This window comes from Camellia sinensis, chromosome 5, assembly GCF_055761805.1.
Source record: "Camellia sinensis isolate YWXY chromosome 5, ASM5576180v1, whole genome shotgun sequence".
Classification (NCBI taxonomy): Eukaryota; Viridiplantae; Streptophyta; class Magnoliopsida; order Ericales; family Theaceae; genus Camellia; species Camellia sinensis.
Window position 1 is genome coordinate 64,149,314 of NC_138965.1, and position 72,089 is coordinate 64,221,402.

The 72,089-nt window shown below is 42.2% G+C and overlaps 1 protein-coding gene across 1 annotated transcript; it reads right to left on the reverse strand.

The window, feature by feature from the left end:
- Positions 1–22,246: 22,246 nt before the first annotated feature.
- On the reverse strand, positions 22,247–51,636 carry LOC145791452 (uncharacterized). The gene is made up of 4 exons (XM_082871804.1): positions 51,292–51,636; positions 51,106–51,204; positions 50,522–50,709; positions 22,247–22,397 (listed from the first exon to the last, which is right to left on the reverse strand). The coding sequence occupies exons 1-4, from the start codon at positions 51,634–51,636 to the stop codon at positions 22,247–22,249; spliced, it is 783 nt and encodes a 260-aa protein (XP_082727930.1).
- Positions 51,637–72,089: the final 20,453 nt, after the last annotated feature.

Below are 72,089 nucleotides of genomic sequence, written 5' to 3' on the forward strand. Positions count from 1 at the left end.
AATATTTTCAAGAAATTGATTGTTAAAATTTTAAACAACATATATCATGAAGAAAGGTTTCAAACTCAAGTAATTCTTTCGGGAAATATCACATCAGTGATATTTGTAAAAAATAATTACCAATCACTAGTAAATTTTATAAATACCAACAATTAAAATCATAAACTTTTTCATGAATTGATAATCATTTTTCAAATTACTCCTGATTTTTAATTTCTCGTAATTCCTTCATAATCACTCAAGATATATTTTGAAGAAAGATTTCAAACTAAAGCAATTTCTCCACAATCTTTTCAAGCACTCGACAGTTATTCTGAAGCAATATTGCAAACACAATCAATATTTTCAGGCAATCTAGGTATATTCTAAAGAAATATTTAAAACTCAAGCAATTCCTCCAAAATCCTTTCAAGTTCTCGAGGAATCCTACACAAAAAATCTTGACAGTTATTCTGAAGCATGATTTCAAACTCAAGCAATTCTTTCTCAATCTTTTCAAACAGTTGACCATCATTCTGTAGTAGGATTTCAAGCTTGAGCAATTCTTACTCAAGCATTTCCTCCGCAATTCTTTTCGGCCATGTTTGATTCACAAAACTAATAGTGAAAGTATTAATAATCTCATCAAATTAGTGTTATTTACTATCCAATTGGATTAGTAGGATAAATTATTCTCTTGTTCATTGTTTGATTTGCATTGGATAAGAAAACATATGAATGTAGGATTACAACTATATTTATCTTCTTTTCTAATCTTACCCTCCATCAACGATTATTCACAATCTTTACTTTATCAAAATTTATTCATAAATGTGGCTTTGAAAAAAATTATAAATAAATAAATAAAAGCAAAATAAAAATAGAAAGGCCATGTTTGGTTTTTTTTTTTTAATTTTTTAAAAATATAAAATAATTTGATAAAATAAATATAAAAAATATTTTTAAATTTTAAAAATTATTTTTAGCTTTCTAAAATATGAAATTATATAAAAATAATAAGTGTTTTAATTTTTAGTCAAGGGTAAAAGAGTCTTTTTATTTTATTTCTCAACTTAGGATATATAATTACACCCCTACACCATTACTAATAATCTTACAAAATTGTTAGATTAATTACCTATTGAATTAATAATCCTGAAAGAAAATTTCAAAATAAACACATGATTATTGGATTCATGGATTAATAATTTCAATCACATACTTTAATCTTATCAATCAAATATGCCCTTCAAGTACTCGATAATTATTCTGATGCTGCATTTCAAATTCAAACAATTCCTTCACAATCTTTTCAAATGTCGGACGATTATTTTCAGCGGTTAGAAGTATTAGTTTACAACAATGCTAGAGACCTCTAAAAACACACCTCTAATAAGGTGGAAAAGGGGGAAAAAAAAAAAATTCAAGACACATGACTGACAGTGATAGTGGGTAAGACCCACTGCCACATCACTAGTGGTACCTCTAAATTAGTGGTTCCAAGCATTTTTCATTAGTTTATATGCACCATAACTAATTCTCTCTCTGGTCTATTCAATGGAAGACTATTTGCGTTGGGATTAGGAAATTCACAAGAAATTTTCTCATGATCTGGCCCCAAAAATTGAATTGCTTGCACTAAGTATATACAATAATGTTATTTTGACGTAGAGAAAACACATAAACATGTCCATAAAAATTATGGAGTGAATTAAATTTATTCTATTTGTTGTGGAGTTTACACTTCAATAATGCTACACATAGAATAAATTTTGGTAACACCTCCTGTTTTTGTGCTCATATACTTGTTTTTTTTTTTTTTTTTTTAATTAATTTGAAAGGAACACTAATATAATATTGTATAAATAGAAAAAATTATATAATATATTTTTTTTTTTTTTTGTATAGAATGCTATGATCGGTTTGAATGCTGTTGTTAAAAAACCCAATTGCCACATTATCCTAATAGAAAATATTTTTTTCTTTTATTTATTTATTTATTATTATTAATCAACAAACAAAGAAATTTATCTCTTAGTGATTGGATTGGTTAGTTCTTGTTTGCTTTCTTTTGTTTGTCTTCTTTTTTCTGTGGGATCCTCACCAACTGTCGGATATGTGCTAGTATATGATTCGAGTTTTTTTATTTATTTTTTATTTTTTATTTTGTTTTATATATGTCAATTTAGTTGGGATTAACAAGTTTTGCTGTGATGTTTAGTGCACTTTCCTCTTCTTTATTGATTATGTTACTTTCAATAAAGTTCAATTTTTATTGATTGAAAAAAAAAAAAAAAAAACACACACAACCACATGAAAAAAACGTGATCCTCATTAGGATTTAATTTTAAAATGATAGGATTCCCAATTAAACCTTACCATATTTGTTTGTCATACCTAAAATGCATATCTTCCCTACATAAGGCATATCTTAGAGTAGGGGTGGGCGCGGGTCGGTTGTGGTTACGAAATCTCCAATCCGCCATCTGTCTACTAGATTGGCGGATAGAAAAAAATCAATCCACATCCGTCTGCCAATCCGACAGATGTGGATTGAGCGAATTGGTGGATTGACAAATAGATGCGAATCGGTTTTGCGGTTTAAAATTTTATAAATTTTTAACATAATTCAACTTGTGCACTTTCTCAAAAAAAAAAAAAAAGTATTACAGTTAACGATTTAAAAAAGTATTATAATCAGTGCATGCCTTATCGAAAGAAAACAAGTTTGAAACTTTAGAATATTATAATCACAGCATGCTTCATCCACATAAAGTATTACAATATGTGGTTCTTAAAATATAAAAACAATTCAAACACCAAAACCATAAACAAAGTAGTAGTAGAGATTCTATCCTATTGTATTGTTACATCTATATCTGTTTTTGAAAACAAAAACCAACAAGCGTATATCATCTTTTTTAATTTTTTATTTTCAGAGTCAGATTTAAAAATAAAAAAATATAGATAAATAATACATTTATTTTTTTCAATAAAAAAATATATTCAAGTTGAAAACTCTTTTTCAATTGAAAACACAAACAGAATATCTAAACAAAATAAAAACACAAAGTCTTACAAATTACTAGGGGTGCTCGAGGTTTGGCAGTTCGGTTAAGGCCAAATGAATCTCAAATCCGCCATCTGTCTAAAACTTGACAGATTGAAAAAAATTAATTCACAACCATCTGTTCATCATCACGCATCCGTCCAAAATGTGGCGGATTGGTTCCGTTCGGTTCAGTCGATTTGAGCGAATCGATATATTCACTACTCACTCCAGTCTTAGAGGGTCTCACCAGTTTAAAAAAATGAATATTAAATATATTAGTGTTAAAAATGATAGGAGCCCAATTAAACCTATCCATATTTGTTTGTTATACCTAAAATGCATATCTTGCCTACGTAAGGCATATCTTAAGGGGTCCGGCCGGTTTAAAAAAATGAATATTAAGTATAATAATAATATTATTTTACTTACTATTATCAGTTAATTAAAAAAAAAAAATTAACTAAAACAAGTTTTGTCAATCTATTAGCTACCTCACCTTGCAGTCTTCACCACAAAATGAGATTAATGTTGTATTTAATCTTTAGAGATATGAGCTTAGTTGTTTTCAAAAGTCACTATCACATGACATGAAGTAAACACCACGTCAAAAGGAGTTGAAAATTTTATTTCCACTAATTTGGAGGGAACACTAATTATTAATTAGATTAACACTCTAGAAATAGAAAAATTATACATAATTTTTGTAGACAATTGTCACATTATTTTCATATGATTTTTTTGCATAAATTTTCTTTAAGATTATAACTTTAAAAAAGTTACTAAAAAAGAAATTAATTGTAGAATTAAACACAACCCACTTACATAAAGTGGATTCCAATTTTTTTTTTTTTTTTTTTTGGTCTCACATCTATTTGAGAGGATTGTATTCAATTCTACGATTGGTTTCTGTATAAATTGAAAAACTGGTTTAATTTTTCATGGTATAATAGTGCCAAAACGTGATTCCAAAGATAATTTAGCCTAAAAAATTATTCCAAAACGTGATTCCGAGTGAGATTTGGACCAAAAAGCCACCTAAAGCTCGATTCATCAATTAGTTTGTCCCAGCAGATTTGGTGACGGTTGAAACTCACTATTTCTTGCAAGCCAAAAGGCAAGGCCCTCAATTCGGGCAGACCCACTCGGTATTTTGCAGTAGCGTAAGGATTAGGATTAGGATTAGGATTTTGCTGACTGTTATTTTGCATTAGGATTTCAAACTCCATCAATTCCTCCACAATCTTTCCAAGAACCCAACAGTTATTACGAAGCAAGTTTTCAAACCTAAAAGTAGTTCATCTACAATCTTTTCAAACATTTGATTGTTATTTTGAAGCAATATTTCTAACATGATCAATTTCTACACAAGATTTCAAACTCATTCCACAATTTAACTTCACTCCATCCCTGAATATGATTGCATTGGAGCTTATCATTTTAGAAGAAAATGTCCACTGAAATAACATTTAATCACAATAATGTCACCGTCATATCATCATTCTGGTGAAAAATTGTGTATAAAATGTCAATAAGAACATTATTTCTCCATATTAATGGTATTGACTATTTAAACAGAATATTATTTCAATCTCCACCACACACTTCAATTCATGGCATAAATCTGGGCCCGAAATCTGGATTCCCAGACTTGTTGATTTTGCAAAAATATGATATGCCCTCAGACATTCTTAGGTGGGAGGCGTTTGTTTATGTAGAAATGGGCAAAACCCCCTTTTAACTCTTCCAACGATTCATACTCATTAGTATCACAACAATCCAATAATTCATATTTCAACCTCAAAGTTGAATAAACATGTCCAATTTCATGTTTTAAAAATCAATTAAGTAAAACCCCTCTTTGTTAAACAAGTTTCAAAACTAGGCTTGTAGAAAATTAGGGGTTTTCTCTATTTCATGAATTAGAGCTAATTTCCATCATCAACCACACTAATCCTCAATAATAGACATACTTCCATCCATAATCATGAATTATTGCCCACATCCTTCCAAATCACTTATTAGCAAGCACTATCCATACCCATATACATATATATGTGTATATATATATATCTACAAATGAGTAGCTAACTCCACATTAAGGGTATAACAAGTTAAGAACACCCCTACCTCACAATTAGAAGCTAAAGGGGTGAATCCAAGCAAAACCTACACCAAGTCGCAAAAAAATCGGTAAATATCTTGAACTTGACTTGCCCTTCAATTATCTTGAAGGATCAAGGGTGAATCTAGAGCAAAATGCCAAGGAACCAAGTGATTTTGGGGCTAGGGTTTCAAAATGGGTGGGAGAGGAAGAGAGAGTTCGTGAAAAAGTGAAAAAGAAATGAGTTGGATCGACTTTTAAGTGAGTTGTCCCGACCAGACCGCTCGAGTGAACTTTCCATCGCTCAAGCGAACAACACACTTTCATGGGGATCACTTGAGCGACCTTTTTAACGCTCGAGTGAAAAGCAAGAGGTTCCAAAAGTTTTGCAGAGTTACAGTGAAAATACTGGGAGCATGAAATCTATGCTCGAGTGACCACTTCATCGCTCGATTGGTCTCGTTTGCAAAATAGCAAACTACTGAGAGCTACAAACCTTCGTTTGAGCAATCAAATGACCGCTCGAGCGGTCCTTGTAGACACCTCATTTTTGACCGACCTTAAGACTTTGGCGTTACTGATGGTTTACTTGGTAATGAAAGTTGTGCAGGGCAAAGGGTCGATTTTTTCAGTGAGAGGTGAGTCAAATCCAAACCTCACACCCCATTTTGGACCAAAAAGATTTTAGATCTTAAAACCCTCTCTTTCAAAATATTTTTGAAAACAAGTTTCTACGATGTTCCGAGGCTCGCATTTTGTCCAATATTGCGCTTTTCGGTAAACCGAGCAAGGACGATGTAGAAATGAATGAAAGAGAGGTGAAATCTTTGAAAAATATTTCAAAACACCTTGCTTAGGGGTTTAGAGTTGAAGAAAAGAAGAGGAGAGGGAAGAAACCAAGTTGGGAGAAGAAGATGGGCATGAATCGCGAAGAGAGAGTCGAGCAACCCTTGCTAAATCAGGCCTATCCTTTTGAATACTTGGATTTCAGCTATGAGGCCACCACCGTTGGAAAGCATATTCTTGGGGTTTCATTTTTCACTCAAGAATCTCCTAAAGCCGAGTCCGGATGGGGGAGATATGATTGGTTGAAGTTGGGCATCATTCTGGTTGGACCGAAACTAAGCATCCTTCACTAAAAGAGGGATATCTCTTAGCACACATGGAATTTTGAGGTGAATCTACCAAATTTGGAAAGAAGACTTCCGGGGCTACAGTTCAGGCTCACGAATGACCTGAAAAGGAGTCCAGATGAAGGAATTAGGCTTACTTCAAGTCAGGGACCAGGACTGATTTTTTCCATCGGCCTCTATGGAAGTGCATCGGCCACAATTTGACCTCAGCACCTATATGTCTGCCAAAAGTGAACCTTATCTGCCACAAATGGTGGCCGGTCCGCACCAAAAATGGCCGGTCGGCCAGAAGTGTCCAAAAAGCTCAGAACTGACAGAGATTTGTCCTCCAGCTGTAATACACTGCATCAGATATTTTCAATTCAGATATTTCGACCAAAAGCTCTTGGATTGCTATATAATGAAGCCTTATATCTCATTTTAAAGGGTTATAACATTTCAAAAAGGCTTAGAAATTTGAGAGCTTCTCACTCTAGAATCCTCTCTCTCTAGAAGTTTTGTGAGCAAAACTCTCTTCCTCCGTAGAATTCTCTCATTCTCCTCTTGTTTTAGGCTTAGAAGTGAGAATTTCCTACACTTTTGCAAAGAGACCCGTGACCAAAGTTGATCATCCTTGGGTTGAGGTAACTTGGGACTTTATTTGAGCTCCAAAAGGCTAATTTTGGCTGGTTTTGCTGCTGTGCATCAAGAGGTATAACTCCCCTCTTTTGTATTTGTTTTGCACACTTGCTTCACCACCCTTTTTCCATTGTTTTGGGGCTATTTTTGGAGTGGTGTTGAACTACAAAAACCTTTATTTTTCCTCTGTTTTTCAGTCCTAAAAGTGTTGGTTTGTGCCTTGGTTGGGTAGGGGTTTGTCCTCCCTTTTGCTCTTTGGCTTGTATGCCCTTTTAAGCTAACTTTCAAGCCTTTCAAACAACTTCTTTTGGCTTTAAAACCACTAAAATCCAGAGGATTTTCAATGGTAAGAACCCTGTTTTGAGGGCCCAAATAAGAGAGGGTGTTCCCCTCTCCTCTTGTCTTGCTTGCTAGTGTTGATGGCCAACCAAATGAGCATGTGTTTTTACTTCTTTATGGCTTTGTTTAGGCTCATTTTTGTGACTTCTTAGACCTGGCATATCACTATTTTGGCTTGGTTTGGTCACCTTATGCATGCTTTATATACTTGTAGTGCAAATTTTGCTTACTAGCCTTGTATGCATGATGTTTTGGCTCATTATTCTAGCATATTTTGGCTATGCTCCAGTATGATTTTATTCATATTTTGGGCTGTTTTAGGACTGTTTTGGGCTGCCATGGTCATATGACTCATGTTTGGTATAGCTATAGTGCAAATACCTTGACTAGTCTTGAGTTTTGAGACCACTAGTATGCTATATTTGTGATGTTTGCATGCCTTGGCATTATTTGGCATAGAATTTCAGAGCTTATATTTTTGCCATACTTTTATGTTTGTCACTCTTTAATTGTATTTGAGAGTTGAGCTTTTTGCCTTGCTTGCGAGCCATCATTTGCACATGCTTTTTCTTGCTTATCATGCTATCATTTCAGTCCATGTTAGCCACTGTTTTGGCCTGCATAAGGTCTGTTTAGGGCTGGTTTGGCCATTTGAGCATTGTCTTGCATGCCTCTAGTGTAATACACTTTGCTAGCTTTGATGCTTTTGCCTTGCAACATGAATCACATGAGTTGTTTGCATGATTTTAAGTCATTTAGCATGACATTTCAGTGCTGGAATATATGCCATTGTACTCCATGTTTCATCCTTTCAATGCCTTTGGAGAGTTGTGTCTTGTACCTTAATCTTGCATTAACATGTATGCATGCTTGGCTAATCCTTGGAGTCTCCATTTTAGCATGTTTGGCCACTAATTTGGGCATGATTGAGGTCTGTCCATTTTAGTTTAAGTCTATTTTGCATATTATGGCATGCTTATCGCATTGCATGTTATCGCATGCTTGTCGCATTGCATGATTCTTGCATGTTGTTTACATGTTTAGGTTGCATTATATGGTGCTTCCATGCTCATGTTGCATTACATTGTTTGCATGTCATTAGCTTTGTTAAGTTATGCTTGCATTACATTGCATTTGGCATGCTCATGTTGCGTTGCATTGCATTTCCATGTTATGTGCATTGCATTGTGTTTGGCTTGGGTGATAAGCCAAATACGAGGAACGAGGGACTTTCATACTTAAAGTGATGGAACGTGCCTCAATTCTCGGTCGCCGACCCTCTTGATCATCCATGATAGAGGTTAAGGCATTTATGTGTTTTTGTGCATTTCATCCATATTGATTTGTGCAACTCGGCCTCTTTGGCCATCATGCATCGAAATGCGTGATTGATGGCTCGAGAGCCGAGCACTATACTCCTTTGAGCCTTAGACATGATAAGGAGTGTGGTGGCACACACATTTTCTTGCAAATACATTGCCATGCCTCTGTTTGTGCTCTGTTGCAGTAAAAAGGGAAGTTTACAGGAAGCAGTGGCCGATCGACTACTTTGTCTGCCGATCGGCTATCAATGATTGGCTGATAGCCTGAGAATTGGTCGATGACCATTATCACTTGGTCGATGGCCTTTCCTCTTGGCCGACCACCTCTCAGATTGTTCCTAAGGTGGGTCAGAAGCACTATGGAAGTTGGCACAATTTTCAGAGATACAGAAGTATGCAAACAGAGGCAACATGAGGCATGGCAACAGATTTCTGAGCGAGGCGATCGAGCATGCATCTTTGAACTCTTTGGACTGAGCTGAGGCTTTGTGATTTGTAATTAGCTTTACTTGTTAGTTAGCTTTTGAATTTGTAATTAAACTAGTTAATTTGTTAATTAGCTAAATGTGTTGTAATAATTAGCTTAGTGTTAGCTAGTTATTCAATTTGATTATGTAATAATTAGTCTAATTAGATAATTAGATTAGTTGCTTAGCTTAGCGTAGCTAGCTTGTATTATTCATTCGGACCCTCCGGCAAGACGGCAGATTTTGTAATAAGTGTGCGTGCGTGTGTGAATGTCTTCAAACCCCACGTCTTTCTTCCTTTTACTTACCTACTTTCAATGGTTAGTTTTAGGTCATTTTTCAATTAGCATTCTTATACTCGCATGTTTGCATCCATTCATCTGTATTGCATGCACCGGGCTCGGCGCGTCATACTAACTACATTGAATTTCAATTCCTACTTGAATACATGTATCAATTGTTGCATTTCATATGCCATCTTAGAATAGCCGAGCCTATTTCTAGTTACATTTTGCATGTGTTGCATTAGCCATCTTAACATAGCTAGGATCGTGCATTGATTTCTAACTAGCTTTTGTTTTGGCTCGGAGTACTAGGTAAGCTTTTATGCTTTAACATCTTGCATGAGTGTGAGTGTTGCCATGATAGCATGCTTGCCATGAGGCTATTTGCTTAAGTGTTTAATTGCCTGAATGCTTGTAAGTGAAGGTTAGATTACTTGAATTGGAACAATTCATCGAAATGCGAGTTTTAAGCCCACTTGAGATGGCAAAATCATGTTTTCTTAAGCCCACTTGAGGGTGGCAAACCCACATCTTAGCCTACTTGCGAGTAGCACCTTCAAACCATTTTCATACAAACACGAGATGTTTTGTTCCAACTTAGGCAATCTAGTCTATACTTGTGTGTTATGCGCATCACATAGTAAATTCTAGCTAATAACCGGAATAAGAATGCATATGTTTTCAAAAACAAGATATCATGTTTAGTAGTGGCCGATCTTTGATCGGGCGAGCGGGGGTGCTCATTGCATGACCTTCCCCAATCGTACCCAAGTTCCCGAGCCGAGGCAACTTTGGTGATGACGAACACGTGGCCCTAGGCACGAGTTAGAGTTTCCTAAATTCTCCCAAAATAAAATATTTAGATGGCGATTCTGTATCTGGCAAACCAGTCCATGTTTGACATTTCTTTCTTGAAAATCAGTTTTCCAAAATGATTTGCCGGATTTGGACTATTTGGTGATTTATCGGTCTTGCATTGCACTTCGCGGGATTAGATTTAAAACCGTGACATTTGATTCAAAACTGTGACATTTCAGTCTGAACTGTAGTAGCAAAGCCCGAGGGCGCGTCTACAGTCCTCAAAACTCAATATTCGCAACCTACCCTCCTTAAAGAATTTCGCCCCTGAAATTATCATAGTCCTTGTTCAAACAACTCCAACAATCCTTAAAAAAGGTAATTTCAACTCTTACTACGTCTTTATTCATTGTAATGTCATCGCAAGGATCAAAATTTACTTACCTCTTATAATTACTCCACATAACATCAACACAAGACTTGTTCATGATTCACCAATCATAGTACAGTATAATTGAAATAAGAAGTATCAAAATCAGACATCATTACACATATCAGGATATTTTTCATGAACCTCTGCTTCCTTTTCCTAAGTGGCTTCTTCTACCCCCATGATGGTGCCGTAGCACTTTGACTAGAGGTATAGTTTTACCTCTCAAAACTTGCTCTTGAGAATCTAAAATCTTCATTGGTCTCTCTTCATAGGAAACAGTTTCATCTACTTCAAGGTTCGTCTAGTCTAAGACATGGGATGGGTCGGGCTCATACTTGCGAAGCATTGAGATGTGAAACACGTCATGTATTCTAAATTGTAACGCCCCAACTTTTATACCCAAATGATAATACGATAACCATGGTTCTTTAAAGTAAAACTGAAAATAAATCCCCACACTTGCATTACATGATACAAATAGTCTTCAGGCGATAATGCATTCACTTCAAATCAAAATAACATAAACAAATAGATATTCCCTGTAGACACCCCATTTTTGACCGACCTTAAGACTCAGACGTCACCAACTGAGTGCTCGGTGATGTTGCATATTGTGCTCGTTCTGAGGTTGCAAAGTCTCGGCTGAAAGCCTTGCCTCCAGGCTTCAGAACCTTTTGTGCCTTGCCTCGGTTTGCGAACCAGGTCCTGTTTTCTCTGTTTTCTCTTCCCAAAGGGAGGGAGAGGTCTCGTAGACCATCTCTCAGTGGCTGTAGGCTACGTTTCGTTGTCGTAGGCCATTTTTCCCGTTTGGAGACCAGTTATCGGTTTTTCAGAGCCGGCGGCCGTGTGCCTCGGTTCGGGACCGCTTAACTACCTCCGTTTGCTTCGGTTTTTGGCACACACCTTGTTTCCTCTCCCTAGAGGGACACTGTGGCCCGAGAGACCACCTTCATGGTCGTATGCCACCTCCGGTGCCTAACAGCCTATTTTCGGGGCCCCGGGCCGCGTGTTTTGGCCCCCGAACCCTCGTTTTGCATTACTTAGGGTTCATTTTTGGTATGGTCCTTATTTTCATTGTTTGGAAGGTGGTAGGATGGTGGGAGACTAGCAATTCTTTTGAAAATTATTTTCTCTCTCCTCCAGCCGGTTTTCTTGACAGAAAACTGGTTTTCCTCACTTTTGAGCCATAATTTCTGGTTTCCCATACCACCATTGTGTTTTACTCACCTGGGAGGCCACCAATATGGGTAGGCCGACCAGCTTTTCTTCCTGACCCTTTTGAACCTTGCTAGAAAACTGGTTTTTCTCTCTCCTGGGTCACATTTTCTAGCCTCCCACCATACAGCTATTCTACTCATCTGGGAGGCCACTTTTCTGGTATGGCCGACCAGTATTTCACCTTGACCCTTTTGACCCCTGGTCGGCCGACCAGGGGAAGTGGTCGGCCGACCACCCTGGCTGGTCGGCCAGCCTTCTGCTTTTCGGCCTTCCTGAGTGCAATACAACTGTGCCAGCTGCGTAGCACTTGACCCACTGTCCGAGATTTTAAACCTTTTGTTGGTCTTTTTAAGTGGGTTTTGACCCTTTTGCTTAGCTTCTTAGAGAATCTTGACTCTTTTGTCAAGCTTCTTGAGGACCCTTTTGGTCTAGCTTCCTCAAGAAGCTTGACCCTTTTTGGTTAAGCTTCTTTAAGAAGCTTTGACCCTCTCTTAAGTCTTCTCCAAGAATCCTTGGCTCTTCTCCTCTATAAAACCAACACTCCCCCTCCATTTGCAAGGGTTAGAAAAACCAGCCAAGATATATACACTCCAACCTCCATATCTCTCTCATCCAACCTCAAATACCCCATTGTTCTTGGCCACTACACCACACCTCATAGCCTACCACCTCCACCATCCAATCAATCATCTTGGAGCTATTTTTCAGAGGTTGAAGACTCACCTTCTTGGTCCAGAACTTGCTGCATTGCTGTGATACAAGGGTAAGTCCTCATTTCCCTTTTTTTTGTATTATTTTGCTTCATAACTTAGCCCTATTTGCAAGCATTTATGGGTTTTGTTATAAACTAAAAAGTGTTTTATTTTGAGCCCCTCTTGATGTTTGATTAAGGGCATTTTTCTGTTTGAGGTCATATACCTCCTTGTATGCTCTATCCCTCTTTGTAGGCTTATTTTTCTTCATATCTTAGCCCTACTTATGAGCATTTTCGAGATTTGTCATAAACTTAAAAGTGTCTTATTTTGAGCCCCTCTTGATGTTTGATTAAGGGCATTTTTTTGTTTGAGGTCATTTACTTCCTTGTATGCTTGTTTGCCTCTTGTTTTGAGCCTTGCATCTAGGCCTTTCTTGCATGCTTTGTTTGGCCTTCTAGCCACTGAAATCCAGTGGATTTTCAGTGGCTAACATACTATTTTGAGAGCCAAAATCAGAGGGGGGTGACCCCCTCTCTCCTTATCTTGTTTGTTGGCCCTTTTGGCCTTCCAAAAGGGCTCCATCTTACATGCTTTGAAGTCTCATTTCAAGTCCTATTATATGAGTTTTAAGGTCTGCCTTAGCTCTTTCCAGAGCCCTTTTGGCCATATTTTGTGTCCCTCATGCATGTGTGGAGCAATCCTCCTGAAGGCCTTTCAAGGAGACCTTTCATTACATGTTTCATTGACCCATTTCAGGGCCTTTTTGGAGAGTTTTAGGATTGTCATAACTGATTTTCAGAGTTGGTTTTGCCATTTTACATGTCTATCTTGTATGTGTTGAGTAATCCACCTCATGGCCCTCCAAAGGAGCCCATCATTTTTGCATGCATTGGATACATTTCAGTGGTTATTTGGGCATATTTTAGCATACCATATTCCTATTTGTGGCTGGTTTGGTGACCTCTCTTGTGCTTCATATACATGCCATGTAAACCATGCTTACTAGCCTATGTCGCATGCTGTTTTAGCCTTTCATGTTAGCCTTTTTTGGCCATGCTTAGAACTGATTTGGTGCATATTTAGGACTGCCTTGGCTCTATTTTCATGCCTCATGGTCAAATAATGCTTGCTTTGCATACTTGTGGTTCAATGCATTTGCCTAGTTTTGAGTTTCGGGGCTTATTATGTGCATTGGGTGGCATGTTTCCATGATTTGGGACCATTGAGCATCTTATTTCAGAGCTGGAAATTGCATGTTTGTATGCCATCTTTCATCCCTTGCAATGCTTTGGTAGAGTGGCATTTGATGCCTTAGAATCGGTCCCTTGCATCGTGCATGTTTGCATGTGTTTCGGTTGTCTCATTTCCATCATATGGCCACTGATTTGACTGTGGCTGAGGTCCACTCATATTGGTTTAAGTCCACCTTGCATTGTGTATGCCATGTTGCAATGTGTTGTGCATGTTATGTTGTTAGCATTGTGTATGCCATGTCATTCCTCGCATTGTGTATGCTAGGTTATTAGTCGCATTGAGTATGCCATAGGTTGTTAGTCGCATTTAGCTCTTGAGCATTATGCATGCCATGTAGTGTTGGCATTGTATATGCTAGGTGCATGTTTGAATTTTCATCCCTTGCATGTTTGTGTCATTCAGTGGCATTGCATCTAGGATTGCATGTTAGAATTGCATTCATGCATATCATGCATATTGCATTGTGTTTGGAGTAGGGTTTAGTCCAAACACGGGAAACGAGGAATGTTTCGTACTCCAAGTGACGAAACGTGCCTCGATTCCCGGTCGCCGATGCTTCGGATTATCCATGATGGAGTTTAGGCCTTGTTGCGTTCATATGTACATTCATTTCACATCGAGTCGTGCAATTCGATTCCTCGGCCATCATGCATCGAGATGCGTGATTGGTGGCACGAGGATCGAGGACCACACTCCCTAGAGCTTGTGCAATGACGGGGAGAGTGGTCGTGCACACATGTGTTGCAAATGCCTTGCTTTCTCTTTCTCTTGCCTTTGTTGCAGAAAAACCAGAAACTGGAGGTAGGAACTGGTCGGTCGACCAGCTTTTCTGGCAGGCTGACCACCCCCTTTGGTTTTTCCCACATAAACTGGTCGGTGGGTGGTCTCCAAGCCCAATAGCTGGTCGGTGGCCCTCCCACAGCTTCCCAGAGTGGAGTTTCAGCCTCTCGGAGCTTTGTGCAAGTTTCTGGATTCAATTGCAAACAAAGGCGAGTCATGGCATCGCGATGGAATTTACCGACAAGGCAAATTGAGCATGCATACACCCTCCATCATTCCGAGCAGAGCTGAGGCAGTCCATTGCACGTAGCATAGCATGCTAGTTTACTTTGCTTACTTAGTTCATTTGTTAAGTAATTAGTGTTGTGTAATAATTCGTTATTTATTTTGGTTGTGTAATATTCATTCGAACCCTCCGAGCGAGGGCAATGTTGTAATAAGTGTGCGTGTGTGATGTATGTCTTCCAACCCCACTTCTTTCTCCCTTTTATTAATCAGCTTAAGATGGTTAGATTAGGGCATGTTTCAATTAGCATACTTATGCTCGCATGTTTGCATCCATTCATCTGTCTTGCATGCACCGGGCTCGGCTCATCATACTAACTGCATCGTATTTCAATTCCAAGTTGAATACGTGTTAGCCGTAGCATTTCACATGCCATTCTTAGAATAGCCGAGCCTATCTTAGTTTCATTTTCGCATGTGTTGCATTAGGCATTTCTGTATAGTTAGGATCATACATGGATTTCTAACATAGCTTCTATTTTGGCTTGGAGTACTCAGTAAGTGTTTATGCTTTAGCATCCTTGCATTTGTGTGAGTGACTACCATGATAGCATGCTTACCATGAGGCTATTTGCTTATGTGATATAACTGCTTGAATGCCTGTGGGTGAAGGTTGGGTTATCTGAATTGGAATAATGCATTGACTGTGAGTTTTAAGCCCACTAGATAGTGGCAAAACCATGTTTTCTAAGCCCACCGGAGGGTGGCAAAATCTGCATTTTTAGCCTACTTGCGAGTAGAAAACCGTTTTCAAAAACAAACATGAAATGTTTTGTTCCAATTCAGGCGATCTAGTCTATACTTGTATACTGTGCGCATCGCATAGTAAATCTAGACTAATAACCGGTTTAAGAACGCATAATGTTTTCAAAACTAGATATCATGGTTAGTAGAGGCCGATCTTTGATCGGGCGAGCGGGGGTGCTCACGAAGTGACCTTCCCCAATCGTACCCAAGTTCCCGAGCCAAGGCAACTTTGGTGATGACGGACACGTGGCCTCGGGCAACGAGTCAGGATTTCCTAAATTTCTCAAAAATAAAATATTTAGGTGGCGACTCTGTATCTGGAAAAGCAGTCAATGTTTGGCACTTCTTTCAAAAAAATCTGTTTTCAAAAACGATTTGCCAGATTTGAACTCTTTGATGATTCATCGGTCTTGCATTGCACTCTGCGAGATTAGACACAGGACCGTGACATTTGAGTCCTGAACTGTATTGAGCCCAAATGAACAGAACGAGATTTCCCTCCCGGGACGTTCGGGGACGTCTACACTCCCAAGGTTTTACAAGTTTCCAAGGCTTAGGCCGGGTTACACAAAATGGTTATTCAAACCCACACAGATACAGCCCTTGGCTTACAAACAGAGTTACAGCAAAATGAGAGTCTTGTATTCTCAACACATATTTCCTCGCCTTTAGTTAGGCGGAATCACCACATCTTTTCCTGCACAAAAATCCCGTAGGGTGAGCATAAAGCCCAGTAGGAAATCCTTAACAAAGTATATACATTTTATACAAGTCTCAAGAGATGAATGCACATGCCATGCTATGTCTTTTTGCAAATAAATCATATATTCATCTTTTGAAAACCATCATGCTCAATGATGCCATGAAATGTCCATTGTTCAAAACTTAACAATTTAATTCAAGGGACGGTAAATACAACTCTGGTAATCCCTAGGACGGTGTCTGCAAGTAGACTATACAAGTACTACTAAATTGTCATTTTTACCGGTATTAACTAGAAGGCTCGACACCTATCTGTGCGGTTTTCGGTCTTTCACCCTGGGCTCTCAGGCCAACTCATTCAATATCATCTACACCACCTGTCAAGACTTACCAACGTATTTACCCCAAAACCATTCCATGAAAACTTGTTTCTCAACATTCTTTTCTCAATGCAAGTTTTCAAATCAACTTTCAAAATTTAATGTAATCAAATGAATTGATATGCCAATTTCACAAAATGAATATAAATACTTTTATTCCAATTCATCATCCAAGGAATAACACAAACTCCCTTTTGTCAAGTATCTTCAACAATTAGTCATTTCAAGACTATTTCAATGTTTTGAACAATAATTTCCAAACTGAACAACAATTTTCATATTCCATGAAATTCATCATTCATATAAATATAAATAAGAAATTTTCCAAACATCCATTTATTTTGACACACAAAATAAATATAACAATATCATTCATGGATTTCCAATCTCTTTTAAAAATCCACAATTTCTAGGTTTTTTCACAAAAATTGTACAACTCAAATCTTTTGAAAAAAAACTTTTCAAAATCATCTTTCCTTCAATCAACGAAGATCAAAACCCATAAGATCATTTTAAAAGAACAAGAGACAAACCCATTTTTGAAATCACTCAACTTCTTGAATCAACAATCAATTTTCAAAGCTATCGAAGGATGATTTCGAAAATCATCTAGATTTGCAAAAATATATATATAACTCCAAGAAAATCCCTACCTCAAGTATTGAAGAAGAATTGAGATGAAACCCCAAAATCAACGATACCTAAACTCAATCTTCACCACACACAACGAAGCCCTCGAGATGATAACAAACTTTGGTGAAGAACTTAGGTCTAAATCCCAATGGATTTGGAGAAATCAAAGAGAGAAGATGACTTCCAGAGAGCGAAGCTCCAGATCTAGAATTCTGGAGAGTTTTAGAGAGAGAGAGGACTGAAAAAATGATTTGAAATATCAGATTCACGAACTAATATAACATGGTCCGCTCGAGCGTGGAATGTCCCGCTCGAGCGCCAAATACACCTTCCCAGTACTTTTGCAGACATGTCAAACTTCTGGAACCAAACATTCTTCGCTCTAGCGCATAAACGGCCGTTCGAGCGGACAAGCAACTTCGAATGCATTTTGCATTTTTACTTCGGGGGCGCTACCCCTCGACCTCGCCTAGGCGTTGCCCCGAACCCACGAAGGGGCACTTCCCCTTGGACCCCCGTGAGCTGACCGAGCAGCTTGATCCCCGACATACTTAGCGAAGTGGAAAAACATGAAAGAATTAACTTCTGATATAACTCTGCAAGGCACAATTCAGGTTGGATTCGCATCTAAAGGTTTGGAGACATTACCTGTTCTAACCACACTGCTACAACCCGATAACAAAAAAAAGGGGAATATAGGGAACTAAGATATGTAACACTGTTCAAAACCATACCAACCCGAGCCCGGAACGCCGCAAAGAGACAGGTCAAAATCGGGATCACTACATAGATAATTGTGGGGGCAAAGCAAGGCGATAAGTAACCTTCCCCACTCGTTCAATGATATTAAAGGAATGAACCTAGGTGATAGCTTCCCACTTCGGCCAAATCTCATCAAACATGTTCTAGGCGATATTTTCAAAAACACATGGTCATCTACTTCAAAGGACAAGGGTCGCCTTCTCTTATCTGTGTAGCTCTTTTGCCGACTTTGCACCGTGATCAACCTTTTCTAAATGATAGCTACCTTTTTCGTGGTTTCATGAACCAATTCTGGTCCAAGCATAGATGAATCTCCTACCTCCACCCAACACACAATGACCTACAAGCACGTCCATATAGGGCTTCAAAAGTTGTCATCCCAATACTAGCCTTAAAACTATTGTTGTAGGCAAACTCAGCTAGTGGCAAATATTTCTCCCATGACCCTTTGAAATCCAATACACATGCTCTCAACATATCTTCCCAAATTTGAATTGTGCGCACAGATTGACCATTGGTTTGAGGGTGGTAAACAGTACTAAAAGTCAACTAAGTCCCCATAACGGCTTGCAAACTTTTCCATAACCGTGCAGTGAAGTGAGGGTCTCTATCTGAGACAATGCTCACTGACACGCCATGAAGCCGAACAATCTCCCTAACATAAAGTTCTGCCAGGTAATCCACTGAGTCGCTTACACTCATTGCCAAGAAATGTGCCGACTTCGTTAGTCAGTCTACCATGACCTAAACAGCATCATTACCTGTCTGTGTTCTAGGAAGACCAGAAACAAAGTCCATTGCGATGTGTTCCCACTTCCATTTAGCTATAAGTAAGGGTTGTAGCAACCCGGTTGGCCTTTGATGTTCGGCTTTGACTTGTTGGCAAGTTAAGCATTTAGACACAAATAAGGCTACATCCTTCTTCATGCCTTTCCACCAGAATTGGCAGTTCAAATCATGACATCTTCGTGCCCCTAGGATGAACCGCAAGACGGGAGTGATGAAACTCTAGAAGTACGTTATGTCTACATGACTTTGGTATGAAAAGAAATTCTTTGTAACAGATACTCATGTCAAAGTGTACCCTCAACGCTTTTTCTTCTTTTTCTGTCTAAGTGTTTCTACCTCCGGATCACTTTTTTGTGCTTCTAAAATTCGTGTAACTAGTGTTAGCTGAGCCTGAGCTAAGATTGAAAATAGAGTGTCTTGACTAGTTGATTCTCTAAGTTGCACATCAAATTCACTTCCCTCCCCTAACAGATTCCACTCCCTCACGGCAAGGCTAGCAACCGAACTCATCGACTTCCTACTCAAAGCATCGGCCACCATATTGGCCTTCCCAAGATGATAATGCAATTCAAAGTCATAATCTGCCAAGTATTCCATCCACCTCCTTTGGCGCAAATTCAAATTCTTTTGGGAGAATAAATACTTGAGACTCTTATGGTCTGAGAATACATCAAATTTCTCTTCGTAGAGGTAGTGTCTCCAAAGCTTTAAAGCAAAAATGACTGCTGCTAGTGCAAGGTCATGAGTAGGGTAGTTTTTCTCGTGTGTTTTCAGTTGATGGGAACCATATGCCACAACTTTGCCTTCTTGCATCAAAATGCACCCTAAACCTTTTCTACAAGCATCACAGTAAACTATATAACCCAATCCTCTCTCTGGGATAATTACGATCAATGCCGAGGTCAATCTAGTCTTTAGTTTCGAAAAGGACTTTTCACATGACTCATTATACATGAATTTCACCCCTTTTCTAGTTAATTTTGTTAGTGGTGCTACTAATATAGAAAAATCCTTTGCAAACCGCCTATAATACCTGGCAAGACCCAAAAAGCTATGAATCTCAAAAATGCTCTTAGGTTGTTCCCACTTTAACACTGTTTCAATCTTCGAAGAATCCACCGTGACTTCCTCTTTTAATACCACATGACCTAAAAACTTCACCACTGAAAGCCAAAATTCACACTTTTCAAGTTTAGTGTACAGTCGGTGTTCTCGAAGCAATTGCAAAACAATATGGAGATGTCTTTCGTGCTCTTCTTCAGAAGGTGAATAGATAAGAATATCGTCCATGAAGACTACTACGAACTTATCAAGATAATCTTGGAAAACTCTATTCCTTAAATCCATAAATGTTGTGGGAGCATTGGTTAGACCAAATGGCATCACAAGGAATTCGTAGTGGCCATATCGTGTGTGAAAGGCCGTTTTAGGGATGTCCTCTTCTTTCACTTGCAATTGATGATAACCCGATCTTAAATCTATCTTTGACAAACAACGAGAACCCTTAAGTTGGTAAAAAAGATTGTCTATTCGGGGCAAGGGATATTTGTTTTTGATCGTGGCTTTATTTAACTTATGATAGTCGATGCATGATCGCAACGAACCATCTTTATTCGTAGCAAAAAGAGCCAATGCTCCCAACATGGTGAGGTGCTAAGGTGTACACTTGTTGAGCAATTCCTGTAATTGCTCCTTTAAGACAAGTAACTCTGTAGGGAAAAATTTATATGGTGACATAGGGATGGGTGTTGTAATAGGCACTAGATCTATAGAGAATTCTACCTCACAATGAGCTGGTAACTAGGTGAGATCCTCAGGAGAAACATCTGGATATTCACAAACTACCTTAGGAAATATCCCACGGACTGCACTACCTTCATTATCTACAATAGTGGCAAGAAGAAAAATAAGTTTGCCTCGACTATGTGGGTCATAAAATGATGACAACCCTCTCTCGGCTCTATCCCCCAGAAAATAAAAACAATCCCTACCAATGGTACATACCGTAACCTTTCTGCGATAACAATCTATGACAACCCGATAAGAGGACAACCAATCCATACCAAGAATAACATCAAACCCCGATATTTCCAATATTACCAAATTAAAAGGGAGTTGACATTCAGCTACCTCAATTACACACCCATGACACCCCCGATTCAAGACAACTTGACCCCCCGATTGGTGACTCAGCCATAAGTGAAGACTAGTTGTTCACTGTTAAGCCCAACGTGGATGCAAATGCTGATGCGATAAATGAATGAGATGCTCCCGTGTCTATCAATACGTTAGCCCAAGTGTTATAAATAAGATAAGTACCTCTCATCATTGATGGTCTGGATGATTGGTCAGAAGCAATGACTGCATAAACTCGCACTTGGGGCTCTATTCACCTATATTTCCTCCCAAAATGTTAGCTGATTGTGTTGATTGTGCTGATGTGGCCCCTTGTACTGCCATGGAAGACTGCCTAGACTGAACCGATTGATAATTCTATCGCTAACCTCGACCTGCCAGACGACCCCTATAATTTTGGGATCCAGAAGCATTCCCCGTCCTGACTAGCTGTGGACAAGACCTTTTCATGTGCCCGATTGCTTACAATGGTAACATGTAGGCAATTGGCCCCTTCCGAGAACGAGTTCGTCACTGATGACTAGGATTCTATTTGCACTCACCTACTTTGTGACCTTGTTGCCACATCGAAAATATGTAACATTTATGGGACTAGTACTTCTAGAACTGCTCATAGAAATAGACCTCGATGACTTAGCTTGTTGAGGCATAGACGGGAAGGAAGAAAATGAACCCGCAGATTTCTCGGATGATCCAAAATCACTCGTAGATTTTGTGTAGCTTGACCTCTTATGCCTTTGCCTAGCTTCCTCCGCCTTTAACATAATTTCTGCATGAGCGGCGACTTCCACCAGCCTATCACACTCCTGATACATATTACCCGTCACCTTTGTTAGGCTTTTGGGACTCAATCTCTTCTTAGATTCAAAACACCGGCGCTTCTCAGTCACCATAAGCTTGGGTGCAAAATGCGCTAGACAAGTCAAAGTGGCCTCAAATTTTGCCAGTTGGGTGTCCAACTGCCGGCGTTTCTCAAATTGCTTCTCAACCTCTCCCTAGCCGTAGGAGGCAAAAACTTCGCTTCGAAGGCATGAGTGAATGCCTCCCAAGTATGCTTTACTCTATGCTTAACAGACTTTCACCATTGACTTGCCTTTTGGTAGGTTGCCAGTGCTACCTGAAGTTCTCCATCACGAATGTCCAGAATCTCGAAGGAATTAATAATTTGCTCTTGACATTTATCCACCTTCATGGGATCAGGCTCGCCACTAAACTCTGCGGGGTTAGGACATAAGAATTCCTTCTTCAAGAAAGATGTTCGAGTCCTGTCATCTATCGTCCTCACCGCTTGCTTGGCTCAGAGTATTTCTATGGACTCTCGGAGAGCCCCTGCCATCTCTTAGGCTAATACCCTCATTGCATCTTGGGCCGAAGGGACGGCCGCATCATTTTGCCCTACCCCTTCTTCTTGGGAAGGTAAATCTTGCTCAGCCGGCATATCTTGACTACCTCTGTGTGGCTTGTCGCGACATCTATTGTGTCCATACATCCTTTATAGAAGTAAGGAAGAAGGATTTAACTCATAATTCATACACTATATGTCAACCCACACATCACCAATGACTTAAACACATGCGTATGCAGAGATCTAAGTCACATAAAGCACACCATCTAGTCACGTAAACACATAAAGCACATACGAGTTTCTTTCTCAAGATTCCGACTAGTCCCATGGCACTCAAGGACCTCCTAGTGGAAAAAGCATTGATCAGGTGCCTTTCCAAAACGATTTCGATGACTGCAATAGGCACAAGTCATATCCTAAGAGATTAACTCCATACCCATATAATCACACAACAGATAAGACACAGAAGGCAAACTAACGTTCTGTACTAACACAATATCCCTATGTGGTAAAGCAACTTCCCACAAGCTCCAGGTATTCAACTAGGTTAGCTCTAATACCAATTTGTAACGCCCTGACAAACGCACCCTCTTGTTCCCCTCCTCTTTTGGGCATTACCAATACAAAATAGGCAATACAACAAAACCATATGGAAGGATGTAACATAAACAACATTCCTTCCCTTTTGAATTGTTTCCTAAACTTTACAATGATTGTTCATTACACTTACAACCAAAAATAAAACAGTTCAATGAGTGAGGAAAGATTTAACAAATTTTTTTTTATCCTTGTTACAACAAATTATCCGACTACACATAGTCATTTAGAGAACTATCTCTAACACAAGCAAAACTTGATTCAACACAAGCTTTCATGTCCAAAAGTGTTCTTTAATCCAAACTTTCATTTACGGAGCACTTCAGCTTCATTTCCTAAAAATTGTTAGTTTGGGGGTAAGCAAAAACTCAATAGGTAATGAACTTAACAGGTCATAACATTAATTGGAAGACACATGATCATGCAATGCATCTTTCTATAATTATTGTATTATGTATATGTATCAAAGCCCATATGCAAGACTGTGCAAAATGTAAGTTAAGTAAACATTTCTGGAATTCTTATGGGGTAGTAAATATACTATGACCTTCTAAGTAAGACCCAAAATTCAAATACATACATAGATATAGATTTTGTATACTTAAAATAGTCCCACATTTGTTAGCTCCAAAAACGGCAGGGTGATGGGCACCCAAAAATAATTTTCCTTTATGCATTTACCGACTCCAGAAACGGTGGGGCCGCGGACACCCAAAACCATGTTTTTCCACATTTGCCGACTCTTGAAATGGCGAGATTGTGGACACCCAAAAATATTTTCCTACATTCGTCCAATGATAAGCGCAGACAGAGCAATTGGGCTCCTTGACTACCTGCGCGAGTACCAAATACAAGACACAACTCAAAACTACCAGACTTACTACCTGGACTCGTAGATTATTTACCCTCTTTCAACTTTCCACCGTTCAAATCATTATTGTAGTATAAAAGGTATTTAATAATGCATATGATGCATGAATTTGTAAAGTCACATTTTGTAACGCCCCAAATTTCTAGCCCAAATGATAATACAACAATCATGACTCTTTCAAGGAAAACTGAATATAAATCTCCAAACTTACATTATATGATACAATAGTTCTTCATGCAACAATACATTAATCCAACAATAAGTAAATAAACAAATAAATACCCTTAAGGATTTACAAGTTTTCAAGGCTTGAGCCTGATTACACAAAACGGTTATTCAAACCCACACACATACAGCCCTTGGCTTACACATAGAGTCACAGCAAAATGAGAGCCTCGTGCTCTCAACACACATTTCCTTGCCTTTAGTTAGGCGGCATCAACACATCTTTTCATGCATAAAAATCCCGTAGGGTGAGCATAAAGCCCAGTACGAAATCCTTAACAAAGTATATACATTTTATACAAGCCTCAAGAGATAAAATGCATATGCCATGCTATGCCCTTTTGAAAGAAAATCACATCTTCATCTTTGAAAACCATCATGCTTAATGATGTCATGCAATTTCAATTCTTCAAAACTTAACAATTCATTTCAAGAGAGGTAAATATGAATTTTGTAATCCCTAGGTCGATGTCTGCAAGTAGACTATACAAGTGCTACCAATTTGTCATTTTTACCGGTATTAACCGGAAGGCTCGACACCTATCCGCCCGGGTTTTCGGTCTTTCACCCCGGACTCTCAGGCCAACTTATTCGATATCATCTACACCACCTATCAAGACTTACCAATGCATTTACCCCAAAACCATTCAATGAAAACTTGTTTCTCAACATTCTTTACTCAATGCAAGTTTTCAAATCAACTTTCAAAGTCTAATGTAATCAAATGAATTGATATGGCAATAACACAAGATGAATATAAATACTTTCATTCCAATTCATTATCCATGGAATAACACAATTCCCTCTTCTCAAGTATCCTCAACAATTAGTCATTTCAAGACTATTTCAACATTTTGAACAATAATTTCCAAAATGAACAACAATTCTCATATTTCCTGAAATTCATCATTTATATAAATATAAATAAGAAATTTTCGAAGCATCCATTTATTTTGACACACAAAATAAATATAACAATATCATTCATCGATTTTCAGTCTTTTAAAAAAAAATCCCCAAATTCTAGATTTTCTCACCAAAACTATACAAATCAAATATTTTGAAAGAAAACTTTCTAAAATCATCTTTTCATCAATAATGAAGATCAAAACCCATAAGATCATTTTAAAAGAACAAGAGACAAACCCACTTTCAAAATCACTCAACTTCTTGAATCAACAATCAATTTTCAAAGCTATCGAAATATGATTTTGAAAAGCATATAGATCTTGCAAATATATATATATATATATAACTCTAAGAAAATCCCTACGTCAAGTTTTGAAGAAGAAATGAGATGAAACCCCCAAAATCAACGGTGTAAAAACTCGATCTTCACCTCACACAACGAAGCCCTCGAGAAGTTAACCAACTTTGATGAAGAACCTATGGTAGAACTATAATGGATCTTGAGAAATCAAGGTTTTGATCCAATTTGGCGTAGGGAAATGCAGAGAGAAGGGAGAGGAAAGGGTTTTTAGAGAGAGAGAGAGAGAACTGAAAAAGTGATCTGAAATCTCCCCTTACAGACTGATATAACATGGTCCGCTCGAGGTGGAAAGTAATAAGCTTACCGGGTTAAAATCGGGATCGCTACACATTTTCCCCTAAAATGATTTCAATGCACAACAACTTAGTAGTACAAATGTCAACAATAAGAAGATTCTTCAATTCATAACCGTCAACATCTCCCGTTTTGGTGTAAAAGTCTCAAAGTCTAACTTTTCAACATCAAAGTCAAGTAAATACACTTAATTTTAGGTTCTAGAGGCCAATTGGGAAAAACCTCCTTTTAACTCTTCTAACCATTCATACACATTAGTATCACAACAATCCAATAATTCATATTTCAACCTCAAAGTCGAATAAACATATCTAATTTCATGTTTTAAAAATCAATTGAGGAAAACCCCTCTTTGTTAAACAAGTTTCAAAACTAGGGTTTGTAGAAAATTAAGGGTTTTCTCTATTTCATGATTTAGAGACTAATTTCCATCATCAACCACGCTAATCCTCAATAATAGACATACTTCCATCCATAATCATGAATTATTGCCCACATCCTTCCAAATCACTTATTAGCAAGCACTATCCATACCCATATACATATATATATGTGTGTATATATATATATATCTACAAATGAGTAGCTAACAAAATTACCACATATGAACTCCACATTAAGGGTATAATAAGTTAAGAACACCCCTACCTCACAATTAGAAGCTAAAGGGGTGAATCCAAGCAAAACCTACACCAAGCCGCAAAACAATCGGTAAATATCTTGAACTTGACTTGCCCTTCAATTATCTTAAAGGATCAAGGGTGAATCTAGAGCAAAATGCTAAGGAACCAAGTGATTTTGGGGCTAGGGTTTCGAAATGGGTGGGAGAGGAAGAGAGAGTTTGTGAAAAAGTGAAAACGAAATGAGTTGGATCGACTTTTAAGTGAGTTGTCCCGACCAGACCGCTCGAGTGAACTTTCCATCGCTTGAGTGAATAGTACACTTTCGCGGGGATCGCTCGAGCGACTTTTTTACCGCTCGAGCGAAAAACAAGAGGTTCCAGAAGTTTTGTAGAGTTATAGTGAAAATACTGGGAGCATGAAATCTACACACGAGCGACCACTTCACCACTCGAGTGGTCTTGCCTACAAAATAGAAAACTACTGAGAGCTACAAACCTTTGCTCGAGCTATCAAATGACCGCTTGAGCAGTCCTCAAAACTCAATTGTCACATTTCACAAATTTCGTAAGTGATTTCACAAAATGCGCAAAGTTCAAAAAAATGCATAAGTTTTCACATCAAAAGTCTAGAACAACACAAAAATGAGTAAGTTTTTACAAATTACGTAAGTGATTTCACAATCCGTCGACATTAACCTAAACATGAAGCAAAGAAATGACAATCCGTAACTACTTCATGCTTAACATAATAACATGCATAACAACATGTGGTCAACAATTTTAACACATTTCCCTCAAACACCAGGGAATATTACAAGGAAAAACACCTTAAGCATTTTCAAACAAATTCGGATACTTAGGGCGGACTTCCACCTCCCGTTCCCACGTCGCTTTTTTAACCCCATGGTGTCTCCACAGCACCTTTACCAATGGTATAGTTTTGCCCCGTAGCACTTGCTCCCAGGTATCTAATATTTGAACCAGTCGTTCTTCGTAAGAGGCTTCATCATTTACCTCTAAGTCAACCCAATCAAGCACATGAGAGGGTCGGGTTCATACTTCCTAAGCATAGCTATATGAAATACGTTGTGAACTCTCGAAAGTTGTGGCGGTAAAGCTAACCGGTATGCCACTTCCCCAATTTGCTCTAAGATCTCAAAAGGCCCAATGAACCTTGGAGATAATTTACCACTCTTACCAAATCCCATCAAACCCCGCCTTGGTGAGATTTTTAGAAACACATGGTCACCAACTTCAAAAGATAAAGGTCGTCTCCTCTTATCGGCATAACTCTTTTGTCGGCTTTGGGCCGTAGCTAACCTCTTCCGAATGAGAACAACTTTGTCGTTTGTCTCTCTAACAATTTCTAGACCCAGTAACGGTGCATCACCCACTTCAGCCCAACAAACCGGTGATCTACAAGGTCGGCCATACAAGGCCTCAAATGGTGGCATCCCAATACTAGCTCGGTAACTATTGTTATAAACAAACTCAATCAATGGTAAGTGCCTTTCCCAAGAACCCTTAAAATCAAGAACACAAGCTCTAAGCATGTCCTCCAAAATCTGAATGGTACGTTCTCACTGTCCATCGATTTGAGGATGATAAGCAGTACTAAGAGTCAATTTAGTTCCCAACGCCTTTTGAAGGCTTTGCCATAGCCGGGCAGTAAAACGAGGATCCCTATCCGATACAATAGTCACAGGCACTCTATGAAGTTGAACTATCTCTCTGATGTACAACTCTGCCAAGCGTTCAACTAAGTCGCTGGTGCACATTAGAATGAAATGGGTAGACTTAGTCAACTTATCAACAATCATCCAAACGACGTCATTGCCTCGTTGTGTTCTAGGAAGCCCAACTACAAAATCCATGGTAACCCGCTCCCATTTTCATTCGGCTATCGGTAAGGGTTGTAACAAATCCGCTGGTCTTTGGTGTTCGGCCTTCACATGTTGACAAGTAAGGCATTTCAATACAAATAAAGTGACATCCCGTTTCATACCCTTCTACTAAAACTGACAACTAAGATCATGATACATTTTAGTGCCTCCCAGGTGTACTGCAAGGCGTGAGTGATGGAGCTCCCGAAGTACTTTCTCTCAACAAGATTCCGATACAAACAAACAGTCTAGGTAATGTACACTCAAATCCGAGTGAACGTTCAAACCTTTCTCTTCCTTCCCATTGGAAATTTTAACCCGGATAGACTTTACTTCATGGTCCTCTTGTTATGCCTCTATGACCTTACTAATCAAGGTAGGTTGAGCAGTCAAAGTAAACAAGGTAGCACTCTCGCTGGACTCACCCAAGTGCAAATCAAACTTGCCAATTTCACCTAGCATAACCCATTCCCCAATGGCCACACTTGCCAAAGTACTCACAGATTTTCAACTCAAAGCATCGGCCACCACATTGGCCTTCCCCGGATGATAGTGTAACTCAAAGTCATAATCCTCCATAAATTCTATCCACCTCCGTTGTCGTAAATTCAAGTCTTTTTAAGAAAACAAATACTTTAGACTCTTATGATCGGAGAAAACCTCAAACTTCTCACCATACAAGTAATGCCTTCAAATTTTCAAAGCAAAAATCACCGCTACTAATTCTAGATCATGGGTGGGGTAATTTTTCTCATGAGTTTTCAATTGTCGTGAACCGTAGGCTACAACTTTTCCCTCTTGCATCAAGACACAACCAAGTCCATCCTCGGATGCATCACAATAGACAGTGTAATTCAAACCCCTTTCCAAAATTATTAAAACCGGTGCGGTAGTCAATCTAGTTTTAAGCTCTTGGAATGACTTTTCACACGCCTCACTCCACACAAATTTGATACCCCTTCTAGTCAACCTAGTCAAAGGTGCAACTAGTCTAGAGAAGTCCCTTACAAAACGTCGATAATACGCCGCTAATCCCAAGAAACTCCGGATTTCAAAAACATTATTGGGTTGTTCCCAATCCTGTATGGCATCTATCTTTGAGGAGTCCACAGTTACTCCATCTCTAGACACTACATGCCCCAAAAACTTCACCTCTGTCAACCAAAACTTACATTTCTCAAATTTGGCATACAATTGGTGCTCACTAAGTAAACCCAGCACTACCCGCAAGTGAGTCTTGTGTTCCTCCTTGGAGGTTGAATAAATCAATATGTCATCCACAAAGACGACCACAAAATGGTCCAAGTATTCCCGAAAAATTTTGTTCATCAAATCCATAAAGGAAGCAGGCATATTGGTTAACCCAAAAGGCATTACAAGGAATTCATAGTGGCCATAACGCATACGAAAGGCTGTTTTCTGAAAGTCCTCCTCCCGGACTCTCAACTGATGGTACCCCGACCTTAAATCTATTTTTGGGAAGCAACAAGATCCTCTAAGTTGGTCAAACAAATCATCTATTCTGGGCAGAGGATACTTGTTCTTAACTATAACTCTATTTAACTTGCGGTAATCAATACACAACAACAACGATCCACCCTTCTTCACAAAGAGAGTCGGTGCTCCCCAAGGTGATGTACTAAGATGAATGAAGCCCTTATTTAAAAGCTCTTGGAGTTGAATCTTCAACTCATGTAATTCGGTGGGTGCAAACCTATACGGTGACATGGAAATCGGTGCCGTGCCAGGCACTAATTCAATGGAGAACTCGATCTCCCGGTGAGGTGGTAAACTAGTAAGATCTTCTCGAAAGACATCCGGGTATTCACAAACTATCCTTGGTAACTCAACACGAGCCCCATCACTCTCACTATCCAAGAGAGTTGCAAGAAGGCCACTAAGTTTGCTCTTACTACGAGGGTCAACAACTGGCGACAAGGCTCTATCAACTCGGTTCCTTAGAAAATAAAAATGATCACCACTTGAAGTGCACACCATTACTCTCTGATGGTAACAATCAATCACAGCTTGGTAAGAACACAACCAGTCCATGCCTAAAATGACATCAAAACTCAACATATCTAGCAACACAAAAGAAAATGGAAGTCGACGCCCGGCAACTTCTATTTCACAATCATGACAATCCCGGTCTAAATCAACTGTACTCTTAACAAGTGACTCTACTCTGAGTGGAGGCACTAGCCGAGCCTATTTTAGTTACATTTTTGCATGTGTTGCATTAGCCATTTTAACATGAACTAGGATCATGCATGATTTCTAACTAGTTCTTTGTTTTAGCTTGGAGTACACTGTGAGTGTTTACGCTTTAGCATACTGCATGAGATGTGTATGTTGCCATGTTAGCATGCTTTCCATGAGGCTAACTGCTTAAGTTTTTAACTGTATGAATGCATGTGGATGAAGGTTGGATTACTTGAATTGGAACAATTCATTGAAATCCGCGACTTAGCCTACTTGCGAGTAGCACCTCTAAACCATTTTCAAACAAACGAATATGAAATGTTTTGTTCCAACTTAGGCGATCTAGTTTATACTTGTATGCTGTGCGCATCACATAGTAATTCTAGGTTAATAACCGGAATAAGAACACATGTGTTTTCAAAAATAACATATCATGTTAGTAAAGGCCGATCCTTTGATCGGGCGAGCGGGGGTGCTCATTGCATAACCTTCCCCTCTCGTACCCAAGTTCTCGAGCCGAGGCAACTTTGGTGATGACAGACACGTGGCCTTAGGCACGAGTCAGGGTTTCCAAAATTTGTCAAAATAAAACATTTAGGTGGCGACTCTATATCTGGCAAAGCAGTCCATGTTTGGCACTTCCTTATTAAAATCGATCTTCCAAAACGATTTGCCGGATTTGGACTCTTTGGTGACTTATCGGTCTCACATCACACTTTGTGAGATTAGATTCAGAACCGTGACATGTGTCCAAACTGTAGTAGCCAAGAACAAAATGAATTCGCGCCCTTGCGTATGGAGTTGGGAGTTCTCGGCGCAGTCTACAGTTTCTGGTGACTCTGCTGGGAATTTAGAGAACTTGACTCGAACTCATGATATCATGTTTTGATTACACTTATGTGTCTCTTTGCATTACATTTGCATTGGTGCGCCTAAGTCACCGTGTTTGCCGTCTGCTATTCCTAAACGGTTTGCCTAAGGCTGCGTGCCATAAGGCGGACGGGTTACGGGCTCTGCCACTTTGGGAACACAAACCTCGGTTGTTACCAAGGCACCCTTTTTGACCATTTGACCTAGGTGCATATCGGAAACTGTAGTGACCATTCCAAATTAGGACAGGTTGCTTACCCGATTATAGGTTGTTTGAAACCACTGCGTGCGTAGTGAAACCCTAACTCCTGACAAAATAGGACAGAGAAACCCTACCCCGACATAGGGATGTTTTGGCTCTTACTTGCATGATATTTGCTGTCAGAGTGTCTCTTTACAGGTTGTACGTATCAGTTTGCAAGTGTGGGTATCAAGCCTGAGGGCATCAGTATTTTGAAGGAATCGGTTTTACCTAAGGGTATTAGTTTACAGGCATAATTTTGGGCAGAATTCAGTAGAGAGCACAGTCATGCAGCTATGCTTATATCTATTCTGGTGAAATCAAGCTGAGATGCTGTTTGTTTTCTCTTTTGCAAGGTAGTCTTGGAATCATAGCTTCAAAAGGCTCCAATATCCCTGGGTACATTGGACTTTTGCTGATAGACTTTGTCAGGTCAGAGATTCAGTTCAGAGCAGCCAGTATTTTCCTTCGCTGAGGCAAGGTAGAGAAAGGCCAGTCAAGGCTCACCGGTTCATCAGATCCGTTAATCATCAGATCCGTTAGTCACCAGTCACATCACCTCTGTTTAATTCAACAAACTTATGATGACTCAGAGTTCAGAAGAAATTGTGGTCATGGCAACAACATTAAACCAGGGAATCATTATGCAGGGTGAGACCGATGCTGAAATGCAATGCCGTCTGGGGCACCTACCACACATCCAGTCTTGGAACCCCAATCATCTCAAACCCGTGAGCCCACTACTTTTGAGCTGATGGGAATGATTGGCGATCTTCAGAGAACTGTGGCTGATCTAGGCTTTGGAATATCGGCTCCGCCATCAACCACATCACATGCCAGAAATTTCACATCAGAAGACTCCCCACTTCTGGGACGAATTGTAATCAAAATTGGCCAACCTGATGCCACTCCAAGTTTAGGCAATGACTTGTCAACAACAATCGGACTTCGCACTGATGTAGTAACCCAAACTTTTGGCCAAGCTGAGGCAAGTGGAAAAGACAAGTTAAGGGTAGGCATTGATCCCTATGAACACCTTCTGTGGGTTGTTGAGGCTTTGAAAGCCGAAGGAATGAACAAACAGGAAGTGCTTGCAGTTGTTGCAAAAACTGTGGATGACGCTTTTGCCACTCAAAATGAGAGCAGTTCAAAGTAAGGGGAGAACTGGGAGAAGGGCCGTCGTACCAGAAATGCTCATTTGAGCTCTAATCCTGCACTCGGAAGAGATCGGCAAACCAAGCCAGCACCCGTTGACCCCTTTGCTAGTGCACCCAGCAAAAATCCATAAACCTCAAAGTATCTACCCCGAGGTCGTAGGGTCTTCCATGCCCTCTATATGCCTTTGTCCAAGGCTCTTCAAATCCTTGTTTAAAAAGGCCATCTCAAACCCCTCAAGCCTTGACCTCTCCCTGGTTGTCTTCCACCCGGTCATGATGCTACCCAGTACTGTGTCTACCATCAACAAACCGGTCATAGCACCGACAATTGCTTTCGTCTTCACCACGAAGTACATGATTTGTTTGACAAGGAGGTCATTATCCCACCAAGCTCAGTAAAGTATATCATCACTGGATCAGTGAACTCGGGGGATAATGTGATTATATGGTAAGAGGGATGAACCACCTGCGAGCGGCGCTCAGTTTACTCCAAATGTGGCATATGGCACGCACTATTTTGAGCATTTGCGAATGCTGGTTATTTTACTTTCTGACTTGGATATTGAGTCAGTTCTATTGTTTTGTTTTGAGTCAGTCTTTTTGGTTGGGGTCTGTCTTATTGTATCGAGTCAGTCCTGTTTTGTCAGAGTCAGGTGATTTCGGGGTGTTACCTCGGACATCACTTTCTTGTTTTGATTTTTGTCTTTTACACCCACTCTTTTGAGTCTGTTTCTGCCTTAGAGCCAGTTGCACTAGAAGATCTGAATGAAACAGTAGTGGTTTTCACGCTTTTGTGTTTGTTTCTATCTTAAACTTGTTGTGCCAGCAAACTTGAATGAAATGGCAGTGCTTTTCACCTGTCCTTCTGTGCCTTGAAATTATTGCATTGGCCTAAGTTTTTCAAAACTTTTTGAACATTGTGATGAAAACAAAAAAGAAGGAATTCCTCGGGATTTGCAAAAATTTGATCAAACTAAGAGAAAGAGAGGCGTGCTAGGCCCTTAATAATTGAGATCATGCTTGTTAATGTGAGTACTGAGAAGGATCCCGACTTGATCCAAATTGATTCTACATTGTCTTCAGCGCGAGCGACTAGTCGCTTTCTTAAAAGATTTCAAAAAAAAAAAAAAAAGTTTTGCGCCGTCCTGCGAAGACCTGTGTGGAATCGCTATTGAGATTGTGCAGCTTAGGATCGCTCTCAGCCTCGAGACTCGACCCCTTTTTCTTTCAAACTTTGAACCTGGATTCAGAATATTCAAAGGTCAATGACAATGTGAGGCCTGTGTGGCCAGATTTGAAGCAGCCCACGAACTAGGGGCAAGGAAGTCAAATCAAGTAGATCAGATGTTATCAAAGGAAGCTTGCGAAACTAGGTCAGAAGCCCCCCCTCGAACTAGGGGCAAAAATGTCCGATGTGCTCGGAGAGTAAAAAATTGGGACATTTCTCAAGCCAACAAAGATCGGCAAGAATGCCAAATCCCAGAAGGCAGGAAAGAAGAAAGTATTGCTAAAGGACAACCGAGTTTCTATCCACAACATTAGGGGCAACTCAGCCCCCCATTGGATGGACTCCTACATCATCAGCAAACAACAGCCACTCTCTTAGATTCAGATGGCTTCGAGATCTCAAAACCATTTGACATAGACAAAGCTACACTTTTACCCTTGAGAGGATCGCTGGGCCGAACACTCGGAAGGGCGATCTAGGAAAAAGTTAGAGCAAGAAAAGAAAATAATGAAAAGAAAAGAAGAAAAGAACAAAACAAAAGAAAAAAAAAAGAAGAAAAAGAAAAGAAAAGAATTGAGAAAAAAAGAAAAACATAGCTCGCAAGGTTGAAAACCCGGAAGGGCGGCCTTGGCAAAAGTTAGAGCGCAAAAGGAGAGGTTAATACCTGAGTGTACCTTAACCCCAAACTACGTAAGGCTTGATTCCCATGTTTGGGATACGTAGGCAACTTCATTATGAAGTCCAGCCATAAACACTTCCAAATTGATTGTGTCCATGTAATGGTTTTGATCATCTTTAGCTTTTCTGTATCCGAGAATTCGGTTGTGATCATCACTTTGAGGACTGATTACGGTGTGCTGCGGTGCTATTCAAACAAGGGACAACTTTCTATTGCCATACAGTGTGCTGTTGTGCTATTGAAACAAGGGGCAACTTGTCGTTGCCGTGCAGTGCCATTTAGAAAAGGGGCAATTTTCCATTGCTTTGGATCTGAGTTTGTGCATCTCAAGAGTAAATTCTATGTTGGTCGAGCAGTGGCCATTTGCAAAAACAGTTTTTGAGAATTTTTACTGAGGTTGACTAATTCTCTCGAAAATTATTCCATTTTTCCAAAACTAGACCATTTCTTGGACCCGAAAAAGGGAAATTTTTAGTGCTCATAGCCTGACTTGCATGATTTCAAATCGAAAAATTGAATAAGTATGTTAATCTAACTCTCATGTTGGTCAAAATTGTTTTAGTAGAAAGCCAAAACAAAAAAAAAATGGTAAAAATGATGAACTAGGGGTACAGTTGAGTCAGGTGTTCTGCCTTTTCCCCATTGTCGACATACTTGCTAGAAAGGGCACTATACTTGCCAAGAAGGGCACTCTACATGCCAGAAAAAGGCACAATTGAAGTTAATAACAAAGGGCTGAAAGCTCTCTCACCCTCCAAGCAGCGAGGTATCAAGCTAAGTGCGAAGCACGAACTGGAATGGATCAAGATATTCAACTCCCTTATCTGGATGGATCTGGTCACATCCGAACAGCCCAAGGGCGTCATCAACCGATGTCAGCTGCAGATTTGCTACACACCCAGTTGTAGCGCAACCCCTCTGTGAGAAAGTTCACTGTTGTGAGTAGAAGAATGAAAATCTAGCAGAATGCTAGGGGCAAGAACCCGCAACTTCTTGTTTATCCGTCAACCACCCAGGGGAGGGATAAAAAAAAAAAAACAAGGAAGATTAAAGAATAGAGAGATGTGCGCTGAGAGCAAAAGTGAGAAAAGGGCCTTTTTAGAGAAAAAGAGATTGAGTGCCAGAGTGATGTGAGAATCACAAATGAGAAAGGGTGGGAAACAATACCCAGAGAAACAAGCTCCCTGTGCACATCTGAGTGTTGTGTGCGTGTTTTGTTTGTCTCGTTTCTTGTTTTGAGTCGTTTCAAGTGTTTCTTGATGTGTTCAGGTTGTTTACCTTTTGTTTTCCTTTGTTGAGTCGTGGTGCGCTGTGTTTAGTCATAGGCTCAATACCCGGTTAGGGACTCATTTCTTAATTTCAAATTGTTTTGTGCTCAGAGTGCTATGCCATTCTCCACATTTGTGCAACACAGGATTTGTTCTTTCGTAAAACTGTAGGGTTCAACCCAGGTCATGTGAGAATAGTAAAACCAGGACGTATCTGAAGCTATATGGGTTCCAGTCTGCAAAGCAAAAGAAAAGAGGAAAAATGTCGGGCATCTGAGTTTGTTTCGACTTCAGTAAATTCCGTGATTGTATTCCAGATATACCTCTTCAGGCCTTGTCAATACTTTGAAGTATGAGTGTGCCTCTGCCTCAAGCGCAAGATCAAGCCTGCTTCAAAGCCAGAATGGCAATCAGAAGTGCTCTTCCTGAGTACCATTCCGCGCCAGAGTTATCTAGGCTGTTGTTGTAATGAGTTCCTAGGAGACCAACTGCGATGGTGGAAACTAGAGTTCGAATGGCTGATGCCTAGGACACAAAGGTTTGGAATTTTCGTGACTAAAGTCTGGTTTAAATACCCAGGGGTGTATCCTCGGCTTAAAATCTGTATGGAAGCCCCATAGGTTGAGATAGCATGTGCACCTCAATTCTGGATACTGAACCAACCTAGTCTGTCATTCCGTTGGAGAATAGGGAAAGTTGTGAATATGATCAGAAAGGAAAATGACATTTGTGGTTTCTACATGCAGAAGTTACCCCTTTTCAATGCTTCAGAATCTTTGTACTGTGAGTTGAAGGTAAGTGTTCGAAGAACACAAGTGGAGATCCTCGTCACCGTAGAGCGGTTCACCGCCACTCACCCCATAAGGTGCTTTTTAAAGTGCCGCTTTATTTGTTTATTGCATTCCCTAAACATTAGGCTTTACATTGCTTGTAACATGTATCATATCATCGCACTTATTGTATTTATTTGCATTTTGCATTATCTTGTTTTGTTAATCCGATCACGCTGTGCAGTATTAAGAATCGTTGTCCTCCGTGCTTTCTCAGGTTGCGTCGTGTACGCGCCTGATTGGTTGTTTTGGAACTCCTCTCACGATTTCAACGTGGTTTGAGTATCCCTTTCCTCACACGATTTCAGCTTGTTTGGAATTTATCTTAGGTTGCGTCGTGCACGCACCTGGGCGGGTTGTTTTTGGACCTCCTCTCACGATTTCAGCATGGTTTGAGTGTCCCTTTCCTCACACGATTTCAGTGTGTTTAGAATTTATCTTAGGTTGCGTCGTGTACACACCTGATTGGTTGTTTTGGACCTCCTCTCACGATTTCGGCGTGGTTTGAGTGTCCCTTTCCTCAGACGATTTCAACGTATTTGGAATTTATCTCAGGTTGCGTCGTGTACGCGCCTAATTGGTTGTTTTGGACCTCCTCTCACGATTTCAACGTGATTTGAGTGTTTCTTTCCTCACACAATTTCAGTGTGTTTGGAATGTATCTCAGGTTGCGTTGTGTACGCGCCTGATTGGTTGTTTTGGACATCCTCTCACGATTTCAGCGTGTTTGGAATTTGTTGACCTCCTCTCACGATTTCAGTGTGATTTGAGTGTCCCTTTCCTTACATGATTTCAGCATGTTTGGAATGTATCTCAGGTTGTGTTGTGTATGCGCCTGATTGGTTGTTTTGGACCTCCTCTCACGATTTTAGCGGGGTTTGAGTGTCCCCCTTCCTCATACGATTTTAGCGTGTTTGGAATTTGTTGACCTCCTCTCACGATTTCAGTGTGGTTTGAGTATCCCTTTTCCTCACATGATTTCAGCGTGTTTGGAGTTTGTCTCAGGTAGCATCGTGCACGCACCTGGGCGGTTGTTTTTGGACCTCTTCTCACGATTTCAACGTGACTTGAGTGTCCCTTTCCTCACACAGTTTCAGCGTGTTTGGAATTTATCTCAGGTTGCGTTGAGCACGTTCCTGATTAGTTGTTTTGGGATATGTTTTTCCTCTTGTCATGATTCCAGCATGGTTACAGTATGTCACCCTTTGCATCTACGGCACTATCTGTTTTATCGCACAATTTTGAGCACTTACTTGCATTGTGCATGCATTTTATCGCGCTATTTTGCGCATCGCACTATTTTATGCACCTTACTTGCATTGTGCGTGCATTTTATCGCGCTATTTTGCGCATCGCACTATTTATGCACCTTACTTGCATTGTGCATGCATTTTATCGCCCTATTTTGCGCATCGCACTATTTTGTGCCCCTTACTTGCATTGAGCATGCATTTTATCGTGCTTTTTTGCGCATCGCACTATTTTGTGCACCTTACTTGCGTTGCGCATGCATTTTATCGCGCTATTTTGCGCATCGCACTATTTTGTGCACTTTACTTGCATTGAGCATGCATTTTATCGCGCTATTTTGCGCATCGCGCTGTTTCATGCATTACATTCGCGCTATCTTGCGCACCTCGCCTGCACTTGTTAGTGCATTGCATTACATTCGCACTATCTTGCGCACCACACCTGCACTTGTTAGTGCATTGCATTACATTCGCGCTATCTGGCGCATCTCACCTGCACTTGTTAGTACATTACGTTGTCACGCACTCTTAGGTTGCATTGTCATGCACCCCTACGCCCGCGTTGTCACACACACTTAGGTTGCATTGTCATGCATCCCCTTACTTGCGTTATCACGCATATTTTACTTGCATTGTTATGCTTGTTTTAGTTGCATTGTTGTGCATGTTTCATTTGCATCGCTCTACACTTTTCACTTGCATTGCTATGCATATTTCCATCGGCATTGTGTATGCATGCGTTTATTTCGTATTGGAATTATACTATGATGTAACGTGGAACATGTGTTTCTAACTATATTGTACCTGTTGAGTTTCTTTCTTATGCAGGCACGACATTGTATGTACGTGTAGACACCCCATTTTTGACCGACCTTAAGACTCAGACGTCACCAACTGAGCGTTCGGTGATGTTGCATATTGTGCTCGTTCTGAGGTTGCAAAGTCTCGGCTGAGAGCCTTACCTTCGGGCTTCGGAATCTTTTTGTGCCTCGCCTCGGTTTGCGAACTAGGTCCCGTTTTCCCTTTTTACTCTTTCTGAAGGGAGGGAGAGGTCTCGTAGACCATCTCTCAGTGGCCGTAAGGCTACGTTTCGTGGTCGTAGGCCATTTTTCCCGTTTGGAGACCAGTTTTCAATTTTCGGAGCCGTTGGCCATGTGCCTCAGTTCGGGACCGCTTAACTACCTCTGTTTGCTCCGATTTTTGGCACACACCCTGTTTCCTTTCCTTAGAGGGACACTGTGGCACAGGAGACCACCTTTGTGGTCGCACGCCACCTGCGGTGCCTAACAGTCTATTTTCGGGGCACCCGGCTGCGCGTTTTGGCCCCCGAACCTTCGTTTTGCATCGGTGTGGGTTCATTTTTGGCATGGACCCTAGTTTCTTTGTTAGGAAGGTGGTATAAGGGTGGGAGACCACCTTTTCTTCTTGGAGACCAGCTTTCTCCTTGGAGACCACTTTTCTCTCTCCTCCAGCCAGTTTTCTTGTCGGGAAACTGGTCTCCCTCACTTTTGGGCCATAATTTCTGGTCTCTCATATCACCACTGAGTTGTATTCATCTGGGAGACCACCAATATGGTTAGGCCGACCACATTTTGTGATTGACCCCTTTGAACCTTGCAGAAAAGCTAGTCTCCCTCCCTTTTGGGCCATAATTTCTGGTCTCCCATACCACCATTGAGTTGCATTCACCTGGGAGACCACCAATATGGGTAGGCCGACCACCTTTGATGCTTGAACCTTTTGACCCGTAGTCAGCCGACCAGGGTAAGGGGTCGGCCGACCACCTGAACTGGTCGGCCAGCTTTCTCTTTTTTTGTCTCACTGAGTTGAAGCCAGCTGTGCTAGCTAGAAGCTTCAGAATGCATCCTCCATACACGTGTATGGAGGATGTTTAAGCTAGCTTTTAAGCTTCTTGGAGAAGCTTTATACCTTCTCCTCTATAAAGGAAAGGTCTCTCTTCCATTGCTGGGGTTGAGAAATTGTTCAAGGCTCATGCATACACATCTCTTTGTATCTCTCCCATTTAGCTTCAAAGATTGAAGTTCTTGGCCCCATTGCCCTACACTTCCATGCACAACACCTCCATTATCAACCTAAGCACCTAGGAGATCATTTTCAGAGGTTGGAGAGTTCCTATTTTGGTCCAGAAGCTACTAGCCTTCTTCTCTACAAGGGTAAGGCACTAGTTCTCTCTTTTAGTCATTGTTTTGCTCCATGTTTTAGCTCCATGTTCAAGCATTTTTGGGCTTTTTCATAAACTGAAAAGAGTTTTCTTTTGAGCCCCTCTTCAAGTTTGTTCAAGGTCATTTTTTTTTGGGGGTCATCTACCCCCATTCATGCTTCATTTCCTCATGTTTTGAGCCATGCATTAGAGCATTTGTGTTGGCCTTGGTTTGGCCCTTTAGCCACTGAAATCCAGTGGATTTTTAGTGGCTAACATATGTTTTTGAGCCTCAAAATCAGAGAGGGGTGACCCTCTCACCCCTTGTTTTTTTACTAGCTTTATTGGCCTTACAAAGGAGCTCCATTTTTCATGTTTTGAAGCCATGTTTTAGGCCACTTTTTGTGAGTTTTGTGACCTACGTAAGCTCTTTCCAGAGCCCTTTTGGCCATTTTGGATGTCTATTATACATGTGTAGAGTAATCCTCTTTAAGGCCTTTCAAAGGGGCCTTCACTTGTATACTTCCTAGCCTCATTCCAGGCCTTTTTTTGGTGGGTTTTAGGACCCTCATAACCTCTGTTCAAAGGTGGTTTTTCCATTCTTGATGCCTATCTTGCATGTGTAGAACAACCCCTTGCATGGCCTTCCAAAGGAGCATTTCATTCTTGCATGTGTTGACTGAGTTTCAGTGAGTTTTTGGGCATATTTTGGCATCGTATACTTCTGTTTTTGGCTGGTTTGGTGACCACTCTTGTGCTTCATATACATGTAGTGTAAAACATGCTTACTAGCCTATGTTGCATGTTGTTTTGGCCCTTCATGTTAGCACTTTTTGGCCATGCCTTAAACTGATTTTGTGCATATTTTGGACATCCCTAGCTCTATTTTTGGGTCTCATGGTTGAATGATGCTTGTTTTGCAAACTTGTAGTTCAATGTCCATCCCTAGCTTTGAGATTTGAGGTCTATTGCATGCATATACTGAGGTGTTTTCATGCTTTGGGGTCATTTTGCATCATATTTCAGAGCCTATATGAATGCCATATTCTCATGTTTTCTACTCCTTAAGTGTGCTTGAGAGTTGTCCATGAATGCCTTGTTTTCGGACCATTGAATGAGTTTCATTTCTTTGCATGTTGAGCCATCATTTTAGACTATTTTCCCATTGTTTCAGACCTACCTAGGGTCTGTTTGGGGTTGGTTTTGCCATTTGTGCATTGCTTTGGGTACCTCTAGTGTAACGCACTTCACTAGTTTCGGTACCCGGGCCATCTAACATGCATTGGGTGACATATTTGCATGTTTTAGGACCATCTTTTATGCCATTTCAGAGCTGTATCATGTGCATTCTATGCCATATTTCATCCTTTGCCATGCTTAGTTAGAGTTGCATGTTGTGCCTTAGGATCGGTCCTTTGCATTCGTGCATATTTGCATGTATCTCGGTTGTCTCATTTTCATCACATGGCCACTGATTTGAGTGTGGCTGAGGTCCATTCATATTGGTTTAAGTCCACCTTGCATTGTGTATGCCATTTGGTTCATGTTGTTGCATGTTTGACCATCGCATTGTGTATGCTTTGATTATGCCTTTGTGCATGTCCATCTTCGTGTGTGCATTGCGTATGCTAGGTTGTTAGTCGCATTGTGTATGCCATATAGTTATAGCATTGTGTATGCTAGTAGCATGTTTGCGTCTCATCCTTGCATGTTTGCATGGTTAGGTCGCATTGCATTAGGATTGCATGCTAGTTGCATTTGTGCATGTCATGCATATTGCATTGTGTTTGGAGTAGGAGTTAGTCCAAACACGGGAAACGAGGGACGTTTCATACTCCAAGTGATGAAATGTGCCTCGATCCCCGGTCGTCGGCATTCTTGATTACCCATGATAGAATTGTTGGCTTCATGTGTTCATACTTGCATTCATTCCATTGAGTCGTGCAATTCGACTCCTCGGCCATCATGTATCGAGATGCGTGATTGGTGGCACGAGGATCGAGGTCTACACTCCTTTGAGCTTGTGCAAGGACAGGGAGAGTGGTCTTGCACACATATGTGTAGACAGCCCATTTTTGACCGTCCTCAAGACTTGGACGTCACCGTTTGAACACTCGGTGATTATCCATGTTTGTGTTCGTTTGGAGTTCCCGGAGGTCTCGGCTCGCGCGCCTTGCCTCAGGATCTCCGAACTCGACTGTTTAGTGTCTGGTTTTGCACCAAACACTTGTGTTTTGCCTTGGACGGGCAGGGAATGCCTTGTGAGGCATCCCCACACACCACCGGCAGTGGCTAGAGGTCACCGGCTGGTTTTTGCTGCCATCGGCACTATTTGTTGCCGGTCGGCACTTTTTGTTGCAGATCGGCACTCTTTGTTGTCGGTCGGCACTCTATTTTGTCAAAATGGCATCTTTGACCGGCCGACTACTGTGCATCTTCTTTTGCAGATATTTTAAGACAGCTGTCTTGCTTTTGGCTCCCTTCCATACACGTGTATAGAGGGATCTCCCTCTTTAGAAGCTTGTCTTGTAAGCTTTACAAGACAAAAGCCTCTATAAAGGGAAGCATTGTCTCTTGGCTTTTGGGGAGAGACTTTAGACATTTTTAGAGATAAAAAGACAGAGGAGAGCTTTGGTTTTAGGGTTAGGGTTTGATACATATCCTATCTCTCTTTCCCTCTCTTTAGTGTTCTAGGTGTTTTAGTCCATACTATTGCACACAAACACTTAGTGTTTCACCTTCCTTTGGTTACTGAGGTTCTAAGGGACTGGTTTTAGTGTTTTGGAGCTGGACTCAAGCCAAGGAGGGCTATTGGAGCACCATTGTTGAAGAGGTCTTCAAGGGTGAGAATCTTACCCCTTTTTACCCCATTTTTGCATCTTGTTTTTGCCTATCTTTGAACTGTTTTTGTGCTTAGTGTATAATACAAAAAAGTTCTATTTTTTAGCCCTCTTGATTGTTTATTAAGAGTGTTTTTTGGTTTGAGGGTGTTTGACCCCTCTTAGGCCTTGAAAGGCCCCATTTTGAGCGATTTTGAGCAAGTTTCGAGACTTTGGTGTTTGGGCCTCTTCACCACTGAAATCTTGAGGGATTTCAGTGGTGGAGATGGTGCCTTGAAGTCTCCAAAAGGGGAGGGCCATCCCCTCTCCTTGTTGTCATTGAAATGGACCATTTTTGGCCACTTGAGGGAGCACCTAGCTAAGCTTCACGTTGACCATGCCTTAGTTGTTTTTTGTGCTTATTATGTCATAATATGCCTCTGTTTTTACTTGGTTTTGGTACACCATGCATGCTTAGCATACCTACCATGTAATGCCAAGTTATTGCCTCAATGTGCCTTAGGTTGTTAGCCCTTGTTAGAGCATGTTTTAGGCTTAGCCTTGTGAAGCTTTTGTGCATATTTTGTCATGTTTAAGGTCTGTCCTAGTTTGTTTGGGTCGAATTTGGCATGCTTAGTATAGCTCCTTTGCATTCCGGCTTGTTGGCCTTAAGTGTATGAGTGTATAGCATGATATTTTTGCATTGATTTAGTGGTTTGGAATTATCCATCATGTCATTTTAGACCTTATAGTATGCTTGTATGCTTGCTTTAGTTACCTCTTTGATGCCTTGAAGGTTTGTGTAACATGTTCCATGTTTTGACCATTATGCATGCCTTTGTTTTTGAGCCACTTAGATTCCATCTAGGGAGTCCCCTTTGCGTGGTCTAGGTCTGCCTTGAACCTATTTTAAGTCCTCTTAGCCTTGTGAGGCTTGGTTGGCTTAGCCATGGTTCAACCCCCCTTGACTTGCTTCAAGTACTTGGACCATTTGCATGCTAATGTTTAGCCTATCTTGTTGCTTGGTTTGACGTCATCCTAACATGATTTACAATGCTTACCTTGCATGCCATTTGTCCATGATATCCTCATTCAAGTGTGCTTGAGAATTGCCTCACTTGTGCCTAAGTGTTGGCCCTTTTAACATGTGCATGTGTGTATGTGTTTTGGTCCTTTATTTTGATCACTTTGGCTATTGTTTTGGGCCTATTTAGAGCTGCCCAAATCATGTTTTAGACCACCATTTATTGGTTGGTATTGCCTCACGTTTGCTTGTATGCTTGCATAAGTGTCTTGCCATGCCATGTTGCATCCTTAGCTTGTATGTCTAGGTTGCATTGCATCTTGCATACATGCCTTGTTCCTTGAATTGGTGATGGAAATTGGGCCTTGGTTTGTTTGTATGGTTTGCATTTCATTTGACATGAAAGTTGCACACTTGACTCCTTGGGCCATCATGCATGGAAATGCGTGATTGGTGGTTCGAGAATCGAGACACATGTCCTTTTGAGTCACAAACATGATAGGGGACATGATTGGTGCATATATGCCTTGAATTGTGCTGCCATGCTTTGCCTTGCCCTCTGTTCCTGTCAATTGCAGATTTTGCAGGAACACTTTGCCGACCGGCAGTTCCCAGTGCCGACCGGCAATCCCTTCTCTGCCGATAGCTTCACCAATGGCTGGTGGCCACATCCCACTGCCGGTGGCAATTCCATTCAGCCGGTGGTGTTCCCCGATGTCTAAGGAAGCAGTCCTGAGGTTTTGACAACCTCCAGAGGAGTGAAGGAAGGAAAACAGAGGCAGACTATGCATGGCGGTGCACTTCCGAGCAAGACCCGAGCACGCGCTGCATCTGGCCCTCCTCCCGAGGCGGTTTACTGCTTTTCCTAGTTTAATTAGTTTATTAATTAATTAGGCAATTTGTAATATTTATTTGGTCCCTCCGCGCGAGGGCAAATTTGTAATAAGTGTGCGTGAGTGTGTGTATGTCTTCCAACCTCACGTCTTTCTTCCCTTTTATTTACCTGCTTATGATGGTAGATTAGGGCACGTTTAAATTAGCATACCTCATGTAATGTATGCGTGCATTCATCCATTTGTTCTACATGCACCGGGCTCGGCGCATCATTCTAACCACATCTGTATTTCAAATTCCAAACTGAATACATGTTGGTTGTGCATTTTCACATGCCATGCTTAGGTTAGCCGAGCCTATCTAATTGCATCCCGTGTGTGCTGCATTAGTCAATTCAACATGAACTAGGACATGCATGTTTGCTAACTAGTTTATTGTTTTGGCACGGAGTACGATGTAAGTATTTATGTTTTAGCATCCCGCATGCGTGTGAGTGTTGCCATGACAGTATGCTTGCCATGCGGCTAAATGCTTATATGATAAATTGTTTGAATGCCTGTGGGTGAAGGTTAGATTGTTTGAGTTGGAGAAACTCGTTGAAATCCGTATTTTAGCCTACTTGCGAGTAGCAAATTCCAAAGTGTTTTCTAAAAGAAACGGATATGCAATGCTTATTTCCAAATTAGGCAATCTAGTCTATACTTGTTTGCTGCGCGCATAACATAGTAATTCTAGGCTAATAAATGGAATAAGAACACCTAATGTTTTCAAAAACGGATATCACGGTTAGTAGAGGCCGGTCTTCGGACCGGGCGAAAGGGGGTGCTCATAGCTGACCTTCCCCGATCGTACCCAAGCTCCTGAGCCGAGACAACTCCGGTGATGACGGACATGTGGGGTTCGGCACCGAGTCAGGGTTTTCTAAATTTCCCCATTAAAAAATATTTAGGTGGCGACTCTGTATCTGGCAAAGCAGTCCATGTTTGGCACTTCTTTTCAAAAAATCTGTTTCTCAAAACGATTTGCCGGATTTGGACTCTTTGGTTCAGATTTAGAACCGCAAACAAAGATCGAGTCCGAACAGTAGCGGGGCCCCACGCGGGCGCGTCTCTAGTTTCTGGCGACTCTGCTGGGGATTTTAGAGAGCTTGACTCGAACTCGTGATATCCCATTTTGACTTCATTTATGTGTTTCTTTGCATTGCATGTGCATTGGTGCGCCTAGGAACACAGTGTTTGCCATCTGCCATTCCTGAACGGTTTGCCGGAGGCTTGCCTTGTCAAGGCATGACCATAAGGCTGACCGGTTATGGGCTCTGACAGTATGGGAACACAAACCCCGGTTTTACCGGGGCACCCTTCTTGACCATTCGACCTAGTGCATATTCGGATCCATAGTGACCATTCCAAGTTAGGACAGGCTGCTTACCCGATTATAGGTTGTTTGAAAACCGCTGCATGCATAGTGGAACCCTAGCTCCTGACAAAATAGGACAGGGAAACCCTAGCCCAACATAGGGGTGTTTTGGCTCTCTTTACCTGCTATGTGCTTTTAGAGTGTTGCTCTACAGGAAAGTACATGTCAGTTTGCAAGTTTGAGTATCAGACTTGAGGACACCAGTATCAGTGTCAGTTATGTGAATCAGTTATCTGCGGGTATCAGGTTCAGTTTTGGGACAGTGATTTCTGGGAACAGTGATCAGCAGTAGAGTACAGTTGTTCAGCTACACCAGTGTTTGATCTGTTTGGGCTGAAATGCTATTTGTTTCTTCTTTCAGTTCAGAGTGTCCAGAGAATTGATACAGAATAGCCAGTGTCCCCCTTGCCGCGGCAGGGCTTGTGATGACGCAGAATTCAGAAGAAATCGTGGTTATGATAGCTGCATTGGAGCAGGGGATCACTCTGCAAAGTGAGGCCAACACTGATGTGTCACATCCACCCAGGTCGCCTGTTGTGCACCTGGTCTGGGCCCCCCAGCTATACCAGGCTCGCGAGCCTACTACATTTGAGCTAATGGGGATGATAGGTGATCTCCAGAGGTCTGTGGCGGATCTCGCCTATGGAATGTCAGCTTCACCTCCAGCCGCACCGTATGCCGGAAATTTTGTACCCCAGGAGCCCCCGTTGTTAGGGCGCATTGTGATCGAACTTAGCCAACCGGAGATGGCCTCCAGCTATGGCAATGACATATCAATATCAACCCAAACCCTCGATCAGGCTAGGCCAGAGGCAAGAACAAAATGAAGGCAGATGCCGATCCCATTGAACAACTGCTGTGGGCAGTCGAGGCTTTGAAAGCCGGGGGGATGAACAAGCAATAGATATCCGCAGTTGTGCAAAAACTGTGGAGGATGCTTTCCCCACTCCGCCTGAGGGTAGTTCGAGTCAGTCAGAAAATCGGGATAGGCCCCGTCATGCCAAGACAGTTCCTCCTATTCCCGCCCCTGCACCCGGAAAAGATCAGAAAGCTAAAGTGGCGCCTGCCGGCCCTTTTGCTTGTGCGGCTAGTAAGAGCGCTCAGACCCCAAAGTACTTGCCCCGGGGGCGCAGGACCTTTCATTCTCTCTATATGCCTTTGTCCAAGGCACTTCAGATCCTTGCCGAGAGGGGGCACCTTAAACCCTTGGAGCCTCGGCCCCTCCCGAAGAATCTCCCCGTTACGCATGATGCTGCTCAGTACTGCGCATACCACCAGCAGACAGGCCATGCAACCGATAATTGCTTCCGCCTCCGTCATGAGGTGCAGGATTTGATTGACAACGAGGTTATCCTCCCGCCTACCTCAGCCAAGTCCGTTACTACCCAGTTATTGGATTTTGAGGACACAGATGCTGCAAGTATGTAATCAGAAAGTGAACCACCTGCGGGCGGCATCTAGATGTATTTTGAATGTGGCGTCTGGCACGCATTTTTGAGTGACTATGAACGCTAGCTTTGTAAACCCTGGCTTGGGTATCGAGTTAGTCTTTTGTTTTGAGTCTGTTTCTTTGTCTTGAGTCAGTCTTTTTGCTTAAGGGTCTGTCTTGTTATATCGAGTCAGTCCCCTTTGTATATAATGCCAGGTGATTCCGGGGTTGTTGCCTCGAACACCGTCTTGTCTTGTAATTACCTATTTTTGTTTTTGAGTATGTTTCTGTCGAGGGGCCAGTTATACCCACAAATCTGAATGAAACAGCTGTTGTTATCTCACTTCCGTGCTTGCTTTCAGTATAAGTGCCAGAGGATTTGAATGGGCTGACAGTACATCTCGCCTACTCTCTCGTGCGCCAAACTCATTGCATTAACCTAAGTTTTTCAAAAAAAAAAACCCTTTTGAACACTGCGGTGATGAAAACGAAGAGGAAGGAATTCCTCGGGTTTTGCAAAATTTTGATCATTCTGAGAGAAAGAGAGGCGTGCTAAGCCTTTTAATGAATGAAACCATGCTTGTTGGCGTGAGTATTGGGAAGGACCCTGGCTTGATCCAGATTGGTTCCACACTGTCTTCGGCGCGAGCAATTTGTCGCTTTCTTAAAAACTTTCAAAAACAAATGTTTTACGCGGCCCTGTGAAGACCTGTGTGGGATCGCTCTTGAGATTGTGCAGCCTAGGATCGCTCTCAGCCTCAAGATTCGACCTGTTATCTTGAACCTCGAATTCATTCGGAACATTCAACAGTCAACCGTCAGAGGAGGTCCGTGCGGCCAGTTTTGAAGCAGCCCTCGAGCAAGAGGCACCGAAGGCGAGTCAAACAGAGTAGATCTCACCAGAAGAAGCTCGTAGAGCAACCACGATGGATTCTTCCGCAAATCATTGCAACAGCCGTTCTCCTAGACACAGAGAGGCTTCAACTTCAAAAACCATTTGGCATGGACTTATTACACTTTTACCCTTCGAGAGGCTCGCTGGGCCAAAAACCCGGAAGGGCGACCCAGGCAAAAGTTAGAGCAAGAGAAAAATACAAAAAAAAAGCAGAAAGCAAAAAAGAAACAAAAGAGCAAGAAAAGAAAAGAAAAGAAAGAAAAAAAGAAAAAGAAAAAGAAAAAGAAATGAACAAAAAAAAAAGGAAAACGAAAAGAAAAGCTCGCAAGGTCGAAAACCCGCATCGGGCGCCTTGGCAAAAGTTAGAGCCTGAAAAATGAAGGTTAAAATACCCGAGTGTACCTTGACCGGAACTACGTAAAGCTTGATTCCCATGTTTGGGATACGTAGGCAACTTCATCATGAAGTCCAGCCCCCAACGCTTTCATAGCGTCTCAGTCCATGCAATGGTTTCGATTTCATCCCAAAGTCCAGTCGCCAATGCCTCCAAGGTGATTATGTCCATATATTTGTTGTGACCGTCTTCGTCATCTCTGTGTCCAAGAGCTCGACCACCGCCAATGAAGACTGTTTGCTGGCTGTTACGACACCATCCAAACAAGGGGCAACTTTCCGTTGCCACGAGTCGTCGTGAGCCGCCATTCAAACCAGGGGCAACTTTCCGTTGCCATCCACCCCTTTCAAACCAGGGGCAATTTTCCATTCCCTCTGATCCAAGGTTGCGCATCTCAAAGAGTAAGTTCCATGCTCGTTGAGCATTGACTGTTTGAAAAATAGTTTTTGAAAATTTTCACTAAGGTTGACTATTTTCTCGAAAACTATTCCATTTTCCAAAACTGGACCATTGTCTTGGACCCAAAAGGAAAATTTTCGATGCTTACAGCCTGACTTGCACGGTTTTCAAATCAAAAATCGAACAAGTACGTTAATCCGACTCTCATCTTGATCAAAACTGTTTTAGTAGAAAGAAAAAACAAAGAATGGTTAAAGTGATGAACTAAGGGCACAGTTGAGCCAGGCGCTCTGTCTCCCCCGGTCGTCAACATACTTGCCAGAAGGGCACTCTACCCGCCAGAAGAAATAGCCGTGAGCTAACGGCATTGGGCATGAACCCGTAACTGCCTATTCATTCATTAAACACCCCGGGGAGGGATAAAAATGAGAGAATGAAGAATAGAGAGGTGTGAGTTGAGAGAAAAGTGAGGAAAAGGGTTTTGAGAGAAAATTTGAGCTTGAGTGCCAGAGTGATGTGAGAATCACAAATGAGAAGGGGGTGGGAAACAATACCCAGATTGAACTGGCTCCTCGTGATCTGAGGTCCCCCGTCTTTGCTAACGCGTCTATGTGTCGTGTCTTTTTGATTTGTTGGTTTCATCCTTTGCTTTTGGTTTCTCCTGAGCGTGACTCGTTATGTTTAGGTCGTGTACCTTTTTGTTCGAGTCCTACCCGCTGTGTTCAGTTGTAGGCTCGATACCCCGGTTTGAAAAACCCTCATTCAATTTCAAAAATCGTTTATACTCAGAATACTGTGCCATTCTCTACATTGGAGCATGCTTCAACTCCAACCGGTTCCGTCTTTGAGCTCCGTCTTGTCAGATTGGGCTATTTTGTTTAAAGTTTGCTGTGTGCAGAATGAACCGAATGCTGTGTTATGGGCTGTATGCAGATTAATCCCCAACAGAGTAAGGGCTGTGTGTCCAGAATTAGGCAGTGGGCTGCTTGGGTTATTTTGCTGTTCGCTGTTTAGTTATCTGATTATTACAGTGCAAGTGTTCAATTTTCAGACAACTAATCAATTTCATTTACATTGAGGTGTCACATGATGGAATGCGATGCAATACATGAGATATGTAAATGTAACACTTTTTAAACAAAAATTTTGTTCATTTCATAATCTCTTTCAAAGTACAAAGTTTTGAGGAAAACAAAATCTGCCTGCGGCAGTACAAAGTATCCTGACTATCAAAAAGGAAAAGTACAAGAAAGAAGAAAAACAACAAAAACCAATGTCAAGCGACTCCAGGGGCCATCAGTCGGTCCTGGTCCTCTTCCTGGATGAAGGTCCAGGAGCATCATCGGCATCGTCGTCAGAGCCCGAGCTAGTACCGCCTCCGGTCTCCTCCTCCGATGAATCCGCCTCTGACTCTGCCTCCGCCTCTGACTCGTCATCCTCATCATCGTCGTCATCGGGAACAGGAGCCCGCGAGCTGCTCCCAGCATGAGTGCACCCCGCTTTGGTGCGGGGGAATACTCGGCCCTCCTCATCTCTCCCTCGGGCAGGGACGGAAGGTCCAGCTGAAGCACCTCCTGCCATAGGAATCTGGAAAGGAGGCTGAAAAAGTACATAAAAAGGGAAATGCATCAGTATACTGTGGACAGTTTAACGGTGCAGAATGCAGTGTATGAGTACAGTGTGTGTATACTGTGGACAGTTTAACGGTGCAGAATGCAGTGTATGAGTACAGTGTGTGTATACTGTGGACAGTTTAACAGTGCAGAATTCAGTGTATGAGTACAGTGTGAGAATGGCGTGAGCAGTTTATCAGTGCAGAATGCAGAGTACAGTGTATGAATGCCGTGAGCAGTTTACCAGTGCAGGGTACAGTGCAGAATGCAGTGTATGCAGTGTATCAGATGCTGTGAGATCAGTGTATCAGGTGTTGTGCCATGCATCAGATTATGTGAAGCAGTATATGAATGGTTTGAGGCCAGTGTCAGAAGAACATACCGGAATGCTGTAGAGGGCCAGGAGATCAAAGGTCCGCTGGAGCATCCCCATCATGGAGGCATTCATCTCCAATGACTGCCGGGTGTACGCAGAAGAAGCCTGCAAAAATATCAGATGCATCAATATTCTGTGGAATATCAAATAAACTGAAATGAAATGACTGTACAAAAATGCAGTAATACATACCGGAGGCAAGTCGGGGACACCGACGAACTCGTGATTAGCTGGCGGAGGGGCGAAGGGGATCTGATAGGTCGCCCCACCCTGCCCCCGGAAAGTCAGTACAGCAGGCAGGGCGGGCCAGCCAGCCCCCCGTCCTCCCTGAACTCCGCCCCTGCCACGGACTCGGGCCCTCCTCGAAGCTCCCGCTCCAGCTCCTGCTCCTGCCCCAGCCGCTGGCGCCACGGGCCTGGCCCCCTCCGCTCGACGGCCGCCGCTCAGAGGTCGCATTAGGTACGTCTGCACGTACTCTCGGTAGTCGCCGATGCCTCTGAAGCGGGCCTCCTCCCAGCCGATAGTGTAATCGTCCATCTGCTCGGTGGTGAGCCTCTCGGTCTCCCTCATGTCCGCAAGAGGGTGAACCGGGACTATCTGCTTAGGTAACCCCAGGGTCTGGCGTAGGAAACGCTCACCTAGGTACCAAGCTCGACAGACCGGGCCCTCCAACAAGATCCGAAAACGCGAGGTCTCATCGGCACCGGCAAACCGATCCCGTGTCACGGCTGGCAACGGAGCCCACGGCTGCCAAGTGATCTGAAAGTGACATATAGTTTGTTATCTACTGTTTTTGAAATATGCAGTGGAAAGGCAAAGCTTAAATAAACTGTAAGTAAAACATACCTCGGCAGGGGTAATGGTGTCGAAGTATCGGCGGAAAAAGCCGAATGTCTCTCGTGGCCTCCGGGTGCATCTCCCGTCAAAGCGACGTGAAAAGGGGACGACCAGAGGAGTCTTTGTGACTGGCACGGGTGCGAGCCTAGGAAAGTAGGCGTAAACCCACAACTGCAAGGTAAATACCAATGCATTTATCAGAAAAAGCAGAATACAAAATAAAGCAGAAATGGCAGAGCCATGTGTTGTGCAGCGTATTGTGCAGAGTGTACAGTGTGAGCAGTGTACAGTTAGTGTAAAGCAGAATGTATGCGTGTGCCATGTGTACAGTATACAACAAGTATAAAGCAGATTACAGTGTGTGCAGTGTACAGAGTACAGAAAATATAGGGCAGAAATGAAAAGTGGAGAAGAAGTGTACCTCCCACGCCCGCCAGTAGCCTCTGAGCAACTGTCCGCTGCCGCGGAAAGCCGAGCTCATGTACCCGTAGAGAGTGGCCAGAGCGGCGCCACCCCAATCATAATGCAGGATGTCTCGGACGTCTACCAGTGTGCTCAGAAGGCAGAGAGGCACGGTGTTCGCCCGGTCGGCGAAGATGGTCGTCCCGAATAAGAACATGAGGAAGCCGCGAGCGTACCTCTCCACGGCCTCCGGGGTCATCGGATCTGCATCAACGAGAGTGGGCTGGACCCTAAACTGCACCTCAAACCAGGAATACCGGACAAAGCCTGGATGAGCAAGAGGTGGCGCCTCACCGAGCAGATGGACCTGAGCGGCAGTCCACTCATCCATGTCGATATCAAAGGGGATCGGATCACCCCCTACCCCGATGCCTGTGAGCATCGAGAAATCGTAAGGGGTCATCGTCATGTCCCTTGCTGTGGAGAAGTGAAATGAATCGGTGGTGTCCCACCACCTCTCCGCCAGAGCGGCGAGGAGAGGTCTGCATGTGGTAAGCCTGGGGAGTCCTCGGCAGAAGGCGCCGAAGCCCGCCTGGTCCACTATGCGACGGACCGCGTCAGGAAGCTCGTCGTACCACTCCCGAGCGCCAGTGTTCCCATACCCGCGGATGGTATGGGAATCTCCCTGTAAACAGAAGATAACAATTGCAAAACAACATTCAAAATGCAGTTTTAAGAAGCATACAGATGTAGCATGCGTGCAAATTTGACAAATTTAAATAGATACCGGGTGCCGGTGTGCTTACAGTGAACTACGGCGTCTGATGTGTCAGCGTGTTTTGGTGGTTCAGTACAGATGTAGCATGCGTGCAAGTATAATAGATCTAAAAAAATACCGGGTGCCGGTGTGCTTACAGTGAAATACGTGTGATGCGTTAGCGTGTTTGGGTGGTTCAGTACAGTATAGCATGTGTGCATAGTTTGACAGATTCAAGCAAATGCTGGGTACCAGTATGTATGAAGTGAAATACAGTGTGTTTGGGTGATTCAGGGCCAGTGCAGTGTGTGTGCATGTGTCAGTTTCAAGCAGATATCAGTTGTGTGTATGATTACAGTCAACTACGGTATACGGCATATCAGCTAAAGCAGTTAAAGAGCATAAATAAGCTACGACAGTTTTTGTGCCCTACATTGCTGAAAGTAAAGTAGAGGAAAAAGAGTTACCTCGGAAGTGCCGAAGGACAGGTGAGAGGTAGGCTCGCGCAGTAATAGCTCGGGTCGCACGCCTCTCGAAGCTCCGAAACTGGCGGAGTCCGTCGGGGGGCAGAACATGGATCGCCGGCCGGTAGGTCGCTGGGTCGAATGGGCGCTCGCGCAAAGGTAGGAGCTCGACCCCGGGATCCATCTCGTGATCCAGGGGAGTCCTGCCGCGTGGAATGTCGTCCGCCATGTCAGGAATGATGAGAAAATAGCCGGAGGAAAGAAAACCGGGCTAGAATACGAAGAGTCAACCAAAAAGTCAACTCCCGAGAAGGTCAAAATTGGCCGAAAAGGCCGGGATGTGAAAATGGTACGGAAATCGAGAGGAAAGCAAGGGGAACAAACCCCAAAAAGGTGGGAACGGCAAACGAGGCACCGGAACAAAGTTTTGTTCGGTTGAAAATGTCCGAAACGCGAAGGAAATCGCGAATCCGACGATGAAACGGACGTAGAACGCGAAGAAACGGAGGAAAAAGGAAAGGAAAACGCTCTAGAGAGAGAGAGTGTGAGATTTCGGCGGAAAGGAAAGTAAGAAAATAGGGTTTGGAACCCTATTTTAAAACACCCGAGGTGAATTGTCGAAACTGCCCCGACTCAGCAACTTTTTGCCGGTCGGCAATATTTTGTGCCGGCCGGCAATATGTTGTGCCGATTGAATTATTTTGCAGCCGATGGACAGCCGGTGGCTTCCCCTCCCGGCCGGTGGTGTTCCCATAGCCTTGTTTAGGCCATGTGAGTAGTTTTTGGTCTTCATAGCTCAAGAAAGTGCAAGAAAGTGCATCTCCGACGCTCAACTGGCCTCCGTTTTGACCTCGGGTCGTGTCTTCTGTGCGTGGCACTCGAATTCGTGCAAGGTGTATCCTTTTTGTATCCTTTTAAATTCAGAAGTTGCCCCACGTGCATCGCATCTTTATCGCACTGTCTTGTGCATTTCAAAATCAATTGCGCTGTTTAGCGCGTCGCACTGTTTTGTGCATTGCATATCACTCGCGCTGTTTAGCGCATCGCACTGTTTTGTGCATTGCATTTCACTCGCGCTGTTTAGTGCATCGCACTATTTTGTGCATTTCAAATCAATCGCACTGTTTTGTGCAGTTTACATTCGCGCTATTTTGCGCACATCAATCGCACTGTCTTGTGCATTTCAAATCAATCGCACTGTTTTGTGCATTTCAAATCAATCTCACCGTCTTGTGCATTTCAAAATCACTTGCGCTGTTTAGCGCATCGCACTGTTTTGTGCATTGCATTTCAATCGCGCTATTTAGCGCATCGCACTGTTTTGTGCAGTTTTCAATCGCGCTGTTTAGCGCATCGCACTGTTTTGTGCATTGCATTTCAATCGCGCTGTTTAGCGCATCGCACTGTTTTGTGCATTGCATTTCAATCGCGCTGTTTAGCGCATTGCACTGTTTTGTGCATTTCAAATCAATCGCGCTGTTTAGCGCATCGCACTATTTTGTGCAGTGCATTTCAAATCAATCGCGCTGTTTAGCGCATCGCACTGTTTTGTGCAGTGCATTTCAAATCAATCGCGCTGTTTAGCGCATCGCACTGTTTTGTGCATTTCAAAATCACTTGCGCTGTTTAGCGCAGCGCACTGTTTAGCGCATCGCACTGTTTTGTGCATTTCAAAATCACTCGCGCTATTTTGCGCACCGCATCGCACTGTTTTGTGCGCCTTACTTGCATCTTGCATGTATCCTATGGCGCTATCTTGCGCACCTTACTTGTACTTGTTAGTACATTGCATTGTTTTGAATATAAACCGGCTTCGCGTAGCGTATAAGTCCAATTTTCAAAATTTTGCATTCCGTGTGGCATGCGTGTCACACTTGCATCATTTTGCATCTTATGAGGCACGCGTGTCTCATTTGTTTCATTTTACATTCCGTGTGGCATGCGTGTCACACTTGCATCATTTTTTGCATCCTATGAGGCACGCGTGTCTCATTTGTTTCATTTTACATTCCGTGTGGCATGCGTGTCACACTTGCATCATTTTGCATCTTATGAGGTACGCATGTCTCATTTGTATCATCTTGTATCATGCTTCATTTGCATCGGCATGCGTGTCACATTTTCGCTGGTATGTGTGTCGTCATTAGCATTAGCATGCGTGCCTCATTCTTGCATTGTCATGCATACTACCCGGTCTGGCGAGACCTTAAACATGCACGGTCTAGGAGACCTTAAATCCTTGGGAGGTGCGAAACCTCCGGTGCATTGATGTGCACAGTTTTTCGTGGCGTATAAGTCCAATTGTATTAGTTTGCATTCCATTAGCATGCGTGCCTCATTCTTGCATTGTCATGCATGTTGCTAAATGGTCTGGCGAGACCTTAAACACGCACGGTCTAGGAGACCTTAAATCCTTGGAAGGTGCAAAACCTTCGGCACATTGATGTATGCAATTCGGTTGCATTACCGTGCATATCTTAAGCCGCGTGTTGTCGCGCATTCCATGCAACATGCATTTTATACATCATTTGCATTCCAAAAAAAAAAAAACAAAAACACATGCATTGTCATGCATACATTTTGCATCCCGGTCTAGGAGACCCTAAATCCTCTAAAGGTGCAATTCCTTTGGTGTTTGTCGTGCCCGAACGACTTTAGGTGGTCTGGTAAAGCCACCTGCCTATGTTTACGGTGAGTTCCTAGAAGGCCAACTGGGACGGTGGAAACTAGAGTTCGAACGGCTTATGCCTAGAACGCAAAGGTTCAGGAGTTCCGAGACTAAAGTCTGGTTTAAATACCCAGGGGTGTATCCTCAGCTTGAAATCTGTATGGAAGCCCCATAGATTGAGGCGGCATGTCGGCGCCTCAGTTCTGGATATTGAACCAACCTAGTACATCGCCCTGTTGGTAAGATAGGGAAAGTTGCAATCATAGTCGTTGCATCGTAGTGCATTGTCATGCATTTCCATTGTAGCTTGCATGCATCCATTGCATTTTCCCCAGTAGATCGCATCATACTGCAGTGTCATGCATTTTGTAAATATCCATTCCATTGCATATTTGTAAATATTGCATGGTAGCTTGCATGCATTCATTGCATCGCCCCCCCATCTATGGCTTGCGCCTTTCCATGTTGAGCTTGGTTTGGTATGTGCCCATACTTTTTGTGTCAAAGCATAGTTCAGTGGACCGTTCTATGTTAGCCGCGGCTTGTTTGTGTACATGCCTTTCCTAGGCAAGATTTGGTTTGGCCCGCGTGCCATATCCATTGCATTGTAGTTTGCATGCATCGATTGCATCACCTTCCATCTATGGCTCGCGCCTTTCCATGTTGAGCTTGGTCTGGTATGTGCCCTTACTTTTCACGTTAAAACACAGTTCTGCATGTGTACGCGCCTATTCCACGCTGGTATGTTGGTTTGAGGGTTGCGGCACCTTTTCTGTGTTAGACATGGCTTGTACGAGTACATGCCTTTCCTAGGCAAGATTTGGTTTGGCCCACGTGCCATATCCATTGCATCGTAGATCGCATGCATTCATTGCATCACCTTCCATGCATTCATTGCATCACTTTTCCTGTGCCTTTCCATGTTGAGCTTGGTCTGGTATGTGCCCATACTTCTTGTGTCGAAGCATAGTTCAGTAGACCGTTCTATGTTAGACGTGGCTTGTATGCGTACATGCCCTACCTAGACAAGATTTGGTTTGGCCCGCGTGCCATATCCATTGCCACCTCCCCAACATATCCATATATATATATATTACATTGTAGTGTAATTTTTGCATCCGGCATTAGGGTCATTGTCCTTTCTCCAGCGGGTCGTTTCCCCACTTATGTCAATCCCCCCCAATACTTGTTCTTGTGTCTGTCTACAATGCTCATAGTTCAGTTGACCGTTCTATGGTAGACAGACTTGTTACCTCCATCAATCTATTTGACATAGGTGTGGTTTCGAACCACTCGTGATTGGATCGTGATTCAATTGCTTTGCATATAGCTTGCATTGTTTCAATTGCATTGCATCTTCATTTGCATTGTTTATACATTGTTTTGTATATATTGCATATCATTTTGCATCCATTCTTGCATTATCATGCATGCTGCTAACAATATTGTACTTGTTAAGTTTGTTTTCTTTGCAGGCACGATATTGTATGTACGGTTCATTTGAGGCTGGTGCAACCAGACGAGCCGCACAGGTATTGTATCCTCCGAGTGAGACGTATTGAGAATTACATAATTCTCTTACATCCTTTCTGCATTGTAGTGTAGTTTGGTGTATGCTAGCTTAAAACTGTCGCATGTTATGCTTCGTTACAGCTTTCTTTGCATGATCATAAGTTATGCTCGGCTTCGTGCATTGTCTTGCATTTTGCCCCTGCCTCCGGGCGCATATCTTATTTGTCTTGCATGTTTGTCTGAGTCTTCGGCCTTGTCAAAAATGGGTCGTCTCTGGGCTTTGACATTCACTCCCGTCATTATTACGACTTTCGAGTTCTGTCAAAGAGGGGCAACTGTAGACACCCCATTTTTGACCGTCCTCAAGACTTGGACGTCACCGTTTGAACACTCGGTGATTATCCATGTTTGTGTTCGTTTCGAGTTCCCGGAGGTCTCGGCTCGCGCGCCTTGCCTCAAGATCTCCGAACTCGACTGTTTAGTGTCTGGTTTTGCACCAAACACTTGTGTTTTGCCTTGAAGGGGCAGGGAATGCCTTGTGAGGCATCCCTACACACCACCGGCAGTGGCTAAAGGTCACCGGCTGGTTTTTGCTACCATCGGCACTATTTGTTGTAGATCGGCACTCTTTGTTGCCGATCGGCACTCTATTTTTCCAAAATGGCATCTTTGGCCGGCCGAATACTGTGCATCTGCTTTTGCAGATATTTTAAGACAGCTGTCTTGCTTTTGGCTCCCCTCCATACACGTGTATGGAGGGATCTCCCTCTTTAGAAGCTTGTCTTGTAAGCTTTACAAGACAAAAGCCTCTATAAAGAGAAGCCTTGTCTCTTGGCTTTTGGGGAGAGACTTTAGACATTTTTAGAGATAAAAAGACAGAGGAGAGCTCTGGTTTTAGGGTTAGGGTTTGATACATATCCTATCTCTCTTTCCCTCTCTTTAGTGTTCTAGGTGTTTTAGTCCATACTATTGCACACAAACATCTAGTGTTTCACCTTCCTTTGGTTACCGAGGTTCTAAGGGACTGGTTTTAGTGTTTTGGAGTTGGACTCAAGCCAATGAGGGCTATTGGAGCACCATTGTTGAGGAGGTCTTCAAGGGTGAGAATCTTACCCCTTTTTACCTCATTTTTGCATCTTGTTTTTGCCTATCTTTGAACTGTTTTTGTGCTTAGTGTATAATACAAAAAAGTTCTGTTTTTTAGCCCTCTTGATTGTTTATTAAGAGTGTTTTTTGGTTTGAGGGTGTTTGACCCCTCTTAGGCCTTGAAAGGCCCCATTTTGAGCCATTTTGAGCAAGTTTCGAGACTTTGGTGTTTGGGCCTCTTCACCACTGAAATCTTGAGGGATTTCAGTGGTGGAGATGGTGCCTTGAAGTCTCCAAAAGGGGAGGGCCATCCCCTCTCCTTGTTGTCCTTTAAATGGACCATTTTTGGCCTCTTGAGGGAGCACCTAGCTAAGCTTCATGTTGACCATGGCTTAGTTGTTTTTTGTGCTTATTATGTCATAATATGCCTCTGTTTTTACTTGGTTTTGGTACACCGTGCATGCTTAGCATACCTACCATGTAATGCCATGTTATTGCCTCAATGTGCCTTAGGTTGTTAGCCCTTGTTAGAGCATGTTTTAGGCTTAGTCTTGTGAAGCTTTTGTGCATATTTTTCCATGTTTAAGGTCTGTCCTAGTTTGTTTGGGTCGAATTTGGCATGCTTAGTATAGCTCCTTTGCATTCTGGCTTTTTGGCCTTAAGTGTATGAGTGTATAGCATGACATTTTTGCATTGATTTAGTGGTTTGGAATTATCCATCATGTCATTTCAGACCTTATAGTATGCTTGTATGCTTGCTTTAGTTACCTCTTTGATGCCTTGAAGGTTTGTGTAACATGTTCCATGTTTTGACCATTATGCATGCCTTTGTTTTTGAGCCACTTAGATGCCATCTAGGGAGTCCCCTTTGCGTGGTCTAGGTCTGCCTTGAACCTATTTTAAGTCCTCTTAGCCTTGTGAGGCTTGGTTGGCTTAGCCATGGTTCAACCCCCCTTGACTTGCTTCAAGTACTTGGACCATTTGCATGCTAATGTTTAGCGTATCTTGTTGCTTGGTTTGACATCATCCTAACATGATTTACAATGCTTACCTTGCATGCCATATGTCCATGATATCCTCATTCAAGTGTGCTTGAGAATTGCCTCACTTGTGCCTAAGTGTTGGCCCTTTTAACATGTGCATGTGTGTATGTGTTTTGGTCCTTTATTTTGGTCACTTTGGCTACTGTTTTGTGCCTATTTAGAGCTGCCCAAATCATGTTTTAGACCACCTTTTTATTGGTTGGTATTGCCTCATGTTTGCTTGTATGCTTGCATAAGTGTCTTGCCATGCCATATTGCATCCTTAGCTTGTATGTCTAGGTTGCATTGCATCTTGCATACATGCCTTGTTCCTTGAATTGGTGATGGGAATTGGGCCTTGGTTTGTTTGTATGGTTTGCATTTCATTTGACATGAAAGTCTCACACTTGACTCCTTGGGCCATCATGCATGGAAATGCGTGATTGGTGGTCCGAGAATCGAGACACATGTCCTTTTGAGTCACAAACATGATAGGGGACATGATTGGTGCATATATGCCTTGAATTGTGCTTCCATGCTTTGCCTTGCCCTCTGTTGCTGTCAATTGCAGATTCTGCAGGAATACTTTGCCGACCGGCTGTTCCCAGTGCCGACCGGCAATCCCTTCTCTGCCGATAGCTTCACCAATGGCCGGTGGCCACATCCCACTGCCGGTGGCAATTCCATTCAGCCGGTGGTGTTCCCCGATGTCTAAGGAAGCAGTCCTGAGGTTTTGACAACCTCCAGAGGAGTGAAGGAAGGAAAACAGAGGCAGACTATGCATGGCGGTGCACTTCTGAGCAAGACCCGAGCACGCGCTGCATCTGGCCCTCCTCCCGAGGCGGTTTACTGCTTTTCCTAGTTTAATTAGTTTATTAATTAATTAGGCAATTTGTAATATTGAATTAGCTTGCGTAGTTAATTAATTTGTAATATTTATTTGGTCCCTCCGCGCGTGGGCAAATTTGTAATAAGTGTGCGTGAGTGTGTGTATGTCTTCCAACCTCACGTCTTTCTTCCCTTTTATTTACCTGCTTATGATGGTAGATTAGGGCACGTTTAAATTAGCATACCTCATGTAATGTATGCGTGCATTCATCCATTTGTTCTACATGCACCGGGCTCGGCGCATCATTCTAACCACATCTGTATTTCAAATTCCAAACTGAATACATGTTGGTTGTGCATTTTCACATGCCATGCTTAGGTTAGCCGAGCCTATCTAATTGCATCCCGTGTGTGCTGCATTAGTCAATTCAACATGAACTAGGACATGCATGTTTGCTAACTAGTTTATTGTTTTGGCACGGAGTACGATGTAAGTATTTATGTTTTAGTATCCCGGATGCGTGTGAGTGTTTCCATGACAGTATGCTTGCCATGCGGCTAAATGCTTATATGATAAATTGTTTGAATGCCTGTGGGTGAAGGTTAGATTGTTTGAGTTGGAGAAACTCGTTGAAATCCGTATTTTAGCCTACTTGCGAGTAGCAAATTCCAAAGTGTTTTCTAAAACAAACGGATATGCAATGCTTATTTCCAAATTAGGCAATCTAGTCTATACTTGTTTGCTGCGCGCATAACATAGTAATTCTAGGCTAATAAATGGAATAAGAACACCTAATGTTTTCAAAAACGGATATCACGGTTAGTAGAGGCCGGTCTTCGGACCGGGCGAAAGGGGGTGCTCATAGCTGACCTTCCCCGATCGTACCCAAGCTCCTGAGTCGAGACAACTCCGGTGATGACGGACATGTGTCCTTCGGCACCGAGTCAGGGTTTCCTAAATTTCCCCATTAAAAAATATTTAGGCGGCGACTCTGTATTTGGCAAAGCAGTCCATGTTTGGCGCTTCTTTTCAAAAAATCTGTTTCTCAAAACGATTTGCCGGATTTGGACTCTTTGGTTCAGATTTAGAACCACAAACAAAGATTGAGTCCGAACTGTAGCGGGGCCCCACGCGGGCGCGTCTACAATATGTTAAAAATACCTTGCTTTCTCTCCCTTTTGCCTTTGTTGCAGAAAAACCAGAATCTAGGGGCAGAAAGTGGTCGGCCGACTAGGTTTTCTGGCAGGCCGACCACTTTTTTGGTTTCCACCACAAAGGGTGGTCGGCAGGTGTTTCCCAAGCCAATATCTGGTCGGCAGCCTTCCCAGGATGGAGTTTCAGCCTCTTGGAGCCTTGTGCAAATTTCTTAAATCAGTTGCAAACAAAGGCGAGACGAGGCATTGCGATGGAATTTCCCGACGAGGCGACTCGAGCATGCATGCGTTTATCGTCACCCAAAACAGAGCCGAGGCAGTCACATTCATGTAGTTTACATGCTTACTTAGATAGTTTGTTAATTAGTTAATGTTGTGTAATAATTAGCTGAAGCTGTTATTTATTCGGACTGTATTTTTTATTCGGACCCTCCGAGGAGGGCAATTTGTAATAAGTGTGCGTGCGTGTGATGTATGTCTTCCAACCCCATGTCTTTCTCCCTTTTATTTACCAGCTTATAATGGTTAGTTTAAGGCATGTTTCAATTAGCATACTTATGCTCGCATGTTCGCATCCATTCATCTGTTTTGCATGCACCGGGCTCGGCGCATCATACTAACTGCATTGTATTTCAATTCCGAGTTGAATACATGTTATCTGTTGCATTTTCATATGCCATTTTAGAATAGCCAAGCTTATCTTAAGTTGCATTTTTGCATTTGTTGCATTACGCATATTCAACATAGTTACGACTCATGCATGTTTTCTAATTAGCTTCTTTCTTTGGCTCGGAGTACTCGGTAAGTGTTTCTGCTTTAGCATCCTTGCATGCCTGTGAGTGATTGCCATGATAGCATGCTTGCCATGAGGCTAACTGCTTATGTGATATAACTGCCTGAATGCCTGTGGGTGAAGATTGGGTTATTTGAATTAGAACAATTCATCGATTGTGAGTTTTTAAGCCCACTTGAGAGTGGCAAATCATCATGTTTTCTAAGCCCACTTGAGGGTGGCAAATCCACATTTTAGCCTACTTGCGAGTAGCAAACCGTTTTCAAAACAAACATGAGATGTTTTGTTCCAATTCAGGCGACCCAGTCTATACTTGTATGTTGTGCGCATCACATAGTAATTCTAGGCTAATCACCAGAATAAGAACGCATAATGTTTTTAAAACTCGATATCATGGTTAGTAGACGGCGATCTTTGATCGGGCGAGCGGGGGTGCTCACAAAGTGACCTTCCCCAATCGTACCCAAGTTCCCAAGCTGAGGCAACTTTGGTGATGGCGGACACGTGGCCTTAGGCAACGAGTCAGGTTTTCCTAAATTTCCCCAAAAATAAAATATTTAGGTGGCGACTCTGTATCTGGCAAAGCAGTCCATGTTTGGCACTTCTTTCAAAAAAATCTGTTTTCAAAAACGATTTGCCGGATTTGGACTCTTTGATGATTCATCGGTCTTGCATTGCACTCTGCGAGATTAGATACAGGACCGTGACATTTGAGTCCTGAACTATAGTGAGCCCATATGAACAAAACGAGATTTCCCTCCTGGGGCGTTCGGGGACGTCTACAATTTCTGGCGACTCTGCTGGGGACTTAGAGAACTTGACTCGAACTCGTGATATCTGGTCTTGACTGCACTTGTGTGTTTCTTTGCATTGCATTTGCATTGGTGCACCAAGGACACCGTGTTTGCCGTATGCTATTCCTGAACGGTTTGCTGGAGGCTCGCTTCGAGAAGCGTGCCATAAGGCTGACCGGTTGTGGGCTCTGCCAGTATGGGAACACAAACCCCGGTTTTACCGGGGCACCCTTTTGACCATTCGACCTAGTGCATATTCGGAATCCATAGTGACCATTCCAAGCTAGGATAGGTTGCTTACCCGATTTAGGTTGTTTGAAACCGTTGCGTGCGTAGTGAAACCCTAGCTCCTGACAAAATAGGACAGGGAAACCCTACCCCGACATAGGGGTGTTTTGGCTCTCACTTGCTTGTTATGTGCTTTAGAGTGCGTCTCTATACGAATGCATGTATCAGTCTATAAGTTTGGACATCAGGCCTGCGGGCACCAGTTCAGCATCTTGGGATTCGGTTTACCAAAGGGTATCAGATTTGAGGCAGAATTTTGGAGGCACAATTCAGTAGAGGGCACAGTCATCCTGCTACACTTGTATCTGTTTTGGTGAAGTTGAGCTGAGATGCTGCATGTTTTCTCTTTTGCCAGGTAGTCTGGGAACCATAGCTTCAGAAGGCTCCGATATCCCCCGAGGTTCATCGAACTTGTGCTGATAGACTTTGTTAGGTCAGAGATTCAGTTCAAGGGCAATCAGTGTTCCTCCGCCAGAGGCAGGGTAAAAAGGGCCAGTCAGGCACAAATCACCAGTTCAGCGGTTACCAGATCAGTGGCCCTTATCCACCCCACCAGTGAACAGTCAGGCTGAGATCTCAATTTCTACTGCAGGGATAGATACCAGTCAGTTAGATGGATCAGCAGAACACATCAGGGATGGAGGCAATGATGCGTCAACTTCAAGAAAGTATGAAACTCATGCAGCAAGACGCTGCCCGTCAGACAGAATTTGCCAAACAGCAGGCTGCGATCATGGCCCAACAGGCTGAGCTAATCACCAGGCTGCAACAGCAAAACGGAGCATCTGCTTCGCATCAGGCTCCTCCCCCACCAGGAGCTCCAGCGCCTGGGGAGACACCAAATGTCCGGGAAGGTACGGACATTCCGGTTGGATCGGCTCCGCCCCCAATCCTACCCCAATTATCCAAAACACCCACCGACCCCCCGGATTCTCCCTTTGAGTCCGAGGTGGACCCCACAGCATTGAAGGTGAGCAAGCGTGAAAAGCTATTCAAGAAATCTCAGGGCGCCAAGTCCATCTCGGACATTGAGGATGGGTATACCGATGCGGCCGTGATGCTGCCAGACCGCTTTAAAATGCCACATATCGACCGCTTTGACGGGTCCGGGGATCCCATGGTGCACTTACGACTGTTTTCAGACATACTAAGGCCGATGGGCCTCACCAGGCTGCAGAAACTTTCATTATTCGGCCGGACCCTGTCAGGTGTGGCCGCTATCTGGTATGCAAAATTAGAAGACGATGTCAAACGGAACTGGGATGAGATGGCCGAGGCCTTCGTTGCGCAGTACTCCTATAACACGCAAATCGAGGTCGTAACCCGTGATCTTGAGACAACAAGGTAAGAGCCTAAGGAGAGTTTTTCTGATTTCGTAGCCCGCTGGAGGGCCAAGGCTTCAATGATGACCCTTAGGCCCACTGACAAAGATCAAATTCGGATGATTGTGCGCAATCTCCAGCCCAAGCTTATGCAGAAAATGATCGTTCTCCCCTTCCCCACTATTTCCGATCTGCATGAGATGGGGGTACAGATTGAGGACGCTATGAAGCAGGGCCATCTTGACCAGGAGAAAGAGCAGCCCAGGAGGGCATTTTCCCGCAGTTCAAATGCGACCACCAGTGGTGAGGCAGCTGCAAGATCTTTGGATGTGGGCATGGTTACCACCACCGTATCAAAAATAGCTACCCCATTCACCGGTGCGTCCGGAAGTAGCTCACAAGTAAACAAATACCCGCCTCAAGTCAAGAGGGTTTTTACCCCACTTCATATGCCTTTGTCAAAGGCTCTAGAGGTCTTAATCCGGAAAGGGCATCTGAAACCGTTGGAACAACGCCCCCTACCCGATTTTATCCCTGCAAAACATGATCAGACTAAGTACTGTGCCTACCATCAACAAACCGGTCATGACACCGACAGTTGCTTTCGTCTGCGCTATGATGTACAAGATCTGTTTGACAACGGGGTCATTGCCGCACCAGGTCCTGCAAAGTCTATCGGCACTTGATTAGTGAACTTGTGGGGGGATAATATGACCTGATCAGAGGTTGAACCAGCTACGGATGGCACTCGATCTACTCCAGATGTGGGAAGGACAGGCACTGTTTTGAGCATTTGTGAATGCCAGTTTCTAACTTGGGTATTCGGTCAGTGTTGTCGTTTTGTATTGAGTTAGTCTTTTCATACTGAGTCAGTCGGGTCTGTCTCGTTGTATCGAGTCAGTCCTGTTTTGTCGGAGTCTGGTGATTCTGGGGGTGTTACCTCGGACGTCACATGCTTGTTTTGAGCTTGTCTTTTTTTGGCTTTCTTTTGAGTCTGTTTCTGCCGGGGAGCCTGTTGTGCCAACAAATTTGAATAAAACAGCAGTGATTTTCATACTTTTGTATTTGCTTCTGCCTTGCGCCAGTTGTGCCAGAAGGTTTGAATGAAATGGCAGTGCATTCCACCTGCTCTCTTGTGCCTTGAAATTATTGCGTTGACCTAAGTTTTTTTTTAAAACTTTTCGAACACTGCGGTGAAAACGAAGAGGAAGGAATTCCTCGGGTTTTGCAAAACTTTGATCATTCGAGAGAAAGAAAGGCGTGCTAAGCCCTTAATGAATGAAATCATGCTTGTTAGTGTGAGTACTGGGAAGGATCCTGGCTTGATCCAGATTGGTTCTACACTGTCTTCAGCGCGAGCGATTTGCCGCTTTCTTAAAATGTTTTCAAAAACAAAATGTTTTGCGCAGTCCTGCGAAGACTTGTGTGGAATCGTTCTTGAGATTGTGCAGCTTAGGATCGCTCTCAGCCTCGAGACTTGAGCCCTTGCTTTCAAACCTTGACCTTAGATTCAGAGTGTTCAACGGTCAACCGCGATATGAGGCCTGTGCTGCTAGATTTGAAACAGCCCTCGAACAAGAGGCACCAAAGTCAGATCAAGAAGATCAGACCTCATCAGAAGAAGCTGGCGAAGCTAGAACAGAAACACCTCTCGAACTAGGGGCGAAAATGTCCGATGTGCTTGAGGAGCCGAAGATGGATCGTTCTGCAATTCGATACAACAGCCACTCTCTTGGATACGGATGGCTTCGAGATCCTAAAACCATTTGGCATGGACTTGTTACACTTTTACCCCTGAAAGGCTCGCGGGGCCGAAAACCCGAAAGGGTGGCCCAGGCAAAAGTTAGAGCAAGAAAAGAAGAAAAAGAACAAAAAAGAGAAAAGAACGAAAGAACAAAAAAAGAAAGATGCAAAGAAAAGAACAAAAAAAAAAGAAAATCAAAAAAGAAATGAAAAGAAAAGAAAAGAACACAAAAATTAAAAGGAAAAACAAAGCTCGCAAGGTCGAAAACCCGCAACAGGCGCCTTCGCAAAAGTTAGAGCATAAAAAGGAGAGGTTTAATACCCGAGTGTACCTTAACCCCGAACTACGTAAGGCTTGATTCCCATCTTTGGGATACGTAGGCAACTTCATTCTGAAGTCCAGCCGTAAAACACTTCAAATTCGATTGTGTCTATGCGATGGTTCTGGTCATCTTTGTCTTCTCTGTATCTGAGAGTCTGGTTGTGTTCGTCGCTCTGAGGACTGACTACAATGCGCTGTGGTGCTATCCAAACAAGGGGCAACTTTCCGTTGCCATTCAAAACGCCGCAGTGTCATTTCAAACAAGGGGCAACTTTCCGTTGCCATGCAGTGTCCTTCAGACAAGGGGCAATTTTCCATTGCTATGGATCCGAGGTTGTGCATCTCAAGAGTAGGTTCCGTGCTCGTTGAGCAGTGGTCGTTTGCAAAAATAGTTTTTGAGAATTTTTACTGAGGTTGACTAATCTTCTCGAAAAGTACTCCATTTTTCAAAACTGGACCATTTCTTGGACCCAAAAAAGGAAAACTCTCAGTGCTCATAGCCTAACTTGCATGATTTTAAATCAGAAAATCGAACGAGCGCGTTAATCTAACTCTCATGTTGGTCAAAACTGTTTTAGTAGAAAGCAAAAACAAAAAATGGTCAAAATGATGAACTAGGGGCACATTTGAGTCAGGTGTTCTGTCTTTTCCCCTTTATCAAAATACTTGCCAGAAAGGGCACTCTACTTGTCGGAAAGGGCACCGTATTCGCCAGAAAAGGGCACAACAAAGGGCAGAAAGCTCTAACACCCTCCAAGCAACGAGGTATCAAGCAAAGTGTGAAGCACGAACTGGAATGGGGCAAGATATTCCACTTCCTCATCTGGACAGTTCAAACCACGTCCAAACTCCCCGACAGAGCATCATCAACCAATGTTAGCTGCAGATTTGCTACACATCCTGTTATAGCACAACCCCTCTGAGAGAGGAACTCACTAGCTGCGCACAGGAAAAGAAGAATCTAGCAGAATGCTAGGGGCACGAGCCCACAGTTTTCTGTTCATCCATCAACCACCCAGGGGAGGGATGAAAAATGAGAGATTGAAGAATAGAGAGATGTGCGATGAGAGAAAAAGTGAGAAAAGGGCTTTTTAAGAAAAATAGAGCTTGAGGGCCGAGTGATGTGAGGATCACAGATGAGAGAGGGTGGGGAACAATACCCGGTGAAACAGGCTCCCTGTGCACGTCTGTGTGTCGTGTCTTTTGTTTTGTTTGTCTCGATTCTTGTTTTGAGTCGTTTCGAGTGTTACTCGATGTGTCTAGGTTGTGTGCCTTTTATTTCCTTGTTGAGTCGTTTTGCTGTGTTCAGTCGTAGGCTCAATACTTGGTCGAAAACTCATCTCTCAAATTCAAAAATAAAATCGTTTTGTGCTCCGAGTGCCGTGCCGTTCTCCACATTTGTACAAAACAGAATTTGTTCTTTCATAAAATCGCAGGATTCAACCCAGGTCATGTGAGACCAGTAGAACTAGGACCTATCTGAAGCTATATATGGTTCCGGACTGCAAAGCAAAAGCAAAAGAGGAAAATGTCGGGTATCTGAGTTTGTTTCAACTTCAGTAAGTTCCAGGACTACAATCCATGTGTACCTCTTCAGGTCTTGCCAATGCTCCGAAGTATGAGTGTGCCTCTACCTCAAGCTCAAGATCAAGTCTGCTTCAAGCCAGAATGGCGATCAAAAGTGCTCTCCCTGAGTACCATTCGCTGCCAGAGGCATCTTGGCTGTGTTCGCAATGAGTTCCTAGGAGACCAACTGCGACGGTGGAAACTAGAGTTCGAATGGCTGATGCCTAGAACGTAAAGGTTCGGGATTTCCGGGACTAAAGTCTGGTTTAAATACCTAGAGGCGCGTCCTCGGCTTGAAATCTGTATGGAAGCCCCATAGGTTGAGATAGCGTGTATGCACCTCAATTCTGGACACTGAACCAACCTAGTCTGTCACCCCGTTGGAGAATAGGGAAAGTTGTGAATATGATTAGGAAGAAAGGCAACATCCAAAGTGTTCTACGTGAAGAATCCTTGTCAGTATTTCAGAGCCTTTGTACTGTGAGTTGAAGGTAAGTGTTCGAAGAGCACGAAGGGGAGATCCCCGTCAGAGTAGAGCGGTTCATCGCCACTCACTCCATGAGATGCTTTCTAAAAGCGCCGCTACGCTTGTTTATTGCGTTCCTTAAACATCATGCATTGTATTGCATTGTACCTATCAGGTTTCTTTCCTATTCATGCACGATATTGTATGTATGGTTCATTCAAAGAAGTTCCGTTTAAGATCATTTCTTTAGTGTATCTATCACACTTTCTTCATTCACTTTTGTGTATCTATCGCACACATTCTCATTTTGTGTATCTACCATGCGCATATTCACTTTTGTGTATCTATCACATACATTCTTGTTTTGTGTATCAATCACACTTCTTTCATTCTGTGTATCTATCACATACATTCTCGTTTAGTGTATCAATCACACTTCATAAATTTAGTATATCAATCATACTCTGCCCACATTGTGCATCTATCACACTTTGTGTTCATTTTCGGTATATCAATCATACTCTGCTCACATTGTGCATCTATCACACTTCGTGTTCACATTTAGTATATCAATCATACTTTGTTCACATAGTGCATCTATCACACTTTGTGTTCATTTTCAGTGTATCCATCACACTCGTTCACTAAGTGCGTCTATCACACTTCGTGTTCACATTTAGTATATCAATCATACTCTGCTCACATTGGGCATCTATCACACTTTGTGTTCATTTTTGGTATATCAATCATACCCAGCTCACATTGTGCATCTATCACACTTTGTGTTCATTTTCGGTATATCAATCATACTCCGTTCACAAAGTGCATATATCACACTTCATGTTCACATTTAGTATATCAATCATACTTTGCTCACATTGTGCATCTATCACACTTTGTCTTCACTTTCGGTATATCAATCATACTCCGTTCACTAAGTGCATCTATCACACTTCGTGTTCACATTTAGTATATCAATCTAACTTAGTTCACTAAGTGCATCTATCACACCTCGTGTTCACATTTAGTATATCAATCATACTCTGTTCACATTGTGCATCTATCACACTTTGTGTTCATTTTCGGTATATCAATCATACTCTGTTCACATAGTGCATCTATCACACTTTGTGTTCATTTTCAGTGTATCCATCACACTCGTTCACTAAGTGCATCTATCACACTTCGTGTTCACATTTAGTATATCAATCATACTCTGTTCACTAAGTGCATCTATCACACTTCGTGTTCGCATTTAGTATATCAATCATACTCTGTTCACTAAGTGCATCAATCACACTTCATTCATTTAGTATATCAATCATACTTTGTTCACATAGTGCATCTATCACACTTTGTGTTCATTTTCAGTGTATCCATTACACTCGTTCACTAAGTGCATCTATCACACTTCATGTTCACATTTAGTATATCAATCATACTCTGCTCACATTGTGCATCTATCACACTTTGTGTTCATTTTCGATATATCAATCATACTCCGTTCACTAAGTGCATCTATCACACTTCGTGTTCACATTTAGTATATCAATCATACTTTGTTCAGATAGTGCATCTGTCACAGTTGGTGTTCATTTTCAGTGTATCCATCACGCTCGTTCACTAAGTGCATCTATCACACTTCGTGTTCGTATTTAGTATATCAATCATACTCTGCTCACATTGTGCTTCTATCACACTTTGTGTTCATTTTCGGTATATCAATCATGCTTCGTTCACTAAGTGCATCTATCACACTTCGTGTTCACATTTAGTATATCAATCATACTCTGCTCACATTGTGCATCTATCACACTTTGTGTTCATTTTCGGTATATCAATCATACCCTGCTCACATTGTGCATCTATCACACTTTGTGTTCATTTTCGGTATATCAATCATACTCCGTTCACAAAGTGCATCTATCACACTTCGTGTTCACATTTAGTATATCAATCATACTTTGCTCACATTGTGCATCTATCACACTTTATCTTCACTTTCGGTATATCAATCATACTCCGTTCACTAAGTGCATCTATCACACTTCGTGTTCACATTTAGTATATCAATCATAATTAGTTCACTAAGTGCATCTATCACACCTCGTGTTCACGTTTAGTATATCAATCATACTCTGTTCACATTGTGCATCTATCAGACTTTGTGTTCATTTTCAGTGTATCCATCACACTCGTTCACTAAGTGCATCTATCACACTTCGTGTTCACATTTAGTATATCAATCATACTCTGTTCACTAAGTGCATCTATCACACTTCGTGTTCGCATTTAGTATATCAATCATACTCTGTTCACTAAGTGCATCAATCACACTTCATTCATTTAGTATATCAATCATACTTTGTTCACATAGTGCATCTATCACACTTTGTGTTCATTTTCAGTGTATCCATTACACTCGTTCACTAAGTGCATCTATCACACTTCGTGTTTACATTTAGTATATCAATCATACTCTGCTCACATTGTGCATCTATCACACTTTGTGTTCATTTTCGCTATATCAATCATACTCCGTTCACTAAGTGCATCTATCACACTTCGTGTTCACATTTAGTATATCAATCATACTTTGTTCACATAGTGCATCTATCACAGTTGGTGTTCATTTTCAGTGTATCCATCACGCTCGTTCACTAAGTGCATCTATCACACTTCGTGTTCGTATTTAGTATATCAATCATACTCTGCTCACATTGTGCTTCTATCACACTTTGTGTTCATTTTCGGTATATCAATCATGCTTCGTTCACTAAGTGCATCTATCACACTTCGTGTTCACATTTGGTATATCAATCATACTTTGTTCACATAGTGCATCTATCACAGTTTGTGTTCATTTTCAGTGTATCCATCCCAGTCGTTCACTAAGTGCATCTATCACACTTCGTGTTCACATTTAGTATATCAATCATACTCTGCTCACATTGTGCATCTATCA

Bases quoted from the DNA above. Each gene is read 5' to 3' on its own strand.
- LOC145791452 (XM_082871804.1), bottom strand. From the start codon at position 51,636: ATGGACGATTACACTATCGGCTGGGAGGAGGCCCGCTTCAGAGGCATC. The intron at 51,205-51,291 runs GTATGTATTACT...ATATTTTTGCAG, and splicing joins GTGTCCCCGACTTGCCTCCG to GCTTCTTCTGCGTACACCCG. The intron at 50,710-51,105 runs GTATGTTCTTCT...GTACTTTTTCAG, and splicing joins TGGCCCTCTACAGCATTCCG to CCTCCTTTCCAGATTCCTAT.